The 72,089-nt window shown below is 34.0% G+C and overlaps 5 protein-coding genes across 8 annotated transcripts in view; 4 read left to right on the top strand and 1 right to left on the bottom strand.

Moving 5' to 3' along the window:
• The window catches only part of LOC132061095 (uncharacterized), a 1,960-nt gene extending 1,434 nt beyond the window's left edge, over positions 1-526 (top strand). Inside the window, exon 3 of the mRNA XM_059453966.1 lies at positions 95-526. Coding sequence (XP_059309949.1) covers positions 95-526 — 432 coding nt within the window. The remainder of the gene's footprint in view (positions 1-94) is intronic.
• Positions 527-942: 416 nt separating this feature from the next.
• Positions 943-1,284, top strand: LOC132061094 (uncharacterized). Its single transcript, XM_059453965.1, has one exon. The coding sequence runs from the start codon at positions 943-945 to the stop codon at positions 1,282-1,284; it is 342 nt and encodes a 113-aa protein (XP_059309948.1).
• A 29,790-nt stretch (positions 1,285-31,074) lies between these two features.
• LOC132061093 (uncharacterized) lies at positions 31,075-32,698 on the bottom strand. Its single transcript, XM_059453963.1, has 3 exons — positions 32,173-32,698; positions 32,041-32,120; positions 31,075-31,890 (listed from the first exon to the last, which is right to left on the bottom strand). The coding sequence occupies exons 1-3, from the start codon at positions 32,696-32,698 to the stop codon at positions 31,075-31,077; spliced, it is 1,422 nt and encodes a 473-aa protein (XP_059309946.1).
• Positions 32,699-49,185: 16,487 nt separating this feature from the next.
• Positions 49,186-52,648, top strand: LOC132059320 (uncharacterized). Its single transcript, XM_059451906.1, has 5 exons — positions 49,186-50,772; positions 50,856-50,946; positions 51,041-51,250; positions 51,346-51,519; positions 51,638-52,648. The coding sequence occupies exons 1-5, from the start codon at positions 49,906-49,908 to the stop codon at positions 52,165-52,167; spliced, it is 1,872 nt and encodes a 623-aa protein (XP_059307889.1). The 5' UTR covers positions 49,186-49,905; the 3' UTR covers positions 52,168-52,648.
• Positions 52,649-55,588: 2,940 nt separating this feature from the next.
• LOC132059319 (uridylate kinase PUMPKIN, chloroplastic) lies at positions 55,589-64,790 on the top strand. Of its 4 annotated transcripts, none has more exons than XM_059451905.1 (7): positions 55,589-56,039; positions 58,223-58,323; positions 58,453-58,506; positions 59,289-59,380; positions 63,188-63,414; positions 64,043-64,219; positions 64,314-64,790. In XM_059451905.1, the coding sequence occupies exons 1-7, from the start codon at positions 56,033-56,035 to the stop codon at positions 64,421-64,423; spliced, it is 768 nt and encodes a 255-aa protein (XP_059307888.1). In that variant the 5' UTR covers positions 55,589-56,032; the 3' UTR covers positions 64,424-64,790. The 4 variants fall into 4 exon arrangements, with proteins under 4 accessions (XP_059307888.1, XP_059307885.1, XP_059307886.1 ...); XM_059451902.1 differs by having other exon boundaries at positions 58,176-58,323; XM_059451903.1 differs by having other exon boundaries at positions 55,589-56,062.
• Positions 64,791-72,089: the final 7,299 nt, after the last annotated feature.

Below are 72,089 nucleotides of genomic sequence, written 5' to 3'. Positions count from 1 at the left end.
GTGTGTTGAACTGTATTTGCAGGTAACATACTTCCTCTAGCATATGGCGTTATTGATTCAGAGAATGATGTCTTGAACATGGTTCTTTCTGCAGTTGAAGGAAGCATATGGGATATGGGAGAACATGTGTATTGTGTCTGATAGACATGAAAGCATCATCAAGGCTGTATCTAGAATTTATTTTGGTGTTCCTCATTTTGCGTGCATATGGCATCTTTGGAAGAATATATACAGTAGATATAGGAAAAGTCACGAGATGTTGAGTGGAGTGTTCTATTCAATGGCAAACGCATACGCACAAGAAGAGTTTGATAAGTTAATGGAAAAGGTTAAGAAGTTGGATATTCGTGTGAAGGAATACTTGGATTTGGCTGGAAGGGAAAAGTGGGCTAGGCTTTATGCTCTAGTTAACAGAGTATGGACTATGACATCAAATATTGTTAAGTCTATCAATTCAGCAATCGTGCAAGCAAGAGAATTTCTAATCTATGATTTCCTTGAAGAAGTTAGGAAGAAGTTAGGATGATGTTTGGACGATGGAATCACACCAACCGACAAAACGGTTCATATACATTCACTACTCTTGGGAAAAAATTCAATGAGTTGCTATCCATCAATAAGCATAAATCGACGCGCATGAAGGTTTGTTTTCGTGTTCTTATTATGTATTTGTTATTGTTGGCCATGTTGAAGTGTTCTGAATTGTTAGTAGTAGCTTTCTGATAAGTTTATACAGTTGTGTATTTAAAAAATAAACCTGCAAAAAACTGAATTACAGTATACTGCAGATCTGTATAGTGTATGCAACCATACTTATCTCCAATTTAAATGTTGTTTCTTAGATAATACCATCCCTTTGAATACTTGCACACAGTAATTGATGATGCCCGACGTTTCATAGTTTGTCTTGAAAAGAAAACTTGCATTTGTAAAGAGTTTCGAATGGAGGAGATGCCATGCCTACATGCTTGGGCTATTCTTAAAAGCAAGAATCTAAAAGCAGACAACTACTATTCAAACTTATACAAATCGGAGACTGTTGTGAAGACTTATGATGTCCCAGTGTATCCTCTGCCCGATGAGAGTAAGTGGAAAATACCTGCATCCATCTCTGAAGAGATAGTTCTGCCACCGAGATATAAGAGACCTCCCGGAAGGCCAAAGAAGAAACGCGATAAGCCTTTAACTGAATTGCTACCAAAGAAACGTTCAAATTCATGTTGTAGATGTGGACATGAAGGTCACAATAGGCGCTCTTGTAGAAATGAGCCTACAAGAAAATAGTTCAAGTTTCAGTTTTTCTTCTGATTTGTATGTTTTTGATTTGATATGCCCGTTTGAGTATGGATTTTAGTCATCTATATTTGTTTCGATGATTGAGTATTGCAATTCTATATTGTGGTGTATTTCATTATAAGTGAATTGATGATCTGTTTGATGTGTATTCATTGAGTTTTCTTGTAAAATATTAGAATATAGTATGTATATAATACACAACCATTATGGGTTATGTATTCAGTCTTATTTTAGAATACTGTATGTATTGAATACATAAACCATTATGGGTTATGTATTTGGAATACAATATGTACTGAATACATAAACCATCATGGGTTATGTATTCACTAAAATATTAGAATACAGTATGTATTGAATACAGAAACCATTAAGGGTTATGTATTTGGAATACAGTATGTATTGAATACATAAATCGTCATTGGTTATGTATTCAGTTTTATTTAGAATACAGTATGTATTGAATACATAAACCATCATGGGTTATGTATTTAGAATACAATATTTATTGAATACATAAACCATCATGGGTTATGTATTCAGTAAAAAATTAGAATATCAAATACAGTAAAATAGTAAAACACCAAAAAATGAATACATGCACCAGCATGGAGTGTATTGATTAAAAACAGTTAAAAGAACAAATAAAGTTTTCAAATCAGAATACAGCTGTGTATTTAGAACAGAAGACTGTATATACCAAAATGAGATGTATTCATAACAAAGTCACTGCACAAATTGTGCGTCAATTACTAGAAATGTGCATTTGTAGCCATGAAAAATACAACCATAAAATCCAATACGGACGACATCATATTCTGATTTACAATTGCTGGTCTAACTGACTAAAGAAACTAAGTAAGAACTATTTTTTCAACATTCTCAAAATCTATCGCTGCTCTAACTGGCTTGGAGGTGCCTCATCATCGCTTATCGCCTCAGCTTCCATCTTCTGCCGAGCGTAATCCCATATAAGTGCAGCATATCTGGTACGCAGTAACTCAGCATCAAAATCTTCAGCTGGTATACCATTTTACGTAACGACCCGTTTGGTCGTTTAGCACTTTTGGACTCTTTTTCGTTAAAATATCCTTTCCGTAGCTTTAAATGGTATTCTTAACTTGCTGGGATAGGTGGCACAGTTATATAATTGATTGGTAATTTTTGGACTATATTTATTTAATGTGTGTGAATGTATTATTATTATTATTAGTAGTAGTAGTAGTATTAGTGTGTGTGTATATATATATATAGTTTGCGGTAGTCAGTTAATTAGTGGATAATGGGCCAATATCACTTTATATAGATTGAATAATTAAGGACTTAAATTTTTTTTTTTTAGAAGGAAAGGAGTGGGCCAAGTCACCCCATATTGCAGGCCATGTTTTGAGAGGTTATTAGGGATTGGAAGATTTCTGGTATTGAGGAGGTAACATCGTAACATCAGGCGAGGGGTTTTGGAAACGTTAGCTGAGAGTGAGGAGGAGTAGAAGTTCCTACTATCTACTATCGTATACAGGTATAACATTAAGTTCATTCTCTTTTTTCACTCGTCTTGATCCGTAAAGGACGTATGACTCCCTTACTGAAGATTAAGTTTTGCATTGCTTCTCATTAAGTTGTCGTGATTATAGCAATTTTTGTAACAGGGATTTGGTCTGTGAGGAAAGAATTAGATGAGAAGTGCAAGCGAGTCAAGTCTATATGCTAACCTTTTCTTGTTGCTTATTTCATCATAGACAGGAAATTAGGCTAGGCTCTCTTTTAGAAATTCTATAGCTATACTTCATGAATTGAGGAGTACAGTTGATCCTTTATCTCATAATAATGCAAAGAATTATCTTTTGGGGGACAAAATGAACATGGGGTAATGATTGTGTTGAATAGGCTTTGGGAACAACAATATTATTTCTATATTGGACAAAACTTTTCAAGATTATAGTCCTACTTTAATTTGCATAGAGAATTTGTTGGGCTTCTACAAATACGTTAGACCATTATTATAGATTATAATTTCAGGTGTTGGTATAGGAAGATTAATGACACAGAATCTCAACCATATTGTGCCGAGAAAGCATTTTTTTTTTTACCAATGCATTTATGAATATGTGAGTGATTAAAGGGATTAGTCGACTAATAGCATGTCAATTATTGGACTTTGAACTTGAGGTATTCTAAAATTATGGGATTAGTTTTTTTTAGACTAATTTGAACCTGTTATTTATTCTTTGAATAGATTAAGGCCATTGGATATCGTTTGAAAAGATATTGGCGTTTCAAGAGAGGTTTGCGCACCGGTTATAAGGCAAGTGAGAATTAAACTCTTAGTTTAGTTGCTTTTCATGGGTCGTGACACTTTGCAATTTGAAGTTTTTATTCTTTTTGTCAATTTTATATATCGTGTAGATGTAATGGAATATTGAGTGTATTGGATTACATGAAAACCTTTAAATTCATGGTATTTGAGTTGTGAAAAGTGAGAATTAAATCCTAAGTTAGGATTTAGACTCGTAATTAATGTAAGTTATACATTTGATAGACACTGTCCGTTCGGAAGCACTTCGGAAGGGAAAAGCTTTGGTGTGAGAGTTCGTGGCACTTGTTCGGCATTGAGGTAGATTACGGTCTACTTTAGTGAGACTCTGATTAGAGAATCGTAGTAGCTGTAGAAAGTGACGGGGATAGCATGATAGGCCTTCGGGCATGAAGTGGAGGTGAATTCCAATTAGGTTGGTTCTATCAGCTGTTATGTGGGCTTGTCGCCATATGTGTTATTTCCCGTGATTATCACCTGTTTGTATCTCTATCATATACTAGCTCACTCATCACATGGAAAGGAATGGTAATGTTAATATGACTTGTAATTATTGATTGTCTATTGGTGATATTGTTGAGATTGATATCATACATGACATGCCTTCCATATTATTCTTGTGATCTTTGGTGAGGTAAGTGATTGAGAGACTCCGAGGAACGTGCCGGAGATTGAGAGTGATAGAGAGACTCAGGAGGTCTTTGCGGAGATTAAGAGTGATTGATAGCCTGCGAGATTTACTGTGGAGAGCACGAGTGGTACATGGACTTCGCGGGTCCCCGTGGGTCATGGCTTTGAGGGTCTTTTCGCCCTTAGCGTGTGTGTACGAGAGTGGAGTGAGAGAGGTGATTTGTTGCATTGCATTGCATTCATCCACTCATATATTTGACTGATCATTTGGTGAACTATATTTGTCTTGGTTGATTTCATGATTCTTTTACACTTTACTTGTATATGATACGTGACCGTACTGTTTGCTCTATGTGCTACTTGTTAGTTTCCACTTCTTCATGCGTTATCTAATCATTGTCGGCCTATGATGCTTACCGGTACTAGTGTTGTACTGATACTACTCTTGCTGCACTTTTTGTTGAGTGTAGAGTACGATCCAGGCTCCAATTCTACACCCCGTGGCTGATACGCAAGGGTGACATCTTTCTGTCATTCAGGTTGAGCTACTTGGTCATCCGTGACCCCTGAAGGACCTCCTTTATTTATTTATGTTTTTTATTTGACAGACAATATGTACCCTTCTAGAATTTTCAGACTTGTATTCCGGACTATGTTTAGCGCTCTTATACCCTTTGACCAGATTTTGGGGATGTCGTGACATTTCTAGTGATGATAAGTATTTAAGACTTGATAACTTCTTCTTCTTTAATTTTTCGATTATTTAACTTGTTATTGGGAATGTGGTTCGCCTACTCAGGGGGATAGTGTAGGTGTCACCACGACTCGTGGATTGGGTCAGGACAATTTCCCAAACTCAAATACTCCGCATATGCAGCAACATAAACCCCACAATCCATACACACAGAAAAACATATAAATGTATTTAGATAGATGATTGATCTGCGTATTTAAAATGAGCAAAAATAATAATCACGCGTATATGCTACCGGCCCTTTGTTGTGGCAGATTTTCAACATACACGACCTCAAATCTATCAGCCTTGGCTTTTTCTTTGTGTGATGGGTGACCATCCCAATCAATGCCTTTCTTTAATTGATAGAATTCAGTGATGTGTAAGTAGAGTGGCAATAGTGAAGACAACTTGTCTATTTCAACCTTAACAGTTGCATCATGGCCCGATGCTCTGTACGAATTGTATACATATAGACGTCTGTCCATGAATGATAGAACAGCCAACAACCAGTGATTTTTATCTTTCATGTTCACTGGGATAAAGACATTATCAACCATATGCCACGGGAGAGTGCAAATCATCCGGTGGCCAGTCACATATTCACATAAAACATCCTTTTGATTTCCTAGGTTTGCGGTACCATCCGGATCACCATAGGATTTAGATATAGCATCAATTCTTGTGTTGAAAATATAGTCAACAGTGGTAAACTTGTATGTGCTATTGGTGTCATACTTGCATTTCTTGCGTAAGTAGTAAAAAATCACATCAATGTGCTGGAAAAAACAGATACTAACAATTAGCGTTTAAGACCTGAGAAAACTGTTAAATACACTACACTATTAGTGAAAAAAGGAAAGGTGTATCGCACCTCATCATTCAACAACTGCCCATCCATTGCTAATAGGTAAAACCAATTTTTGTTGTTGATCTTCTTAATACCACAATCCAAAAAGCACGACAGTGTTGCCTTCCTCTTTTTGTAATGGTCATCTTTGCTCTTTCTATAAATTATATACAAATACATATCAATAATATTATATACAAATACATATCAATAACATTGGTACATATTAGTAATATAATGGAAGTTATATCTATAAAACAAATAATTACGAAAGATGAAATAACTTACTTGCTCTCATGCCTAACTAGCTGCCCATCCCTAATCCATTTTGAGAACTCTGTGCAAACTGTTTTATCAGGAGACCCAGTGATGCAACGCTGCTCAAATGGGTGTTTTTTGTCAAATATTGCAGTCAACTTAACTGAACTTCTTGCTTGAATACAGTAAAATTACATTAAAAATTGGACCACAAAAAGAAATATAATCGTAAAACGACCTATTTGATAATATATACCAGAAGCTGAACCAAAATTTGACAGATAGGGAGATATTTGCAGTGGTCCAGGACGCCTATCCTTATGCAATGTCATTACAATTCTCGATATGGTTCTTTGCGATGGAAGCAACTCGTCATCCAGCTCAAACTAAGTTTCCTAATGAATCGCGTCTCCTTGCTTTTGAGCATCAACATTGTATGGTGTTAGCTGTTTTGAATCATGTTCATCAAGATCAGCATGGGCAACATCGTCAGCCAGTGCATCGATGATTTTATCATCATTTGAATGGCTATGTATGCTTGCAGGATCAACATGAGCCACATCACTTGTTTTTTGTTGAGGTGTATTAATTGGGCACTAGGATCCAAATGCCTAAAATTAAAGTAGATGACAACATTTAAGAACTTTGATCATAAAGTTTAATAAACTTTAAAAAAAAACTGAATACCTCTGGTTCATTATGTTCTCCAAATATGACACCTTCTTCCTTGATCTCTTTTGTGGAAGCATTAAGGTATCCTCACTAGAATTAGCCTTGATTTAACCAACATCTCCCACTATGCCAGTTCTGGTAGTTGCAATGCCCTGATTTTAAGAGAATAGTAATGTATACATGAATACAGTCTACTTTATTATTAAAAATCAACAGGCTGGTGTAATACTCATATTGTATTCATTCAACTGTATTTTAAAATAGAACACACATTATATAGTTGAATACTCATGTTGTATTCAACTATAAAAGATTAATACAACAGGCTGTATCAATCTTTAGTGTTAGAATACAGTCTACTGTAGCAATTTGTATCATTTAAATTCAGTCTACTGTATCAATCTGTATCATTTAAATTCAATCTACTGTATTTCAAAATACAACACACTGTATTCTAAAAAACAACGCAGTTTTTAGCTATATCTTTGAAGAAATGGCTTCTTAAAACTTACATTAAATTCCTAAATACTTAAAAATATGTAGCTGTAATAGTCATATTGTATACATCTAAAAAACTCTTGGTTTAACCGGATTTGGTAAAACATTTAGCCGTATCGAAAAACTCATTCAACCGATAATATTACCTCTGTTGCCTTATGAACTGGTGACTTGTCAAGTATGTCATCCTCAAACGTATGATGTGTTTCACCATCATTTTGCTGAAATGGAGCCTCGCTATGAGCAACCTTTAAAAAAAAAATTGTATGAGTGTTAAGTTGAATAAACTAGTTTGTTTAATTGTTTTATTTTACCTTATCTGAATCATTATTCCCTTTTGATTGCTTGAAGAATTTTTGTCAAATTGTCATTCATCAAATCACGAAGATCATTGAACTCCTCTTTCACCTAAATTTACAAGGAAGTATCAATATATTATGCTTACTATACATTATCAAATATACATACAAACACTAAACAAATCTATAAAAAAACACTTACCGACTTCTTAAATTTATCAAATTCTTTCCTGGTTACAGGCAACTCGTCTTCTTTATTGGTTGGCTAGACGTCACCTTTGGGCAGATGGGGGTGTTGGAGGGACTGCCTCATTGGCCTTTGGAGAAACAGACCTCTTACTCTCCCCCCGTGCAGTAGTCCTTAGTGTTGGAATTGGTTCATTCATAGGATCTGCTTTCTTTGACGATGAACCTCCAGCGGACAACTGTCTACGTTTCTTGTGTGGTGGAGATTCGGATGCAACAAAACCCTTTACATCAGTGTCCCTAGCCGCGCGCGGTGGGGTAGTAGTAAAATCATCATCATCATTAACTGCTTGTTGCGGGAAATTTGTAGTTGGTGCTACGCGAATGTCATTCAGGGGCAATTGAAGAGCAGCAATCTCATTCACGATCGGCACAATGTTCCCAAAAAAAAAATCATACCCTAGGTAAGATTTTAACTCTATCAGACCTTGTATCAAAAATATAAAAACTAAATGAATGTAAATGGCTATATAAAAAGTTTGAGCAGAAACAATTACCGTCTTATCTTCTTTAAACATGCCTTCGATCAGTTCTTTAAATGTTGGTTGACTTTTTATGGTGGTCCAATTCAGTATTCTGGGAATGTTGTTCCCATTCGTGACTGCAATAGTCGGATCAGCATTGGAACAACACTCATACAGCCAAACTTGCATAGCAAGTGGCATTCCATGAAGTGTATAAAACTGCTTCACAGAATCCATGTTCTGTGAAATACCCTTCATTAAGCGACGGAAAGCTACCTTGCCCCACAGGAAATCTCTGTAAAGTCCATTCTCCACTAAATCCAAATAAAGCCTTAGTATATATGTATATCATTCTTTTGATCGGACAGTATGTACATATGAATGAAATATAGAATGGCAATCTTAACAACATCAACATCGTTGAGGCCCCAATCTTTTTGCTCAAAGCATTTTATCAAAGCTGCCTTCTTCGGCAGAAGTTTAGACCCACCGAAATATCTTTCCATTAACCTGTTTTTCCTGTTTCTGTTAACTTTAACTTTAAACTCCTCTTCATCACCAATATAATTCAAACCAGTTATTAAGGCAAACTCCCTAATAGTAAACGGCAAAATGCTTCCGTTTATGTCCATTACAAATGCATCTTTAGAGCTTTCCTTTAGCTCTCTCAACATGAAGCACCTAATCATTTGTAACTGAACCTCACAATGCTGCATCTGGAGGAATACACAAAAGATAGTTTCACCAAATAATTTAAACTGGTTGTCAGTTAGTTTATCCTTCAGATCTTTAAATACTCCAGTATGAGTATGACAAGTCATGTGCACGAAATGAGTAGGAGGATATCTCACAAAGAATCTACTTTCCTGTATTCAATAACACAAATGCAAAAGGCTCAGACAATAAAATCATGAACTGAAAGTGTACATAAATATAGTATCAGTCAAAAGCTGTACAACTCATAACTAAAAACTGCAATACATGAATTCATTCATTAATACAATACAAATATTTGAATACAAGCTCAGACAATAAATCAGAGAAAGGAGAGCCAAAACATATAGATGGATGCACTGTGATTGAAAAAGGTATACTATTCATATTGTATTACATGAATTCATTTCCAGATAACAAATCATATAAACAAGAGCCAAAAACATATACATGAATACAGTATCCCTCATAAAGCTACTACTCATATTGTATTGCATGAATACATATCATATACATGAATACAGGCTCAGAGAATAAAATCAGATAAACAAAAGCCAAAACATATACATGAATACAATATCATTCAAAAGGGCTACTACTCATCTTATATTGCATGAATACAGAGCATATACATGGATACAGTTTCTATCTTTATCAAACTCAAACACAACAAAAATACAAATATCAAAAAAGACCAAAAAAGATACTGCAATCAAATACATTATTGATTTATTGAGGGTATAAAAAAAATACATTGTATTCAGAGATTACAATACCTGTTCCTACCACCCCCACTGGTTTTGAAGACTTGTCTTCATCAACATTTTTACCACCCAAAGCTTTTGAAGACTGCTCTTCAGCAACACTTTTACCCTTGCTCTCAACATCAATTTTAGCCTTGCTCTTTGAAGAGGCAACAATGACTTTTCTACGCTTGTCACTACTTGATTCAGATACTTTGGAATTCGATGGAGTCTGAATACTATTTTTTCGCTTGGTATATTTTGCACCTTCCTCTTCCGTAATTTCAATACCTACAGTATCATGGGGCAACTTGACACTACTCTCGGCAGCCATTTTAGCAACAGAGCCTACAATTTCATCTTCATCTTGAGTGATACACAAATCAAAAGATGGAGCATCATCAAAATACTGGACAAAACTGGATATACCTCTAGTAACTTAGGTTGGAGTGCTTCCGTCCGCCATTAAAACAAACTTCTAACCTTTTTCGAAAAAACCTTAGCAATGTCGTAAATTTTTGCTTAAAATCAATGAAAGGGAAGAATCTATGAAACAAGATACACTATAAAGAACTAAAAATAACCCCAGAAACTTACCTACTAGTGGGCAGCTACAATTTAGGATGAATGAAACAGTGAGAATCGTGCATAAGGTAAATGGAGAAAAAATAGTTCAAGATTGATCGAGAAAGAGAGAGAAACCGGTTTGAAATTGGATGAAAATGGGGATACACGCGCTTGGGTTATGTTTTACTGTGTTTTACCTTGTAAGTTACAAAATGTCATTAATAAACACTTATTAACTATAGGAAGTAATTAAGGGAAACTATAGTTACGAAATTTAATTAAGACTTAACTGTTTGTTAAGCCACGTAATTTTCACTACTTTTAATAATATTCACGAAAAATGTGTTTATGCGACATAACCATCCATTTCAAGGATATTACCCGAAAAATATTCATTTTTAAAATATTACTATATGATATACTTATTTAGAAAAACATATTTAAGAAATACCAATAATGAATTATGTTGTATGCCTTCGTGGTGTACAATTCACATGTTGTATACTGTTAGTTTGCAATAATATACAACACCAGTATACTTCAACTACATACTGTACTTTCAGTGAAGCTATAATATCAATAGAATCAAATGTTCACTATTTTTTAATTTAAATTTGTCAGAATATTTGCTACATTTTCAATTTATTCTCGATTTCGATTTCTTTAACTTTAACAATTGAAATTATGTTTTTCCAATGGTGGAATAATCGAAATTTCTGTGAATTTTCATATTAAGAAACAAAAAGTAAGTGGGTCATGATTTACATCTGGAGCAGAGATCTTAAGTCAATTGGGAAGAGTTACTATTTTAAGGAAGAGCCAAAGCTGAGATATCCTCACTGAAACTGGAAAAAAAAAAAGACAATTAAATTAGAGTGACGCTTCGAAGTAGAAAAGTATGAAAAAAAAAATGACCTGACTTCATTAGAGTAGATTTGGATTAAATTATTAGAAAGTTAACTTGAAGGAAGGAAGAACATAGCATGGGTAGTGTTAGTAATGGGCTGGGACAGGTAAATAGTTAAACTCAGCTTAGAGACTTGTTTAATTCTCCCTTTATTATTGTCCCAATATTACCCTAATTTACATGTACTAGATTTATTGAATAAATGACACTACTAAAAATCACTATTTTCTATTGAAAAATGTTTAATGGCTATTCTCATAAATATTTTGATTGAATCAGTGAGAAAAGAAAAAATAGTAGTGTTTTTACACGGAAAAATTAGAAAGTTTCTCAGCGTTTTAATGAGCACACGTTTCCACCATGCGTTTATCAGTGAATTGGGTCGATAGCAAAATCATGTTTTATAACATTAATTTCCCACCGATAGTCAGTGGGAAAAACCTATTGTTCTAGTAGTGTGATATTGGATTGCTCCCTCCAACACCAACATTAAAAGTAAGAAGAAACCTATGTTTCTTCCTTGAAAAAAATCTTCCTCTCTTTCCCTTTTTTTTTTTTTTTTTTGGTCGATGATGTTTAAAAATCGACAAAGAAAGAAGAGAAATATAAAAATGCAGTATAATAACTTAGAATACAACTTGCCCTTTGATTACTTTAAAATGTCTTCAGGGAATAATAATAATAATATGATAATGACAAAGCAAATAAGAAAAGATTTCATACGTATTCGCTGATAACTTCATCCCAATCTTTTGGATCCTTAATTACAATTGATTTCGGTATCATTATATGACAAATAGTCGTAGTGTTGTCAGGAATTTCATTGAGAGTGTTAAAGATTTAATGTATATGTATAAAAAGTAAAAGCAATATTTGATCTATAACAATGTATCTTTTTAGTGAAGGATATTTAACCGACTACCTTAACGTGTTATTGTTATCAATCTGTATTCGATAATAACTTAAATAGAATCTGAAAATAAATGTAAAAAGGAATAATTCGAGCCCACTGAATTCACAGTGTTTACTTAAGGAAATTATTCCCCTCAAATATCCGACATTATGGAATATATCCTCACAGGATAGAATGAACTAACTCACTACCGTAGCAGTGCCTCATACCCCGTTGAACGGCGAATGCAACAGGCGGCAGCAAATCACACAGAATGTATTTAAAGTGCAGAAAGAAGGAAGAATATAATTAGATTTTTCGTAAGGAAAATCTGAAGGGATGGCTAGATATTTATAGTCAACAATAGGTATCCGGTAAGAAATTAGGTGTGTCTTTTTTGAAAAAGGCATGTGCCTTTTCGGCAAAAAATTGTCTTCCGAAAAAAGCAAAGGAAATAAAACTTTCATGTCCTATTCATACTAAAAATACCTAACAGTTATTGCCCTTGCAAATAGGTAGTCGTCATTAAATTTAAGTTATGTATACTGTTAGTGTAAAAGAAATTTTACACCATCTGAGTCTGAGTATTACAACAGTCTGATTGATGGGCCATATGTGGTAAATTGAACTAATTGAACGGCTTTTTGGCTTACATAATTAATTTGGTACATTAATATTGTAAGTCACCTTGCTAGGTATATATACTGAACTTGCGTTTTGTGGTTATGGCTTTTGTAACTACATGTACATTTGTGGCACTGTTGTAAAATCATTCTAAAAGAGTTAGTACAATATATCAAAAGATGAAGCAAGAGCAATAAAGAGATAAAGAGAGACAAGAGATGAGAGCTTTCTTATTCATCCAAGTATGTTCAAGTGTTAGTACATCACATATCATACCCCTATTTATAATACTACACGGGGGGGGGGGGGGTTACAAGTCTTGAATATGTCATTAACCCCTAGAGAAGGTGGGGAAGAATATGGTGTTGTGGGAGGTGAATGAGGGAGTAGTGGAGGTGTGGTATAACTTCACATAATGGTGAGATAACTCCTAGAAGTTATGGACATCCACATTATTATCATATTTACAACACTCCCCCTTAGATGTCCGATAATGTGCCTCGTTAAAACCTTACTAAAAAAACCTGTGGAAAAAATTCTAGTGAAGGAAAAAGAACACACATAACTTGTAATACGCATTATTTGCTGCCTCGTTAAAAACCTTGTCAGGAAAACCCAATGGGACAAAACCTTGACCAAGGAAAAAAGAGTGCAGCGCGTATTTTCTCCCCCTGATGAAAAGATCACTTTATTTCTCGGAGACGACGCATCCCAATCTTATATATCAGCTTCTCAAATGTCGAGGTTGGTAATCTTTAGTGAACACATCCATCAAATCATCAATCGAGCGTATTTGTTGAACACATATTTCGCCTTTCTGTTGAAGATGATGTCTGGAAAAGAACTTTGACGAAATGTGTTGTATATTGTCACCTTTGTTATATCCTTCTTGAAATTGAGCTATATTGTTGAAATCTTCATTTCTAAATAAACATCATACTATTGCAAAATGTGCTGAATAATTGATCTCAACTAGACACTCATTCCTGACTTGCTTTGTAAGTAGCTATCACATGCAAATCGGTAACTCGCTTGAAGAACAAACTTCATGTAATAATAAAAATAATTGCCTGCATTTTACATAACCAACAATAGCTTCATAATATATGTTAGGATAAACAAATCTATATTAATAATTTCTTCTGCAGTATGAAATACAATATACTCATTATTATCATGAGGTCAACATGATGTGTAGTTATATTTAGCGACATCACATTCATTGGGGTACTCAATGGAATCGCTTTAAACTATATAAAGATTTTTTGAAGCTTTATTTTCGTAAACCTTAAATGCTTCAAACCAATTTAAATCCCTACGAATTTTCTTTCATTGTCTATATAGCCATATTGACAACAATGAATTTTCATATATTGCCAGACTGATAGGAAACCTTATTGCATCCACCACAGGAGAATACATACATCTCCATACAATAATGTCAGTACTCTTGCGAAAAACCTTTATGCCATAAGGCACAAGCTGTATTTTATATTTACGGTTTTTATTTCTCATTTTACTTTTCGCACAAGAACCCATTTGTACCCACTGACATTATACCTTGAGGTCCTTGGACTATAGGTCCAAAACACCACTTTTTTAATTGAAACAAAATATACTTGAACTGCGTATTTTATTTGGCCAATCATTATATCTGTCCACATTCTTTGACAGATTTGAATTCAAGATCCTCATCACCATTTAATGTTGAGCGCTACATTATTTCAAAGATACCACCGACGATAATTTGATATCGGTTCTAATACGCATAACTTGTCAAGATCTCTTTAATTTCATCATTTTCAGGTACCTGAACCTAACCAAAGGTTGTTTGACATGTTGTGGTGCTATTTTAAAGCACTTGCCTCATTAGTATGACCATCTTGATCATTTGCTCCTTTCCTTCTTCAAGGAATTTTATGTTTGGAACCGATTAGTCTATCGTCATAGACTCTGTCTTTCAAGGACTTTAATATTAATTGGAGCATTTGCAGCTAGAATATAATATTCACTTTTGGGTCAGTAAACGCGTCTGGCAGTTAGCTTGAATTATCTTTTGAACGAGGATCACACCAATGATAATTCATTACATATACCTTATTTTCCAGCCGCTTATCATCTCTCCCCCTAATGTCCCTAATGTTAGAAATCTAACATTTACCACCCAACCTAATTTGGGGACCCATCTATGCGCGTTGGTGGAGCAAATAAATCATATACCGCACATTCAAATTTCTAGACGGGAATTACTTGGTTCCTGACCCTGAATCAATTATGATGGAGGAAATTTTTATAACTTGTTGGCTTGATGCGTACAAGTGCTGTTACATATTAAATAACATATCTCATCCCAAAATTTCTTTTTGGGAGTTTGTTCTCATAACCAATTGTTTAGCTATAATTGGAGGCATACAATTTATGCTAAATCAACTTGGATATAAACCAACATTATCAACATCATTTCATAATTTGGAATGGTGCTCTTAATTTAAGAATTTGAGCAAACAACCTTGCAAAAATCAAATTGCAAGTTGATATCATATGCACATGTGACCATAACATAGGTGCATCTATCAAAACCATATAATAGTAAACCGGTCCACATGGTAGGTGACTGGGCCCATATATATATATATATAACCTTTTATACGTTCCAAGATTATGGGATACAACCCCAACCTTAGCTGGTAAATTAATCAATTTATCATCATGAGAACAAGCAGCACAAGAGAATTCTTGAAGAATCTCTTTAATTCTTCAAAGTATAACCACATAAATTCTCAATTATTTTTGCATCACATTTGAACTGGGATGGTCAACTGTGCATGCCAACCTCCATAGCATGTGATTCCATCATGCTAATATTTATGTGGTACAAATTCAGAGGAAAAGCGGGCAACATTTCATATACATTTTGTTTCCCCGCTATAGTTGTAGTAATATGAAGATATTAAACCTTCCCATAATTTATAGTCTCAATATAATTTATTTCTGGCCATTGCCTTTGAAACTTAAAAAGTTTCTTTTGAGACTTACTACAACAACTAATATTATGGACAATTTCATTCCTTCGGGTAGTAACATATTAACTTTTCTAGAGCTCCCAATTAATTATGTACACATTTTTCATAATACCATCCATATGGTGAATATCTCCTTTTAGGGAGTAATTGTCATTATAGTCATGGCCAAAACCTTTATAAGCTAGAATTATTTCTTGCTTTTACCCTTTGGTAATTCATGATAAAACAAACCACAATATTTGTGTCGTACTAAAAGTACGTGACCAATGACCATTTATGCCAAAATATTTTCTTTTCTCTCAAACCTCCCTTAGAGGTGAGTTGTGGTATTTATCTAACCATACATGAGCACATCCTTATCCATAATGTATTCACATTTCACTTTCAAAATGGGCGAGCATTCACGATGCTCATCACAAGTCACAATATTCCCTTCAAGGAATGGACTATAGTCACAAATACGTGCTTCATAAATTTTCATTATAAGCCCATTGTCTCTATCATATTCATAGACCCACCTCGACATCACTTCGAAATTGTATCCTTTGCTTTGATGGAGGATTTATAAAATTTCATCAAGTTAGGTCGCATGACAGTCGTGTGCCCAATGACCTTTCATACCACATCTTGATGGAAAAAATTACCTTCACCTTTTGAAGGACCATTTTTGTCACACCCCAATTCCGATAGGGCATGACGGGCACCCAACTCTTACTTAGAGCTGAGCGAACCCTCTGACATTCACATAATGAAACTGGACATATAAAAAAAAATCGAAAATATAATAAAGTACTTTCCATCAAACTATAGAAATTTGCGAACGATACTCAATTAATCAAAAATCGAGTAAGTCAAACTGACATATCGGCCTAAATGGTCGCTGTACTCAACACATGACATCTCAACATACTAACTACAGGACACTGTCTGCAAAGTCTCTAAGAGTAAACACCTAAATCATATGAGTCGGGACAGGGCCCCGACGTACCCATACACACATATGATCACTATAATGACTCGGCACTGCTCCAGGAGGAAAATGGAGTTTGCCAATCTCAGCTGATAGCCAACCATCCTAGCTGAATACTTTTACCTGCAAAACAATCTGGGACTGTGTGGCATGAACACAGCGCCCCCAGGCAAAGGGACGTCGGTACGAACAATGTACCGAGTATGTAAGGTAGCAGTAATCATAAATAATAAGATATAAGCCATAATGAAAGTATGAGAAACCACCTGTAATATGAATATCCCCGAAGGCAGAGAATAACCATGTAAGTAGCCCCAAAGGCAATGACTAGAAATGCAAATATATACCATACCCGACCCTTTAGTAAGGGACTCGGTGAAATATAAATATATACCGTACCCGGTCCTACAGTGAGGACTCGGTGAAGTAATCATATATATATCGTACCGGCCCTCTAGTGAGGGTCTCTCGGTGAACAATGCAATGCTTGTGCACGAATACGTGTTATACCCTATATTTTAACCGGTCAAAATAGTCTCAACATCAAGTAATTAGGGTTATTTAAAGTTAAGGAGTCGCCACCTAATTATTTATGGTGAATTAGGGCACCTAAGGTAATTAAAGTAATTATGTAGAGTTGATTTTTATTTTAAAGTCTACGAAACCGAAAAATTCGAGGTAAGGGTTCAACTAACCTAGAGGGAAGGTACTAGGCATCCTCTAAGTTCCATTAATAATGGTTAATCCGACCGGACTTATGATTAGTTAGGCTAAGTGTAAATATAGTATTCTAAATGTTTGGGAAATAACTTATAAATATTGCTAAAGTTTTTAAAGGAGAAGGTAATAATATTAGTAGAAATAAGACTTGTAAAAATAATAATTTGTATAAAAGAGTTTAGTTGTAAATTGGAGGAGCGGGGGGAATATATATTTGAAAATAACTCAAAAACGGGGAAGACTTTAACTAATTTTGTTTAAGAATACGGACGAGATGGAATTTTCCCTTCCTTCTTTATTATGTTTGTTAACTATGCGTAAGCAAAAAAAATGTACGTGACTGATTTCAAGTTGGAGAGTTATTTATAAAATATACTTGAATTTATATTTGTATATTAGTAATATTTTGAGGTTTTCGATATAATAGGAATGAAAATATAATTCAAAATGTGTACGCCTTTGAAAATCGATTGCTTTAATATAGATAGATACTAGAGGTACTATAAATAATTTAATACGACGGAACGAAATGAAACTATGAGATTAATTATCTGTTTCCTTAAATTAGCTATTCATTATCAAAAACTAAACTCCACTAATTTCGCTAAGGTTCAATCTAAATTAAGAAATAAAAAGTGTTAGTCATGCCATACAAATAAAAATACACAACAAAATGAAATAGAAGGAAAGAGGAGCAAATGGACAAGTCCATTTTTTAGGACTACTGCTGCAGCACCACTGTTGGCTTCTGGGCTTTGGCCCAGAAAGTTCCCCATTTTTTTTTAGTTTTTGTTGCTGCGGACTGATCGGCAGAGGGGCGGATTCGAGAGAAGTTGTATTGAGCTTTTAGCCCAACGCCAAGTACGGAAGGAGATGACGAGTCGCTTGGACTCGTATGCGCGATGTCATGCAAAAGGAAGAAAGGAAAAGAAAAGTATTAGAGCATGATCATTAAACATGAAAAATTTGAAGACTAATATTCATACGCGAAGGAAATATTCAGCTCACAACAAAGCTCATTGTCGAATTGAGGACATACAAAAATAAATAAAATGGGCAGTAAAGCCCAATACCAACAAAAACAGTTAGAGGAAAACAAGTACGGACCCGAAATCGTGTCCAAGCAACAAAACGAACAAATAAAGTAAGCCCAAATAAAGTGGGGCAGTTTCGGGGGGGGGGGCAGAGGACAATGGTTCGATACTCCATAGTATATTCACTAAGTATAGAAATCAGTTACCCATTTAACGACTTTAACTAAAGCAGGGGCTGCCTATAGTTACTGAACAGCTTCTAAGCAAACAGTAAGAAAAGAAATTAAACAAGTATAGCCGACGTCATTGCAGCATACGGGACACCATACAAAGTAGCAGTGGATGTATCAAAACAAAACAACAACTGAAGAAATAAAATTATATAACAGACAAAACAGCGCATTATATTTTAGTGTTCCTTAACATATCATGTGCTAGTCAAAACAAGAAAATCAGAGGAGATCAACTCTACCCCTAAAAAAAGCTTAGACAACCAGGCTGAAATCTTTCATTTTCTTTAAACAAATCAGAAAATAGAAACCAAAAGGAGTAATGTTGAACTCAGAGGAAACTGATTCAATCAGCAGCCAACATTTCGAAAAACAAACATATAAAGTTCACATGAGCTTGTTAGCCAACTTAGAAATCACATCTTAAAAAAAGTAGAAGGTAGACTAACGCTAAAATTAGTATGTTGTCACAAGAAAGGTTAATGCATCCATACTTGAAGGCATTCACAATTATTTTGGAAAGAGAGAATGTGAGTGAGTTTAGCTCAAACCAGCTCGAAATTTCCCTTTAACATTCATACTCAAACTTTCTAAGGAAATATTTAGGCATACGTGATCTTCAAACAATCAAACAGGCATGCATACTAATCTCATGTGATTGATAGGCTAACAATGCATTAATCACACCTCAAAAGCAGTTGAATGAAACTAAGCTGGCCTAAACTGGCACAAGTTGGACAGCAAATTAATCCTACCCACACCAAGCTAAAATACAATAAAGCCTAAACTAAATGTTAGACAGCGAACCAAGACTAGATTTGATAATATTGTGCATTCCACCTGAACCAGTTATACGATAACCAAGCTTTGGATTCATTCGTGTCTATACTAATATTATTCAAACAACATAATGAGGACATGCATAATCTGGCCGAATAGGAAGAGCAATTAGACAATAGCAGCATACTAAACCTGAATCAAACAGGAATTAAACCAACATGCCTACATATGCCTAAACTAGTATTTCGATGAGCATTCAAACATAACAGACGGGATTGAGTTAAATTTTCAGTGATTTAATGCTATCTTAGGGCCTGTTTGGTACAAACATATGCAGTAGCAAACTCTAAATCATGGAAGAACAAATAATCAATGCTCACTGCCACTGTTTCGTATTAGCATTAACCAAAACAGAAAACTTAAACTTACAGATGAAAGACAATTATGGAAATGGTTCAATGCTGATCTGTTTTAATCACACAATATACCTAAGATATACACACCACGGTGTATATATCAGTTATATATCGAATGTATATCTTCTTCTTACATTGATAACCCACTGTATATCTTATGTATATTCAGCTTGAAATAGATTCTAAATCCTGGAAATTCAGTCTAACCATCCAAACTAGAGTACACGTCTTTCAAATTCATTTTAATAAATATTAATCTATCCTAACAGCTCCCAAACATCAAACGAATAACACGACGACAAAGAAACTACATAACAATAAAAAGAACAGAAAGAGCTAAAATTTTAACTAAAGCAGAAAACCAAAGGCTGAAAGCGATAAGTGTATCAAAGTTTACCTTGTTTGCGTGCGATGAACTGGGACGGGGGGTCACGAATCTGCTCTCGCAACGAACAGATCCGAAGCTCGACAGAATGAGTTCGAACAATTTGCTTATGACTATCAGCCAACAGAAATAAAATCAAACCTTTATCACGGCTAAAGTTCCCGAAATAAAGAAAGTACGTTTTAGAAGATGGTCGTGTATTCCCCCCCCCCCCTCCCGGCTGAGAAACTTAGACAATATTTATAGGCGAAGTCTAGGGTTTTGGGCGAGCGGGAATTTGAAAAAAAATCAAAACCGAATCAAAGCCTCAGCCAACCTGAACGTTGGAATCTTTCACGTGATTCAGATGGCTGACTCTCTGTGATTTTTGGAGGTTGTCGTATCTTGAAGCAAAAAGGGGAAGGTCTTTCCCTTTCAACAACAGAGGAGCAGATAAAGCGGACCTAGAGACGATTTTTACACGGAAATGGAAAGGCAAAATCTGTGAGGGTGAAAGGGGGTTGTATCGTAGCTGAAAATGGAGGAGAGAGGGAGGAGAGACGAGAGAGATGAGAGAAGAGGTAAGAGAAGGCTGCGGCTGGGAAAGAAAAGAAAAATGGATTAGGTTTTCTATTTTGTTCTAAAGAGGCTGATGAAATGAAAAGAAAAATGGGCCGGATCGGGTCAGGTAATGGGTATGGGCTGGTCCGGTTGTTGGGCTGGTCTGTTTAAACGGATAGTGGGCTGATTTGGGCTATTAATTTTATGGCCTTTCTTCCTTTAACTTAATTCCTTTTGGGTTTCTAATTTAACAACTAGTACAATGAAGACAATTAATAATTAGTATGTAGAAAGTAAAGATTTAATAAAGTATAATTAATTTAACGAGTACAAAAATAAAATAATGACGAACCCTTTTGAAATTTGTGATAAAGTAATGCTAGTAATGTGGATAGCGAAATAGTGAAAATGAAAGTAACGACATTAATAATAGTAGAAATAAAAAATAATAGTGAAAATAAAGTGTTTAGCTAGTCAATAAATTTAGAAGCCCGCAGAAATAAATAGGAATAAAGGAGGGACGAAATTGGGTGTCAACAATACGTACCCAGCTCGGGACTCGGTGAAATGATGTAATAACGTTATGCACGATTAGAATATCAGGAGCAACCATATACAAACTAAATCATCATCTGAGACTCAATAGAATAATTAGAATGAACCAACATTTGAGAATCAAAGACAACTTTCATGCCAAGTACGGCTGAGAACTAGAATTCATTGGAGTCATGTATGTTCATCGTTCTCTCATTTATGTAATTCATGCCAAAAAGAAAGAAGGGATAGCCTTTACATACCTTGTCCGCTTCTTAAGCTAATCCAAACTTAAGTCTCGGGCTTCCCAAGATCTACAACAACGTCAGTAGATACCAAACATTAGCTATAGGTACTTAGGAATCCAACCCTAAGCTAGCACTTTATTTATAGAAATTTGGACAACATTTCCTTTATAAATTCAACAAACCCCGAGAACTCAACTCGACCAAATCATCAACAACAATACCAACAACCATATTAACAACATCAACAATTAATCCCATCGATACAGCCCCTCAACAATATAAAATAGTTTCAATAATTCAAACAATAATGCGACGAGCGGCAAGCTCGGTTTGTCAATTAAACAAGAGTTTTAAACCCCATCTTCATTCCGAAATTTCTCAACAATATTAACAACAACAACACAACAATAACAAGTTCCAAAACAGCCACCAAACAACCCATACGATAACAACAATTTATTCGATTTTCGATATAACTTTCGTATTTCTGATCCCACAATTTAGCTATAACCCGGACGACCTTAAATAATTCAAGAATAGGAGAATTCTTACCTTATTTGGCAATAAATCTTCTTCTTCCACCTTGCTTCACTTCGAAGAAATTTCGAATTCAACAACACGATAAAACAGAACAACGAGATCGAAGCGGTGAGCAAAACTCGTATGTTGTCCTTGAGTAAAATAAGACGTTTCCTTAAAATTGTATCTCACGTTGCTGTATAGGAGCAGCAAGGACACGTTACATGCTGCTACATCTATATTTCAATTGCATCCCTCTTCTATTACCTCTTTAGAATTGTAAAGTCTAGCTATATCCACTAAACATTGTATCCTAACTTGTCTTTATTTTTCTAACGTGATTAGTAAGAAGTAGGTGAGTTAATGGTCCAATTTGGCTTATTCCCCCTTTACATGTGTCACCTAGGCACTAATTGTGCTATGACTCACCAAAAATTAATGCCATCATTAACTTGTCCACTGCCACATGGCAACTTGTAGATCCAAAGTTTGTTTTATTGTAGAACAAATATTGTTGTTCACGTAATATTTATCCAATAATCTTTATTAATTTCCCGATCTCAATTCACTTAAATAGTACTTATATACTCATGTGATAGAGCACTAGTCCATAACCTCATTTTCCACACATAAACTATTATTTGCATTCATCGTCGTGACATTTTTTTCGTCTTAAATCATTTCGGAACTTCATTCCTTGTATACACCAAGTTATTCATTTCATGCTTGAATATGATCAAATCCTCCGGGCTCGAGTAAATTTACTCATGTTGGACGGTCCACTTTCCTAGTCCAAAAATACGGGGAATTATAGCTTGGACCGCCATTCATTCAAATAAATGTTGAACCTCAACGAAAATTATTTTATCTGATTCGTTTAACCTCTAGTTCTTATGACACTTCTTTATCACTTATTAAACATAGCATAACTACTTATAACCTCAAAAATTATCTTGTCTTTGAACTTATGTCGATTCACTTTCGACAAATCCATCATACAAAAGTACGGGATGTAACAATTTTGAGAACCCATAATGTTCTTCCTTTTATATTACCACAATGATGACTATTATTATTTTGTTCCTCCACGTCCGGATTCATACATTTGACCATTTGTCTTCTTTCAAACATATATATTATGCACTGCTACCACATTCACATCAAGGAATGAAGCATATCAAAGACAGGTTTCACGATTTTTCATCAAAATACACATTACTTTGCTTTAGTCATCATTATATCATCAATATAGTGCATCGGGACTCAAACCCAAAGTCGTATCCATATAAAGGCGTGTTAGGCAATAAACAAATGGGACTTGAATCCAACATCTTATTATCATGGTGCACCGGGATTCTAACCCGATATCTTACCCTCTTAATACAATGGCATAAAAGGTCAAAGAGTTAATCAAAGGGTAGTTAATCAAATTCACAACCTTTAGTTTACAAAATTATATATCAACATATTCTGAAACAGGGGATGATCGACTTTATGCAAAATAGAGGAAGTCAATAGGTCATCTATATATTAATATACAAGATAGAAAAAAGATATTCATATTCTGCATAAAGAAAATTAGAGACTATCACAATGTATGAAGCATTAATTATTTATATAGTGATTGAATTAACCAAAAATAATGCATCGTACGTTGTGAGCGAGCAGTAATTTTGAAAAATAAATGTCTCGAAATAAAAACAACAGTAGCAATGTAGCATATTGCATTCACCAACCATGATGTTCCAGTAAGATCTTTAACTGTATCCTCAGGTTATTGGGAATTTCCTTTATAATCAAAATTGTCATTAGATACATTTAACAGGTAACAAAATGGCACCACAATTATGACACTATAACCACAAAGCAGAAATAGCTAAAAATTTTCAATCAAAAAACTGTCATGTTATGAATAAGGGTCATGCAAAATAAAGTAACTCAAAACCCAAAATGCACAAGAAATTAAATTTTGCATACAGTGTTAATGTACCTGACAAGATAAAATGCAAACCTTTTCTTATCACTTGGCAAAACTGTAATAATAGGCGTAACTCTTTGATCACAAAGACGAAGGAAGCAAAATCGTTAGCCACCATTGAGCAGATACCATTTTGTCACAGACATTAAAAAATAAAAAATAAACTTTCTTTGGTCAGCATACATTTTTCATCCATATGCGTAAATCAAATTCTAAGTAAATACATACAAATATGAATCTTTATTAGAAGTAACTTGTAAGCCATTATAGATCACTAAGACTGTAAGACATATGTAACATAGTTATTCCCATTGAATAGATACATGAATAATTAAGAAGACTTCGTAGATGTTACCATATGGTTTGTTAGGCAGAAAGCACCTTTCACTTTTCTAAGTAAAATTACTACTCTTCTAGTGAACATTTATTTCACTGCCAAAAACAAATAATATTGCAATAATAACTTTCACAGTGAAAGAGAAATTTGACACATCTTTCATGATAAGGACTTCTCACGTATTAGTGAACTAATTATGAATAGTGAAAAAATATTTCATACCTTGAATGTGATGAATGAAGAATTACGTACCCATACAAACTTTCTCTCGAAACAACTTCGTGGATAATATTCTTGCCTTTAATCGTTGAGCCTCGTGCTGATAACGTGTTGTAAAATCATTCTAAAAGAGTTAGTACAATATATCAAAAGATGAAGCAAGAACAATAAAGAAATAAGAGACAAGAGATGAGAGCTTTCTTATTCATCCAAGTATATTCAAGTGTTAGTACATCACATATCATACCCCTATTTATAATACTACATAGAGGGGGGTTACAAGATTGTCTTGAATATGTCATTAACCCCTTGAGAAGGTGGGGAAGAATATGGTGTTGTGGGAGATGAATGAGGGAGTAGTGGAGATGTGGTATAACTTCACATAATGGTGAGATAACTCCTAGAAGTTATGGACATCCATATTATTATCATATTTACAACAGGCACGACTAATTGTCATGACATTGTTGAAGTACTTTCCATTCATGATTCATGATCACTTTAATCATTCTTTTTATATACATTAATTGTCACTATTTTATCTTTTATTAGTTTGAATTCGATATGAGCTGTACTTAACGTAACAAGAAATAATGCCTATCCTATAATTTGATCAAAGCAAATATAATGACGCAAAAATTAGAAACTGGAAAAAAAAAGGAAAAATAACCGCAACTGAATTAGTTTTCCTTTCTCTTTTTATTCTAACGTGTAAGAGCAAACTAGGCTAAAAATCATATCATGGCCAATATATGCATATATGAATGTGACACGCCCAACGTGGAACTTCCATTGTCACTCTAATTTCTGAAGTGTATTTAAACTGAAAAAACTATATATCAATGAAGAACATGCCTTGATATTTCTTTCCAAATTAGATCAATGTTGATTTTATCTTCTGCCACAAAATCGCTTTATTAATTAATGACAAACCTACTTCTTAGGCCCATCTAAAAGCCCTGTAACACATCGTGGGCATTGCCTTTTGATATAGTCTATGCTCTTTCAGTACTGAGTTTTTTCAAGGGATAAATAGTTATAATTTAGAGTGTAATTACGAAACGTAGCTATATTTTGCGTTTAAGGAAACGTATCTATAGTTGATGTATCAGGCGGCTGTCAGTTGTATTAGGTGGATATCAGTTGTATTAGCGGCGAGTAGTAGTTGTATCAGGCGGATATCAGTTGAAGCTCTATCAACGCATCTTTGTATGATCACCTCTGAAGCCAGACGAAAAAGATGTATCAGGGCATGCACTTACACAAATGTAGTGTGTATTTGCTACAAAACTCAAAATGTAGCTACATTTTAGAAATTTTTAAAACAATAATTGTGTATCCTAAATACAGTCTAAATATTTGCCACGTCGAAAGTTTTCCTTTTTTCTACGAGTGGACAGCAACCAGAAGAGCCCACGCTTAGCTTGCACCAGTTTGGACTGTTAGCACCGTATCACTATCGACCAAAATGGACTAACTTTCCACGCATCAGCTAACCTTTAATCAATACACACATATACATCCTGTTAAAATTAAGAGAAATCGTACATATATACCTCTGCTAATAGTTATAAGAAGCGTTTTAGCCAAAGATTAGGCTTAACAATTATAACCCAAATAAATTGACAACAAATAGTCAAATTCCCCGAAATGGACGGACATGCAAGAAATCTTGGATACCCCCTCCTTATTTCTAATTCATTTAAATCTAATACACAAGCACCTGAAACTGCTAAAGCTAATTTACATCATCATCATCATCATAAATTGCATTCTCACCATTAATGATGCATTTGAATTGCTTCAATTTGAAACTAGATCTGAAATTTTTTGAGGCAATGGTTTTTTGAGTGGGTGCAGTTGGAATTCATTGGAAACTCTTGGATGAAGTCTATACAAAATTTGAGTAAGATTACAGGTGATTTGGACTGGTTCGAAGTCAAAACCAGTTGAAATGGAATTGGAAAACTGCATCATCACTGTGACAATGTATGTCACATGTGTATATCGTGTACATCACCATATATCACATTAATATTTTCATGAATATCACATATATATACACAGGATATACAGGGGATACATGGATGTACATCCAAGAAATATACAGGGAAATGTGTTGGGATTGAAATAATAGGGCGTCATGCGGAAGCTTATAATCGCAAACCTCAAACGACGATAAATCAGACGACAAAGAAAACTCTACTAACGAAGCATAATATTTAATATGGTTTGGTCAAGTGACCTACATATTATGAAAAACTAATATAAAAACATAAACTATTGAGAGAATAATTTCCTCCTAAATAAGACTATTCTAATGACTACATTGTGATGCTATTGTATTCTATATGAGAAGAAAATATCTCCTATTTATAGATATCCAAAACTTCTCCTCCAAGAAGAGGATAGATTGGTAGAATCCTTTTCCACACAGAAAATCTTTTTAAAATAAAACACAATTATAGTAGAATCCTCATAAAGTAGGAAATTCAGGGCAAATTCTAACAAATCTCCCCTTAGCCTAAATTTTCTGGCAAAATAATCTTCATCACTGCTACTTGCCATGGTTAAAAGTAGGTATGGTTGAAAATTTGAGTCTTGAGCGTTAAAAGTAAGCATGGGTTGAAAGTGAAGCCTATGCGTTAAAAGTGAACATGGTTTAAAATTGACCCAAGCGTTAAAAGTAAGCAAGGGTTGAAAATTTGAGTTCATACGTTAAAAATAAGCATGAGTTGAAAATTGGAGCTCATGCTTAAAGTAAGCATGAGTTAAAAATAATTTTTAGTTTAAAAATATGTGACAGGATTGTTGAAAATATGATAGAAAATTGTATCCACATGTAGTACTCGATATATCTTTTTTTTTTTTTTTTTTGGACAAAAATCATCACTATCATCGAATTTGTTGCAACTTGAACAGATCCACCTTGAACCTGTCTTCAACCTCGTTGAACCATTGGCTCTGATACCACTTGTTGGATCGAAATAACAGGACGTCATATGGAAGCTTATAATTGCAAACCTCAAACGACGATAAATCAGACGACAAAGAAAACTCTACTAACGAAGCATAATATTTAATATGGTTTGGTCAAGTGACCTACATATTGAGAAACACTAATATAAAAAGCATAAACTATTGAGAGAATAATCTCCCCCTAAACAAGACTCTTCTAATGACTACATTGTGGATCTTTACTGTATTCTGTATGAGAAGAAAAGATCTCCTATTTATAGAAGTCCAAAATTTCTCCTCCAAGAAAAGGATAGATTGGTGGAATCCTTTCCACACAGAAAACCTTTTTGAAATAAAACACAATTATAGTAGAATCCTCATAAAGTAGGAAATTCAGGGCAAACCCTAACAAAATGTACATTGATATACACCAGTCTTCTTCGATGTCCAATCTCAAAATTTCAACTAGCAACTTTTCAAATCATCCCCAAATAAGCTGAAAATTTAGTATAAGCTTCACACAAGGGTTATCAACAAGATTTTGAGTAGCCACTTCAAGTTACTGCAGTTTTCAAATTTTGGTGTTTTCATCCGAGAGCTTCAAGCTCAACAACGATGAGTTTCAAGGTCTTCTTCCAAATTCAATTATTTCAATGGATTCTGAAGGTATTTATATGATTGAAGGCGACATTAATGTTAATGATAGTGTTGATGTGGTAGTACTACTATGTCATAGAGGAATAGTGAGGAAGAAAGTGATTTTTTTTGGGTACATACACTGCGCCACTTTTTATTTATTACTAAAATTGCCAAATTGGGCTAAAACATGCCAATAAAAGTAAATTGTGCTATTTCTTGCCATATATTTGACTGAACGGCATAGTATGCCAAATTTCCTAAAATAATTAATATGTAACATGTATTTATCTATAGTTAACCTAATTCAGTAACTTACAAAATAAAGCAAATAACTTGTTATATCAATTGATCACTATATATACCAAAGGTGTAATCTTTTTTACACTATTATCTTCCTTCTAACATGCTAAACTTTTTGAGTTGCTTCGTCTTTATTTCTCCATTATTTCCAACATTTTTCTACCAAATTCTATACTCTTACATGGTAGCGACCGTTATCTGTAATGTCCCAAATTTAATACAACAAAACAGAAAACTCAGGAAAACAAAAATTGGTTTTGCTATGATAGACACAAAATTGTAGAGAAGTAAAGAATAACATATTAAGAAGATTCATGAATTCCATGTTCTTTAACTAAATTTCTTAAGCTGTTGACCCAAAAAAAAAAAAAACAAGGAAAAATAAACCAAAAAAGTGAATATATTAATAATTATCCAAATATTGTACGATCCCCTTTGGCCCTCCATTTAATCAGTAGGTTACATACTCCCAAAATTTCTGCGAGGATTTTCAAATGATCCTCCAGTTACAAATTAAGATTTAATTTTTGTATTTTCAAATTTTGTTGACTCCAAAACACGTCAGACATAAAATTAGTAAAAGGTTACGTATGAAGTTAGAAATTGACCGAATGCGTAGTAGTAAAACAAAAAAAATAATATAGAATGTCACACCTGAGGTCTGTATCTATGACCCAAAATGAATTTTGAACCACATTTGTAACTATTTTAGACGCTTCTCTTATATTAAGGGGGGAAATTCGACAATTCATATATATATACAAATTGAAGAACTATGTTTATCCTATTTGTCTAGTATAATTTTTCATCGAAGGAAACCCCCTTCAACCCCTTCATTACATGTATGCAACTTCACAGGAGGTGGAAGCCCTTATATTTTTGAAAATTTTAAGGTAAAAGCCTATATCGACTCTCATAAAATTAAAAAAATAAATTCCTAACTCTATTATATACTTTACCCTCCCCAGACCCCACATTGTGGGATTTCACTGGGTACGTTGATGTTGTTATTGTATCTCTATTATATACTTAATTATATTAGTTTTCCGGGTAATTGAAAATCAACAAGATGAAAATGGAGATGGAAGTACATTATATTGCTCACCTGCAAATAGTTCTGGCAGGGAAAGTTCCTACTAAGGAGCATGAAATCAATCGACGTACGTAAACTCATGTAATATTAGTTTGCTAGTCCACAAACCAGAGTCTCATCAAATAAATATTGGTTTGTGAATAAGGAACATAGATTAACTAATATGACTAATGTTGCATCAATTGTTGATTATTTGGTTCTATTATTCGGTAGCTTTATAAATAGCTGGTAAATGTTATTACTGATCTTGTCCCCTCGTATACTATGGTCTGATCTTTGTGGTTTTGGATTAGGCTACACGGATCACATTGCGCGGCCCAACTAATTGCACAAGATTAAATGGAATATAATTGAAAAGAACTATATATGATCAGTTTGGGGACTTAATTATCTTCAGCTGGCCGACTAAAAAGAATTTCACCCGCCTAACCGTAATAGTATGTAGTCGTTACTGGTGTATACTCAATATATAATATGTGTATAAGAAATGTTTAGTCAGTTTATATATATATATATATATATATATATATGGAAAAGAATTACCCACAAAGCTCCTCTCTTCATGAGCCACAATGTAAAAGGTGAGTGCGAGTAAAAGAGTCATGTTTAAATGTTGTATTACACATTAATTAATGCCAATAATTAGGTAACCTTACGGCATAGATGGAAATGACTAGTCAAACGTGGGACTTCCATTATCACTCTTAAAATTCTCATATCTATTACGTTACGTCTCATTAAGATATTGGTTGATTAAGCAAACCATCAATATAATGAAGCAACACACATTTGAAGTTTTGCCTCCTTGAGAAAGTGTTATCGATTGGTACTTCATGATTGAACTGCAAGAACAAATACCTAGCAGCCTAGCACTAGTAAGTATGACAGCTCAAGTATTGAACTTTTTAAATTAATTTTGCGCTTAATTATAATAGTGATAAAACTCAATTCATCTGTTAATTCCGAAAGAGTAGGGTAGTGTTGTTATTATAATAGAAACGAAATGATGAAATACACTTAAGGTAAAAATTAAAAGAAAAAAGAAAGAGACCCATTAATCTCATGTAGTTTGTATTTTATATATAGCTTCTTCACTGGCGATTATACATGTTGAAAGTAGAGAAACTTTTACTAATCCCTCTAGCAATTGCAAGAGTTTCATAGTATATTTAACACCTTAAAAGGCTAGCATTATCCAACACAGTATATCATAATTAATAATGAGTTTAAGTTTAATTTATACACTGACAATATAAATAATATTAAGTCATCAATAACTAAGTAATTACAAATAATTTTTTGATAGGCATTATATATTTTTTTTGTGGTAATTAATTAAGTATTTTATTACCAACTGGAAAGATTACAGCTCAGAAAAAAAAACGCAGTGCTGGACATAGTCCCAGAATCTGCTTGGCTTCGAGTCTACAAAACTACTTCTTGTCTAGCTAGGATAGAAATTAAGAGATGCTATGGGTCCAGCTAGTTTAACCATCCTACTTGCTCGAAAGAATACGTCTTGCACCATTACTCTCACTATCGTATCAGCACTCCTCCTTTTGCCTTGGAATAGTACTTGGTTCCTTTCCTTCCATATGTGGTAAATGCCACCTGCAAGTGTCATGCGATATATGACCGAGCTTGAGTTGTTACTGTTGCGGTGCATCTCCATCCATTCACATTCTTCTGGCCATTCGCAACACTGCCTAGTAATGCCTTGCCATTGTAGTAACTTGCTCCATACTGCTGCAGCAACTGGACAGGTGAAAAACAGATGATTCATAGTCTCGGCAACCCCTTTACATAGCTGGCATAGCGGATCCACGTCCATACCCCAGTTGATCAGCCTATCTTTGCTATAAACTCTACCATTTGCCACTAAATATCCTATGAATAGCCACTTTGGAGGACAAGGGTTGCTACAGATCAGATTTCTCCAGCCAACTCTTGGATGGGTTCCCATTAGTTTTAAGTACATTCGTAGTATTGAAAATGTTTGCACTTTAATTTCCTCTTCTACAATCAGTCCAGCTGCCTCCATATATGACGATGCCTTAAGAATCTTCTTCACTATCCAGGAGGCCTGATGGTACTTGCTTCGTTGATAGTTCCATCTTTTATATAGTATAAGTGTACCCATTTCACCCACAATTTGTCTTTCTTGTTGCTCAGATTCCACAGCAGTTTGCAAATAGCTGCTTTGTTCCATAACGCTAGATTCACCAGATTCAGCCCACCAGCGCTCTTGGGTAGACACATCCTATCCCATGCTATCAAGGCCTTTTTAGACAGTTCTACATTTCCAGTCCAAAGGAAAGTTCGGCATATCCTTATAATCTGCTCTACAACTTTCTTTGGCAACAAAAAGACTTGGGACCAATAATTTTGGATCGAAAAAAGTACACTGTACAGTAACTGCACTCTTCCTACATAGGAGAGGAGTTTTGCAGTCCAAGAAGTGACTCTTCCTAACATTTTGTCTAGAAGAGGCTGACATTGCACCAAGGATAATCTTTTGGTACTTAGTGGTACTCCTAAGTACCTGAAGGCAGAGATCCTTTCGTCATTCCCAGTACCGCAAGTATTTGCTGTTGGACCTCTTCTCTCACGCCTCCAAAGTAAATTGAGGACTTCTGCAAATTAGCTTGGAGCCCCGAGGCACTTGAAAATTTGTGAAAAAGGCCATATAGTTTCTGAACTGATCCCACATCTCCTTTACTAAACAACAAAAGGTCGTCCGCAAACCCAAGTTGAATGACCTGGAGTTTAGCACACCTAGGATGGAATTTAAAGTCTCTATCATGTTTTAACTGTTTGAGTAGCCTGCATAGGTACTCCATTGCAAGGACAAATAAGTAGGGCGATATTGGGTCACCCTGTCTAAGCCCTTTCTTCGCTTGAAGTAGGGGAGATGGCTTCCCATTTATTACTATTGAGTAGGCTACTGATATTAAACACTGCATGATCCAATTTATGAATACCCCAGGGAAGTTTAAGCATACAAGAATCTGCTCGATGTAAGCCCACTCTATAGAGTCATAAGCCTTCATCATATCCACCTTCAGCATGCATCTTGGAGATATATTCTTCCTCCCATAGCCCTTCACAAGCTCATGGCTGAGCACTATATTGTCTGAAATGAGTCTCCCTGACAATCTAAATTAAAAGAGTAATAAGTAACCTATTATGATAGGTTAAAAATTAACTAATTGCGGCCAAACTCGAGTAGCAAATACTAATATTGTCTGGCGCCTCCAATATAGTGGAATTACAAGGGCAGTACTGGTGCCTCTCCTATATCCTTTTAAATTATTCTAGAAATAATATGTTTAGAAATATGTTCCTCCCCTACATTCAGCAAATAAGTGTCATCATGAAACGATATCTGTCTTAATTGTAAAGCCATATGAGGTGATTGATTTTATTGATAAAATTTAAATTAAAAAACGAAAAAATAAAACGCGAATGGATTAGAGTCAGCAGGACCTTCACAAGATATAAGTGATCAAAATAAAAAGTTCAAAATTTTAACACATATGATGTAACCTGTAAGTGATCAAAATAAGAAGTTCAATCAGAATATTCTTCAAGATTGAGTTGGATATGTTGGACGTATTCCATAGTGTGTTGAGCCAAAATCACAAAGAGTTGATCAAGTGTTACCCCAAGAAGATGATCAGTAGACAAGTGAGGATTATCCTTATCCATCTGCCCTCATCAAGTTCACTGTATTTTCATATAAGTCTACAAAGTTTTTGCTTTTGCCTCATCCAACTTGTCTAAAAGGTATATATGTCTCCCACATTCTGCTCTTAGTTATGTGTGTTTAAGGTTTTTAGATGAAATTTATAAAAAACTAGACAAACTTCGATCATCTTTTTTCTGGAAATTAAGCTTGTTATTAAGGCTTCATGAAGAGCTTATATTATTAGGAGTGCAATAATGACGATACTTTTGATGGTACATCAGGATTACGAGGTTCAACAATGTGTTCAATTGGTTAGGGATAATTCTAATTATCTTGCTTCTTCAATGAAAAAATTCATGTTAATTGAGTGTATATTTATAATTAATTCTCCATCAGCAAAGATCAATTGTCGTTTAAATTTTTTTGCATATCATATGAGATCTTCATTATTCGTCTGAACTCATATCATTAACTTGATCGAGTTCAGATGAACAACGAAAGTCGGGGCCTTGTGAAGCTTTTGGATGTGGTGGTCGTTTATTTATCAATTAGTTTCATTCAATCTTTTTTTTAGGCTGAATTCATTGTACTTTTGATATAACAAGTTCAGAATTTAATATTACATACATGTATATGCTTCTTATAAGAAATAATTGGTTCAGTTGAACTCATTTTTACATGACGGTCCGTTTACTGACGGAGCTACTTCAATAGGAGATTCAATTAAATTTCCTTCATCTAAATTGTATTGTCCACATAGGGTAGACATTTTTTCAAATATACATAAGTTCTTGAATCCCTTGACATAATGAAGGCTTTAAATGTAACATAAATAATTTGTTTTAGGTGACAAATTCAAATTTTAGATGTGATATATTCTTGTGTTTATTTTATTTTTTCTATCAAGGTTTTTGGCTCCGTCACTAGTCCTACATTGAGGCAGGGGCTGCTCGAGCACCTATTATATTTTACCTGACCAGTATATTTTTATATCGTAAACAAGAAATTTTACATATAAAGATATTGACTTGAGTACCAATCTCAGAAAGTAATTCTAATTAAAGGTGATTCAACACTTATAACTTAAGAATTTTGGGTCCCCTACTTGCCAGTTGCCACTTCAATTCATTCAGCTCTGGCTTTAGTTGTTCTTTTAATGGGGTTGGCTTTGATTTGCGTAAATGGACCACATGTATGGATAACAAACACTTTCCCTTTGTTAGCTAGTACTTTTTCAATAAAAATTGCCCAATGTGGGTCGGTAGTTTGGTGATCATTCTTAAGAATGAGACATAGAAATGGTCTTGGATAATGGACTTAAATCTTGATCATACGTATGAAAAGACAATTTATTAATTAATTCCTAAATGGACCAATTTTTTGTTCTTAAGTAGCCTAAAAACTAAAAGGACATGCACTTTAGTAGCCTTCTTGTGATCATAGGGAGTTTTGTACAGCTAAACTTTCTTTGGTTGTCTCAATAAATGAGCCATAACATCAACTCTATAGCCTTCATATGATCACATGTTAGTAGAAGAGACTAAGATGTACTACTAGCCTTGCAAGAAACACTATTGTTTTCCACGAGATAATTTGAACCAAGGTTATCGAGTCCGACTGAACCCGCAATCGACACTATCCCTCTATCCCTGCCAGTGAGATGGTTGGAACTAGAGTGTCAGATGGACGGGCTGGAGAAGTTAAAATAGTTGAGTCAATAAATGAGAAAATGGTTGAGTCAATAAATGAGCTAATCATTAAGTTATTCAAAAGTTATTTTGATTAAACTAGACAAAGTCAAGATGGACTAATCAATAAATTATAACTTAACTTAGTTCTTATCGAGTTTTAACTTTAAAATTCTTATTTTAATTTTTAATGAAATAATTTATATCATAAATATCTATAATTGATCTAAAATTATATATATATAAATTTATATCAATGAAATATCAGCTCGATTAAAAATAGTAATTGGTTATGAAATCAATTGGAACGTGGTGCAAAATACAAAAGTCAACCAGGAGTGTATAATAAGGGAGAAAAACTTAAGTAGACAAAAATACGATAATATTTACATATTGTTAGTAGGAAAATATAATTAACATTAGTATTGTAAACAAATGGTCCGTTTGTCCCTGATTTTGTGTACAATGGAATTATCTCTCTCTCTCTCTCTTCGTTGAATCTTGTACAAGATGGACTATTTTTATTTACAATTGAAATTTTATCAACCTTCTCTTTAATATATAATATTCATCTTTTTTTCAATCATTATTATTATACTCATAATATTAGTGGTATAATTAGTAATATATATTTAATTTTTAATGTATAATTATAATATTATTATTATAATTATTCTCATAATATTATTGATATAGTCTAATTAATAATATATATATTTTAAATTTTTGTTATACCTTGTATAATAATTTATATACCTCGTATAATTTTTTGTGTGAACTAAATAATAGTGATATCGATAATACCTCATATAATAATTATTTTTCGGATATGTTTTTTATAAATAAAATGAAAGAATGGAGGAATGAGGAGTAATATATTGGTTGAAGAAGATAGATAGTACATGGTCCATAGATAAAATTGTCTATTAAATGTTGTTGAAAATAAAGAAAATAAGATATCACTCCCTAATTTGGAGACATTCCCATTGTCACATATTTATTTTTAAATGTAATAAATAGTGTTCTTTTTATAAAATATGAAAAGTTATGCTATTTATGTTCAGTGACCTATGGTGTAATTTTGTATAATAATCCTAGGTGAAGGTGATTCAAAAAGCACTAAAATTGCTGCAGCCTAACTTTTACAAAAAAGAGCAGAGAAGAAAATGACCTGTCTTGCACCATTTCCAATGTATTATCATCCAATCATCTCAAGCAAGAAATATTATGTATGAAGGTGTGCCACGATCGATGATCACACTTCTCACTTCTCTTCCTCCACTCATACCTACGTACTTCATTTGTTATCTCTTCGAGTTGGTAGGGATGAGGTTTAGATTCAAAATTTAAAATTTATGAACTCTTATAATTAGTTCAAATTGATATAATAATAATAACGACACTTTAAAGTTAAATATTTATAAACATTTTGTGAAAAATTTAATATATATATAAAGATAATTGGATGAAAATTAAATTACTGAATTTCTGTGAACCCACAACTTCTAAGTTTGGTCCATGTTTTACTCACTCGCTCATCAATATTTACACTTTATTTTGATGGTGCCAAATATTCTTTAACATATAATTAAATTGAAAATTTTCAAATATATACAGCCCATCATAAAATATTACGCCACGTAATCATATTTTCAGTTACAATATTATACAACGTTATACCGGGGGATCGGAAAACATTATACATAATGTATCAACCTTGTATATATAAAGTGTATAATAGTGTATAAAAGGTGTTTATACACAAATATAGGCTAAACTGGATGACAAGAGCAAAATATGGGCGGAACCTTGTAAATATTTTCTCCATGTGCTATTTTTTGAAAGGGTTTGTCTTCATTGAACCAGTGAGCTATTAGATACCGCGCGAGTGCTTAGCAAAAAAAAAAAAAAATGAAACATGCATATAGTTGGGGTATTTCACTAAAAAAGAGATCAATTGATATCCGGAAAACAATTTATTATTTTATAGAACAAACATAGTTATTTTCAACTTTAATATAATTGGTAAGTAGTAAAAAAGCTCTTCACCACTCCAAGATAGTGTCTTACATACGAAATCTCATAAAAACATTAAGCTCAGATCACGAGCGCCACTTAGTAAACGTTTTTCATTTCGAGCCCCACATAAAAGTGGACACCAATTAAACATTTTTCTTGTGAGTTGAGCTTTAACAGATAGCCAAAATCAACTAAAAGGGGATTCTGGTCAGGATAATTATAAGATATTAAACTACAATTAACTTTTGGATACCAATGATTTGACAATGACTACTCCTAACAAACCAAAGATTTGCATGAGTATTAGAAAATCGTCTAAAGTAGGTAAGACAAATATATGGCCACATGCTTTTGAAGATTAATCTCCATCTTATTATTATTAATTAATTACCATGGTTAATTAATTAAGAGAATCATGATCATATCTCAACAGGTTACCCATGCAATATTCAAGAATCAATTATCTGACAACAAAAATATAAAAAATACGACACAATATACGGTCAGGTGAGATCTTCATCATTCCCCTCTTATACACTCCAGACTATAAATTGAACTAAATTTTAAAAAATATAGGGGGGTTTTGTCAAAGCGACTGGTGGGAACTTTAGGGAATTGTGTATTTCTAAGTCAATGCTAGTGAAGGAATCAGGTGACAACTTAAGGGTTGAGTCCATATTATAAAATTACATTTGCATGTGAGTGGGGTACATATATTATGGTCAAGTGTAAATCAGAAGGACCTAGATTTGGTAAGTGGGGAAGAATGCTTTATTGCAAATTGGGTCATGATATACATATCGTAGCATTTTGTGATACTCTATGTTTATTTTTATCATTAATTAGTATATGAAGAATTAGGTGTCAATTGAATGCATACAATTCTTTTTCATAATCGAGAAATTTTTGAAAGTCAATGACGTATAATATGAAATTTGTTGGATATAGAAGTTTATTAAAAGCGAAGGAAAATTTTCTTTTAGATACAAGATTCTTTTGTCAAAGATGGTAACGTCAAATTATAAGATACCAATACACAACTAATGAAAAAGGCACCAAGTTCATGTGTACTAGTTCTGTTGAGTGGTTTTACTTTTCTTCATCTGTTTGTTTTGAAACTTTTCGATCATTCGATTCTTCCATTAATTCTCATTTTCAAGAACTACACAATGTGACATCTCAAATAAACAGTAACTTTTTAAAGATGAAATTTGACAATATCACTTCAAAGAAAGGGAGATTTGACACAACGATAAAATTTATCGCTATGTGATCAGGAAGTTACGAGTTATTTCGCTATGCGATCAGGAAGTTACGAGTTCAAATAACTAAAACAACCTCTTGTAGAAAGACACATAACAAAAACTTAATTAATGTACCGAGCTGTCTCTTTTACTTCAAAGCAAGTAATAGCTTTCTTCAAAAGAAAGTTATAACAAATCTCAAAAATATTATTCAAGATCTTCAAATGTTGTACGTAGCAAAATTATCATCCATGAGTTTGTTGTATCTTCCTTAGTTTGGTGGGTAGACAAACTCATCTTCATATGCATCACCTTTTTGAGGCCATCTAAACTAATTTCCTTAATTTTTTAATGTTTTTATCTTCGTCCCTAATAATTTAGAGGCTCCCCTGAAAGTGGGAAGCACAAAGATACACCAAATCGAGATTATTATTGGATTAGCACAGCAAGAACATTACATATTTCTTAGAATTATGATTGTGTTAATAACACAAATCAATCTAGAAAGCTTCATTTGTGTTGTATCAATCAGAATAACTCTATCAAGATTTTATAGAGATATGCCTTTAATTTCTTAATTATTGATAAAATAGCAACAAAAAGTCATATTGCATGCTTAGATGGCAAAGGTTGTCGCCTAACTAATTTTTAACTTTATCATTAGCTTTATGATGCATGCATAATAACTCTAAACCATTTTTTCTTCGATCCTTCATCCAAAATCTTCAAAAACTTTTTAAAAAAATCTCTTTCGACTAGCTAGATAAATCACATAGTCAAATGCATTAGGAATATTTGCACTTTTAGTCCTCAAATATCATCAAATTTTGATTTGGTCTTGATAATACATGTCTAAGCACATTTAACCTTCAATTAATTGAAATGTCCACTTTGATCCCTTTACTTGTGAATCTTCTCCATTTTAAGGAATTATTAACCATTACACCATCTTATTATCCATATATTGTGTTAGTTTTGTACTGCTACTTCATATTTGATGGCAATATTGTTCTAAAAATAGTTTAAATATGATATATTTCCTATATTAATGAACCAAAAGCACACATTTCATGTAATTGAAGGCTAAAATGTGCTTAATCATATATCACAAGGATCAATATTCGAATTTACCAATAACTGAAGGATCAAAAGTATTATTATCCCAATACATTATTTTATTTTCATAGAAACTGTTAATCATAACTTAATATCTTTTCGAATACTAATCACGACAAAGCAAAAAACCAAAGTTGAAGAGGTCTTTGTAATTTAGCTAAACAGTTGATTGCCCAGTATTAGAGAAATATCATTTAGTTTCCGACATACTAATAAGTTATAACAGAATTTAGTTTCTTAAACCAGATTTAAAAGGCCATAAGAAAGGATTAGCCGATTAATTTTAGATGCTGACAAGTTAGTTTGCAAGCAAATTATACATAGTTTGAGGGGATCAATTTATACGGACGTGTTAGCAACTAAATAAAATTTCTTTTTTCAAGGTGTTAGCAACCAATATAGTAATGCAAATTGGTGATTTTAATATATTTAAAAAGTATAATAAAGATTTGACAATAAAATATCAGAACCACCTTATTTATTTCAACAAGAGGAAATCGAGAGGATTGAGTTGAGATTTGCCCCGCATAACAACTAGAATAAAACAACTACCTCCAAGTGTTGCATTTGTGGCCACTTAATCTATTTCCAATTTAATTTCTAAAGCAACTGCAATAAATTAGTAATATATAAGATATCTGTTTAAATAAGAAAACTTAAAAAGGCCACCATTGTACAGTAACACTTTTTTTTCTTCTTTTTTTTAATAATCTTTCGTTATTATATTCACTAGCTCAAGCAATTCAAATTCGCGAAGAATAAAATTTGAAAAAAAAAAATATGATAGGTTCTCCATTTCCAAAATTCAATTTCTTTCTCATTGAAAAAGAGTATAAAGTTGGATTGGTTTATAATGAATTACTCCTTCCGTCCTGTTTTAATTGTTGCTTTAATTCTTTTTACTCCTATTAAAAAAATAATACAAATCACTATATATAGTTTACAAGTTGAGCCTATTTAATAAAAGTAAACTGATTTCATTTTCTTAAATATTGTGCAATTATAGTTAAAAATAATTGTCAACTTTACTCTTGAATTTCTAAAATAAAAAATAATTGTTTTAAATTATTTTTAACTAAAATGATTATTAATTTTGGATGGAGAGTATATTTTGACGATTCAATTATGGACACGACAATAGAATTTAATGAAAAGTGAAAGTTCGGTGTGTGACAAATTCCTCTATTGACAGTGTCATATGGACCGATGTCCATAACTTTTGTATAGCTTATTTCATTTACAACAAGCTTTTGCCACTTGCTATGGAAAACATCTCATATAAAAAGCTGATATTTTTGTTTCATCTAGTTATATAGAGAGTCTCCATCAGTCTTCCTCTTGTTTTGGAGGTCAAGGTCTATGTCCTTCTTCATGTGCTCATCCTTTTTTACAATAAACAGGTTATAGGGTCAATGACTTAACACCAAATGCCACCATGGTGGTCCTTGATTAATAATAATAATAATAAAAAAAAAGGTAAACAAAGAAGAACCTCCAAGTTTATTAATATTCAATTAGAAAGAACAATAAAGATCCAAAAAGACGAAAAGACAACTTAAAATTAGATGAAAAGCTAAATGGTGTTTCTGAATGACCATAAGTAGGACCAATTTTTTGTATATATATTCTTGGAAATGAAGGCACTAATCATTTTAACGTGAAATGGCATTTTGGACGCCACGAATTCCATCTTCAAAATCAATTTTCCATCACATATTAGTCAAATATGAGTCAATTCAAGTACAATTCTTAATCCAAAATCCAAATTACTCAAAGTTCCCCCGCCACCCCCGCCCCCCTCCTCCCGCCCTCGACCCCCAATGCCGCAAAGTTGACCACGTCTTGTAAAAGCAAAAAACAATAATTAGGTACTCGTAGTTCATGAAAAATGCATCCAAATTATGTCAACGATTTTCTTTTTGTAATAAACTATATTACAAATTATTTCATCCAATGCTTATTATTGGTCTTTTAAGTTTTTTTTGTTTTTTGCACAAGCGCATTTAATAAAATTAATTATACATATATTTACCTAAATTACACTTTATCTTTCTCTTAAAAGTCTCACTTTGTTAATACTCGCTAATTAGAACAACGGTAGATTGGAAAAAGTATATTAAAATGACTTCTTATCAATATTTTTCAAGAAATCTTTCACTGAGGCGACAAGTTAAGGCCATTTTTTTCATGGTTTATATAGCTTATCATAAATATTCTTTTAATTTCATGGTCAATTTGACGGAAAATCATTATGCTGGGTTATGAACATTTAGACATTACAAATAATTATATTAGAGTGCTGTCATTAAAACTGCCTATTATTCCATTTCATTCCCACTTTCCAAAGGCATATTGTGGCCTTAAATTCCCTTTAAAACACAGCAGTTAGTGGTAAGAATATGATCACTATTTCTCTAGTGAAACTCTTGTAACTCCTAATAATTATTCTCCCATATTCTTATCAATTTAATACCCCACTAATCCACTCTTTTCATCCAATTATTCTAAGGATGAATTCCTCACCTATAAATAGTTATGCATCCTTATTTTGTGGTGTAGAAAAAATATGAAAGAAATATTGTGTTGTTGTGTGAGAATATGTTGTAAAGTGAGGTTAGTGTTGTGAAAGAGATAGTTGAGAGTGAGTCTCCAACTAATTCACTACAAAAAAAAGAGTAATTTTTTTTTTATGTTGAAGGAAGGTGTTCTTTTGGTGGAGCATTGAACTCTTCAACTAATCGATCGCTTGAGTCACACGACGTCTGACGTCGTCGTATCCTGGAGGGGACAAGTCAGAGTTATACTGTTGGACCGGTAAAGATTATACCGCAGTGGGCTTGAATCTCCTTAAAGAAAGCGAGATATCCGCGCCTCATCCTGAAGAATTTATTTACTTTGTCATTCATTTTTCATTTTATTTTTCAACTGTAATTTATTATAATTTGTGGTATATATTCACAACAATTTTAAGGAGACTTAATGTTTGTTACAGTTTGAAAAAATCGCGGATATCAAGATTGGAGATGTCAACATCATTCCGCTTCGATGTTGCTGGATCTCTTTAAGAGATGGAAGGGTAAAGTATTTTTTTTTTCTCTACTTGCTCAACTCAAGCGGAGGAAAGGTAAAAAATCTTTTACCGTATATTTTTATGAACAAAGTGATACTAATTTTTCAAAAGTATAAATTGTTATTTAAATTCTCAAAATAGTGGGGGCTAAAGAAGTGAGAAAAATACTTATCATGAAAAGTGATTTTTGCATCTTTGAGAATGTTTTAATAAGTGTGGCAAGTGCATGTAATAATATTGAAAAATTCACATGGTATTTTCGCCTCAATGTTTGATCATTTGTTGATCTTTGGCTCTAACATTGGTGTTGTCAAATTAATTTGATAAAACGTGTAGCAGCCATTTTGACGTAAGAAATTTGAATGAGGCAAATATCATTCTTGGAATGAAAAATATAAAAAACATGTGGATAAACTTTTCTCATCAGTCACATTATGTTGAGAAAATTATGAACATTTAAATATTACAAGTAATTATATTAGACTGCTGTCATTAAAACTGCCTATTCTTCCATTTCATTCCCACGTTCCAAAGGCATATCGTGGCCTTAAATTACCTTTAAAACACAGCAGTTAGTGGTAAGAATATGACCACTATTTCTCTAGTGAAACTCTTGTAACTCCTAATAATTATTCTCCCATATTCTTATCAATTTAATACACCACTAATCCACTCTTTTCATCCAATTATTCTAAGGATGAATTCCTCATCTATAAATAGTTATTCATCCATACTTTGTGGTGTAGAAAAAATATGAAAGAAATATTGTGTTGTTGTGTGAGAATATATTGTAAAGTGAGGTTAGTGTAGTGAAAGAGAGAGTGGAGAGTGAGTCTCCGTCTAATTCAGTACAAAAAAAGAGTAATTTTTTTCATGTTGAAGGAAGGTGTTCTTTTGGTGGAGCTTTGGGTATTCTTCAACTAGTCCGGAGTTGTTTGAGTCACACGACGTTGACTGCTATTGTATCCTGGCGAGGACAAGTCAGAGTTATACTGTTGGACCGGTGAAGATTATAACGTAGTGGGCTTAAATCTCCTTAAAAAGAGCGAGATATTTGCGCCTCAACCTGAAGACTTTATTTACTTTGTTCTTCATTTTTCATTTTATTTTTCAACTGTAATTTATTATAATTTGTGATATATATTCACCAACACATTATGATAAAAAAGCATATGAAATCGACAATATAAAACACATGAGATTTTTAGAAACTATGTTATTTTATTTAAATTTTAACTGTTTATTTATCCCATTTCCTCCATAAAACTTCATAGTCTACCTACACCCAGATAAAAGTGTTTTACTAATTAAGTACAGCAATATTTTATTTATTAGTTACCCATTTGGGCATTATCTTAACACACCAAATTTGCCCTGTCAACTCCAATTTTTATATTCGAGTCCGTACAAATTAAGATCATGTCGAATCCATTTATCAACACTCGTGGAATGCATAATGCTATAATCCTGATTATATTAATTAATTATGAATTGTAACCAGCCACAGCCAGTCCGTTGTGTACATTTATTCTAGGTCATTTTAATTAAGATAAGCACCATGTGCTTTACAGACTGTTCTTTATCGATGTTCTAAAAGTTAGATAAGCACTAAAATTGCAAATAATAAAAATGCTATCCTCTAAACTAATCTACCTTTACATGGAAATAATATCTTGTATCGAGTTTTGAAGTTATTAGACGACTAGCTCTCCTAGTCTTGAAAAAAAATAAAAAGTAACTCCATATATTTTTTTTTAATGGTTTGTTGGTGATGGTTTTGAACTTAATAGCAAAAAGTGTTAATGATGTGAGGCCTTTTAGGAAAACCGTGCGGGCTTGGCCCAAAGCGGATAATATCAAATCACGTTAAGAGTATTTTTGGACCGTTAAGCCCAACAACCTGTATAAGACCCATGGTTTTGACGCAGTATGAAGATTTAAGCGCAGTGTGGCGTGGGGCCCGGCTTAGTGCCTTTGCCTGTCTATGGGCTGGTTTACCATATTTACCCATAACTTTGAAGACGCATACACAGTCTCTAGGCTTCGGTGACCATAAATACTTTGACGATGTGGGTGGCACAAAGACACGTTGAATCTCTGACCCGTGATGAGTCGTGTGGAACTTAGTTCGAGGGGGAGATTGTTGGGTGTGCGAACAAAGTACCACGAAATAAAAGAAAAAGTGAGCCTACTTATAAGGTGTTGATACTCTTAACGATGTGAAGCTTTTTGGAAAAACCGAGAAGTGGGCTTAGCCCAAAGCGACGATATCACATCATGTTAATTGTATCTTTGGACCGTTTTAGGCCAATAATCGGTATCAAAGCCAATGGTTTGGCGGGGACGAGTATGAAGATGGCGAGTGCGGCGTGGGCCCAAATTAGTGCCTTTGCCCGCCTATGGCGAGCTTGGTTTACGACCTTTACCCGTAGCTTTAACACACGCATTCACCCCCTTTGGGCTTCAGTAAATACTCTGACAATGTGGATGACACACAGACATGTTGAATCTCTGACCCGTGGTATGATAATGAGCAACGTGGAACTTAGTTCGACGTGGACCTAATTTTCATATATATATATATAATCAAAAAATTGTTTTCTTAGTCATGAATCGTTTTAAGATTGACTTTTTCAGTATTATTATTCAAGTAATTTCAAAATTTTGAACTTTATTTTCGAAAGAGAATTAATAACTACTACTCCCTCTATTTCGTCTTAACTGCCGTTTTAGCTCTTTTCAGTTTCATTAACAAAACAATAAATATAAAGTATAATTTAGTAAATTACCCCTATTTAATAAAAGTAAATTGCCTGGAAACGAAAATAAGTAGAGGCAAAAATGAATAAAATAAAATAAAAAAGGGGAGAATATCATAGTTATCATGAATACAACAACAACAACCCAGTGTATCCTGCAAGTAGGGCGTGGGAAGGGTAGGATGTACCTCGACCTTTGTATGGTAGAGAGGATGATTCCACAATTATCATGGATAGAATTGGAAAAATGCTTATTTGTTGTCGATGTTCACAGTGGATAATTGTAATAATAATAATAAATATATCAAGTATATAGATTTTAATCAATTAAAAATGATTAAGTGATATATTTTATTAATAATTAATTTCAAATAGTAACCTAACGTAAATATTAGGTGCCTATAAATATTTATGGACGGCAAAAAGTATGTGAAACGTCGGAAGCTTCGAAAACGATTGGACAGTGGGAGGCCAATAGTATATAGTGTGCCATTTGGCTGGATGGACACAAAATCCTTTTCAATTATCCGTGTTACTATTGTAAAATAACTAAAAGATTTGTGTCTAAAAAACTCGTTAAATACTTATCATCCATTTGTATACCCCTGCTTTCACAAAAATTTGGATATCTGATAATAATAATAATTATCAATTAGTGAAACACCAAATTTGATGCATATCTAAACATTTTCTCATAGGTCTAGAAATTTCTCATGTCATTTTCCACTTTCTATCAAAATAGAGTAAAGAAAAAACTGTAGAATAACTTCTAATCTTTATCCACATTATTAATAGTGTGTAAGGAACCACGACGACTTATAACTAGTGAGCAGTGAAGACTCTTCATATACTAATAATATCGATATGGATTCAATTTTTACTGCACACTACCTCTTCCCCATCCCTATCACTTTATTTAATAGAAAAAAAATTGAGATAAAAATATATTAAGGTGGTTAATTCGTTACCTTGTGAAAGTTTTAAGAGCTTCTATGTTTTCTGTATTTTGCCTATAATTGCATGAAGGAATATATATAGCCAAATGTATATAGACTGGATCAAAATTGGCTCAAGGGCCTTTACCTCTTTGGATTATCCATTTATACAGTACAACAACAACAACAACACTTATCCATTTATACAGTGTATACCAAAAATAAAAAGACAACAAGAAAACAATAATCAAGTAGTACAAGTACGAACTTGCGCTTATGTTTCTTTCTTAGAAATTTTTATCCGAATTACAGTTTTGGATTATTTTATAAAGCAGCTTCTTTTTTTTCCTCCTAAATATTTTTTGTTGCATTTTAGGAGGTTACTTTGAAAATGGAGATTTAGAATGTAATTTTTGTGCATTGCATCAAACAATTTAAAAAGTTTTCAACAAAAATGTTAGAACAAAAGAAAGAAAAAAGAAAACTCCACTTGTTTAAGGTATAATTTTAGAAAATATTCAGGCTGAATTGTCTTGCTTCCATTTGTGTGTAGCTTAATCATATGCGCCAACATAGAAATTCCAATTGAAGAATCCAAAGTTTTTTTTTTTTATTGTTTATTTTATTAAAGGGAATCAATAATTGGACAATAATGTTCATCGTGCCACACTAAAGTACAATCACTTAGGCATATTGCACAACATTCTTGTTGCAAAAGAAAAAATGGTTGAACCTATCCCAAGCAAAGAACATCTTTACTGAAGGTGCATGGTATAAGCTGAGATATCCCAGCACTAATTTTTTGTACCATGTTTGGTAGAAGGTATAAATTTATCTGAGATAAATTTATACCTTATATCAAAAAAAGTATAAAATGCATCCCAACTTAAAAGATGAGATATCCCTTCTTATCCCAATAATCCCAAGAGATGAGATAAATTAGTCCCGGAATTATAATCCCGGGATAATTTTGCCAACCTACTAAACGACCAAACATCTGGATTTATGCTTTCATTTGGGATATGGGCCCCAACTTTTCTCCTAATTATTCCAAAAATCAAGCATTTTTAATTAATACTCGTACTAAACAAAAAAGGGAAAAATTAAATGTAAAAATTGAGCTTTAATAGTTTGACAATTAAAATAGTAACGAAATTATAATCATAATCTTCGATACTGTCGTAAGAAATGGAAAATAACACTTTTGTTCCTCAAGCATATTGTGATATATGACTAAATATATTTAACCTTTACTTAATTAAGATGTTACTTAATTAAGATGTGTGTTATGAAGGAAATATGTTATATTTGGACTATTTTTAGAAGTACATTGCCCTTAAATATGAAGTCACATTACAAGTTTAACGTAACACATGGTAATTAAACGATGGAACATTTAATAATTATGAAAATATTGCGTGCACATTTCATTTAATTGATGATCAAAAGTGTTTATTCAGATATTATAAGAACAAAAAGTAGAATTTACCAATAACTGAGGGACCAAAAATGCTACTCCAGTCCATGATACGTGCCATTTTAGCCATTCTATTTTTGGTCCAAACTAAGTGTCCATTTATGTAATCAAAAAAATATTAATTATTGTCTTTCAAATTTACCCTTATTTGGATAAGTTAGTCTCTATGTAATGAAGAAATTTCAGTATTAAATAAATATTATTTAATTAAGGATAAGTTAATATTTTCTTAAGCAGTACCAAAGACCAAAGCACAATTATTATGAACCCGAAGGAGTATAATTCTTTACTCCCTCGGTCTCAAATTATTTATCGTGGTTATTAAAAATAGTTATTTCACATTATTTGTCGTTTCAGAAGTTCAAGGCACAATTAATTTTTTTTTCTCATTTTATCCTTAGTGCAATTTTGTCAATAATGGAGATGCCACATAAATAGCGTAAATATTTAATGGAGAGAGATTATAACTTATACATAAATAACAATAAAGTGACTCAAATACCCTCATAATTAATATTTTTAAGGAACGTGTAAACCAAAAAATAACAAATAATTTGAGACGGAGGGAATAATAAAATACTACTGTAATTAACTTCTAAAATATATATATATATAAAAAAAATGCTCATATATATATAGTGGTAGAGTGGTAGTTGTAGGGATAGAAAGAAAGAACCATAATATAACGTTAGACAATTTTAAACTTTTAAAATAAGTTGTAAAAATCAAAGGAAAAAAAAAGGGGGAGAAAAAGGACAAAAAGAATCTTCTAAATATGCTAGTGGTGAATTTCTTAGAGTGTAAAATCCGATGCTTTCGTTCTCTCCTATTGTATAAATTCCTGCATTTGTCTTTGAAATGAGTGAAGAAAAGTGGGTAACTGAGCAATCGCTTTCTCTCTTAATACACAACAACACACCTACACTAAACTAGTAGACACAGAGAGACATCGTTTTTCATTTATTCAAAACTAACACAGCCTGTATGTTACCTGTCTCTCTACTATGTTAGTAATGTTGAACAACTTTCTTGGTTTTGTAGCTTAATTTAATTCCAAAAATTTTGTCATTTTTTTGGTTAGCTCAGTTTTGAGGTAAAATGATTTTTTTTTTTTTTTTTTTTTTTGGGATTTGTTAGAAATTTGATCAGCTATTCTGAGTTGTTTTTTTGTTGAATTGGGTTTTGCTTAAAATGTAAAATTTGATGAAATTCGGGATAAATTTATTTATTTGGAAAATGGGTTCGTTTCTGGTTAGCTAGTTTTGAAGAAAAATGAAAAAAAAAAAAATTACTGAAGACTTGATCAGTAATTTTGGGTTGTTTTTGAGTTCTTTGAAATGGGGTTTGCTTGAAATGTAAAATTTGATGAAATTCGGGCTAAATTATTTTTGTTGGGTAAAAGGATTTGTTTTTATTGATTATCTGAAATGGGTTTTTGTTTTAAACTGCTAAATTTGATCAGGAATTCTTGTTTTTTCTCTTTAGTGAATATTGGGTTTGGCTTTTTTTTTTTGTAGTACTAGTTTTTATTGTTTCTGTCTATTATTGGTACTGTGTATGAGCTATCTAAAATGTTTTTTTTTTTTTTTTTCAGTTTACAGCTCAAAGCTGATTCTTGAAATTCGTGTAAAACATTGAAGGAGCAGCAACTATATTCTGTACAACGCCGCTCGTGGACTTAAAGATTTAGTCGGCTATATATAATTGTGAGATTTGGTGGTTATTGATTGGTGAAATTATATATAAACCATTTTCACCTTTCCTTAATCCGCCATTTTCTCATTTATGTACATTGGTTTTACCTTTGTAACAAACTTTACTTGGTTCTATACAGTGAACTTTCAAGTACAAGAAATTGTTTTTGAGTTTGTTATATTATATGGTTTAGTAGAGTGTCCATAATCATCGGCAGGTCGGTGAAACTTGTTGGGAATTTTCAGTTGCCTTGAGAGGTACTTAAGGTACAAAAAAACAAGTCCAATAGTGTTATTATTGGTGTTTTGTTTGATACCTGTTTGTGTATTATTTAGTGAGTATAAGGAAACTTCTTGTTTGACAAAAACTAGTTGTCATTCTGGTTTTTGTATGGGGTTGGTGATTGGCACCATTGTATGCAGACATAAGTGTGTTAATTTTTTAATACACTTCATTAAGTGGAATTTGCATACTTAGGATTGATTAAGGTTTTAATTATATAGTGAGTGAAACTCGGGATTTGGACTAAGGTATTTATATATGTGGTGAGAGGGTAACTTGGGATTTGATGTGGAGTTCTGATAATGAAACAAATGCAAGATATAGAAGAAGTGTTCTTTGATTCTGCTGACTATCTGTTGTCAGAAGAACCGGGGTATGATTTATGGTTGAAGGAGCCAGATAGTGTGAAGAATCGACGAGAGAATTTCTTGCACGAAATGGGATTTGTTGAGTTTTGCTCTATGGCTAGTGCAGCCAGTGATGAATCTGATTCAATGGGACTGAACAGGATTGCGGAAAGCAGTGGAGCAGTATCTAGTTCTGCTTCAGAAGAAGAGTTTATGTGTAATGAAAGGGAATCGAGTGGTAGTGCAAATTCATTGACCGATGAATTAGATCAGACTTGGTTTGATGATCTAGTTGAAGTTTCAAGTGATGGAGAACATACTTGTTCTGAGGCCACTTCTGACACTAGTCACGGTAAGGATAGTAACTTGAAAAACCAGAAAGTGAAGAAATGGTGGAAACAATTTAGCCTAAAGATGAAGAAAAGTCAAACTACTGATGTATCTAAGACTGAAAAGCAGAAGGTAAGTCCAATGGAAGTGCAACTGAACAAGAAAAAAATTAATGAGTTCAGTGCTGTTTATTGTGGACAAGAGATCAGTGCACACAGTGGCCTAATTTGGACAATGAAGTTTAGCCCTGATGGGAAATATCTGGCAAGTGCTGGTGAAGATGGGGTCATTCGAGTTTGGCTGGTCACACTTGATTCGTCATGTGAATCACCTAAATTCAATTTCAGCAGTCATCACATCAAAGGCAAGAAAAAGTCTTGTTACACCCCTGTTATTCTTCCTGAGAAGGCATTCAAAATCGATGAGTCACCGCTGCATGAGTTTCATGGCCATACTGCTGGTGTATTGGACCTTGCTTGGTCCTCATCTAACGTGAGTACTCAACTTTTAACTGCATTTTGCGTAACTTATTTACTCACGCATGTTCTGATTCAAATCGTCCAACTTAAATGCAGTGTCTTCTATCATCATCCAAAGATAAAACTGTTCGTCTATGGGAAGTTGGTTTGGATGGATGTCAAGGAGTTTTCCATCACAAAAACTACGGTACATATCTGAAGCTTTTATTTTGTACAACTGTTTGTTACTGTTTCATTGATAGCTAAGAAGTTTAATTTGAGTTTCATTTGAATGTAAGCAGTGACATGCATCCAGTTCAATCCTGCTAATGAGAACATCTTCATCAGTGGTTCCATAGATGGAAAAGTTCGTATTTGGGGAGTCCCAGAAAAGCGAGTTCTGGATTGGGTGGATGTGCATGACATTGTGACTGCCGTAGCTTATCAGCCAAATGCCAAAGGCTTTGTAGTTGGTTGCATCTCTGGTACTTGCCGCTTCTATGAATTAAACGGTGTGTAGTTTTTCGCACTTTCAGAAATCCTGTTCATTCATTATGAAACTTGGTAGTGAGAAAGTAGCTAAATCTTCTTTTTTCTTATCATGCAGAAAGTGTACTTTCCCTCAACACACAGGTAAATCTTCATAGTAGGAAGAAATCCTCCGGCAGCAGAATCACAGGCATTCAGTTTTTCGAAAATGACTCCCGAAGAGTTATGATAACATCAGAGGATTCCAAAATCCATATTCTTGACGGGGTCGAGATTGTGCATAAATATAAAGGTATTGGATTGTTTTGATTCATAAATCCTTAAGAAAAGGCCTGTGAATGATCATTCGTTTCATTTTAGATCGAGTCTCATTTCCAAATGCATGTTTGCTCTTATCTTGGATATAACAGGTCGATCGAAATCAGGAAGCCGCGCATCTGCTACATTTAGCTCAACTGGAAAACACATAATATCAGTTGGGGAGGACTCGCGCGTTTATCTCTGGGACAATGCTGATATAAGCATCCGAGCATCCAAACAAACAAAATCTATACGATCCTGTGAGCATTTCCTCTCCGAAGGCATTTCTGTTGCAATACCGTGGTCAGGGCAGGAAGCAACAGCAATGGATTCAGAAAATATTGGTTTTTGCAACTTTGACTCAACAAGGACTCAGGATTCAAGACGATTTTCTGTAGGAAATTGGTTTTCTATGGATGTCACATCTAGGGGCTCCGTGACATGGCCAGAAGAAATGCTTCTCCCACACGAAAATGATGAACACTTTTGTACTTATAATGATGATCATCTTCATCAGCAGCATAAGAAGAACCTTAACTACAGAGCATTATCCCCAGCATGGGGCCTTGTCATTGTGACAGCTGGTTGGGATGGAAAGATTCGGACATTCCACAACTATGGATTGCCTGTCCGGGTTTAAGACTATTCATAAACTCAAGGATCTTTTAGTTGTTGAGGCATCATCGTTGATGGCATTTTCCACAACCCGGACATGTTTGAATGGATGGAATTGCCCCATCTTAGGAGCTATGTTGCTTTGATTTTCCAAAAATGTCGCCACACCTGTGTTGGATCCTCGAGAAATGTATAATATTTGGAGGGTCCGACACGGGTGTGGCTGCACTTTTGAATAATCCGAGCAGCATAGCTTAGGAGAGTTCGTCTGCAGATAGAAACTGCGATGGACATGAATTCAATGAATCTTTACAAGAGTAATATTTTGTTTCCTTGTGAAGTTGTATAGTTGATTTTTCTTTCCCTGTAGTATTCTTCCTCTTCTGTTCTTTAGCTAGGACATGATATCAGATTAATTTTTTGACTGATCATATATTGAAATTTGTATCTGATAGTATAAAAGATAGAATTTTTTTAACTGAAGATGATTCAAAAAAGATTTCGTGTTATGTTTTATACTTTGTTAAAAAGTTTCTTTAATTCAATAGACTTTCATCTTTGACTTGGTTGAAGCTATAAAAAAATTTGTCTGATATATCATACATATGCTAATGGGAATCAATATTTGTGTCAGCAAGGCTGTAGATGCTCTTTGAAGAACTGCTGGTGCATTTTATTCTAGTATAGTATGCCTTCTAATTTAAGAGAGTGTCAAAGTGAAGGTTTAAAGAATAAAAAAGAAGGGGGATAATTCTAATGTCATGTTAATCATATTCTTTCATTCGAATTGGTGCTATTATCTTTTAGAACAATAGAAAAGCACATTATAAAATGTATTATAGTATATTTATAGCAGCGTACGTATTTAAAATTTTAAATTCGGCAAGGGATGCAAACTCTTTATCCTTTTGTTTTTAAAAAAATAAAATAAAAATTAAATCCTTGCAATTGGAAACTCTCTACTTTTCATCTCCTATATAGAAATAGAGATGGATAGAAGAATTGTTTGCTTAAAATTGTTTCAAATTGGTTTTAATGATTTATCCAACAAAAGATAATGACAAAGAGTTGTAAGAAACATCTTATCTGTCACATAAAAATTGTGTATATATACTTAAAAATGTGGCACTAATCACCTTGTTAAAATATTAATAATTTCTTCAAAAAGTGGCTAAAAGTGGGCAGCCCAGTACACTAAGCTCCCGCTATGCGCGGGATCGGGAAAAGGGTCAGATTACAAGGATCTATTTTACGCAGTTTTACCTTACATTTCTGCAAGAGGCCTCCATAGTTTGAATCCGCGACCCACATGTCACATGACAACAACTTTATCAGTTACGCCAAGGCTCCCATTCAAAAAGAAAAAAAAAAGTGGTTAAAAGTGGTGAGCTAAAAAATTTAAAGTATTTCACTGTCACAATATGCCTTAAATGAAGTAGTAAGTACTAATCTCTATCCTGAGGATGGATAACATAAAAGGAGGATGTGAAATTGCAAACATTAAATTACAACTGCAATTCCTGGTCAGTGAACACACTTTAGTTGTAAATAATGACCCTTTTTTTCCTAATATTAATTTTATAATTCTTTTCCTTAATTGTCTATAATTGCCTGAAAAAATGTATTTAAATCAAACACTTGGCATCATCCAATTGCATGAAACCTCGACCAATACAAACCACTGAAAAGAGATGAGTTATGGATTTAGAAAATCTTTTTGTTCTTTCTATTCAAAATAAGTGTTAGACCAATCTCCACTAGAATAGAGTCAAAAGATACTTGTACATTATATGGATAGTAGTTAAAGGAGAAAGAATATCAATAAAGTTTGAAATGACTATGGAACATATTTTTAAGAGAATGAAATTCTCTCCCGTTTGGCCATAGATTTTGATTCCAAAATTTGAGATAATATTTGGAAATTATTTACATAATTTTTTTTATATCAAACTACTCTATAATTTTAACTTCAATCTTGAAAGAAATAATTTGAAGTTATAAAAGTAGTTTTTAGAAGTTTTTACTCACGAAACTTCAACTTTCAAATAACCTTTTTTTCTATTTCGATTCAAATACTCTTTCTTTTTCAGATCTCAACCAAATCACATCCAACGCCTATTTTCTTACACAAAAGTTGTTAGAAGAAAATAATCACACGTTTTATCGAAATTTTACACTACACATCAGTTGACAAACCTCAAAATAAAAAATAACTCTATTCTTTATTTCTTACAAATTTTAGTCAGTTTAATCACTATATAATTCGTATGTACATTAATACATTCATTATAAATTCGTTATATACCTAGTATACACCGGTGACGATTATAATTTATTACGGCTAAATGAGTAAAAAAAAAAAAAGAAGTTAATCGGATGGCTGAAATATTAAGATCTCTATTTTATCATTGCTAACATACTTTTGCCTTTTAAATTCAATCATGCTTTTTAAATCTATAAATAAATCAAAAGTCGGGTTTTTCAACTCATTTACAATGTCGGGTTTTTCGGCCAAAATTCCAAAACCTTTTGCATGCCCTTTTGAGAAGCTATATATGCTTGGGTACTAAAATATCCGAAAAAAATTAATGAAACATAAAATAAAATTATCATAACAGATTACCCATGGGAACCAAGGGACTCCTGTTTTCGGTTTTGAAATAGAAATTGCTTTGGCATATATGAACAATTATTGGCAAATTTGGTGTCCAAAACTTATTAAACCATTCCTTTCAATGAAATAACTGTTAAGACGGAAAAGGGTTAAAATACTAAATAAATACTTATTATAAAATGATTTTATAAAATGTCGGGTTGCTCTCTTTTCAAACCTCAATAGTGGGAGAGCTAGTCGGGGTAGGACTTAGGTTTGGTCAATCCGAACCCCTTACAATGTAGCCAAAAATTCCTTTTTGCATGCCCTTTTGAGAAGCTATGTATGCTTGGGAAATCCAAGAAACAAGATAACAGATTTGGGAAAAATTAGAAATTGCTTTGGCATATATGAACAATTATTGGCAAATTTGGTGTCCAAAAATGACACTTCCTTTCAATATACTTTAAACGGAAAAGGGTTAAAAATACTCCTCACTTATTAGAAATGACTTAAAAATGCTCTCTTTTCACCTCAGGGGGAGCTAGGTAGGACTTAGGGGTCAATATTTGAAAAATTCTCCAATGTTAAAATTATTTTTAAGTATATATAATAAACCCCGTCATGAAAATGCTGGTTTCGCCACTATTCCACTATTGCATCAAATTTTAATTGAAAGTATTTAATGTAAATATTTTATCATTTATTCTAATGCTCAACCGGAATAAATCATAAGTCCATTGTTTTAATAAAGTTACTGACAAGTCTAAGAGTGCATACATTAAATAATAATAAAAAAAAGTGAAAACCATCCATTATAAATATAGCCGAATGGGATTAGAAAGAGCCAAAGCAGAGTTTCCATTTCCTTTTCAATTGCACCATGAGCGATATTTTCCTTCAAAAGAGCACATTTTTCACGATCCCAATACATAATATTATCCATAAAAGGACAAGGACATCCCAAACTTTGTAAAACATAAAAAAGCCAAAATCAAGAAACCAAAAGTATCTCAGTAAGCCACAGAACTCAGAGAAAAAAAGTCTTTTAGCTTTTTGAATTGCAATTAACAGATTCTGAGCTTTTTCTTGTGATTTTTGTGTTGCAAAATTTTCTGCAGTTTTGTCATGCCTATGTCTACCACCTTTAGCCACCCTATTTCTTCTTCTCCTTCTATCTGTTTGGTGAAACCATTATACCAACAAAGTTCAATGCCAGTAAAATTTAATGTGTCTTATCATTCTTTGGTTGTGAAATGTTGCTCATCTCACATGGGACAATCTGCAGACCACGTAAATGGCAGGTACATCAACAACTTGATCAGTGGTAACTACCCTTTTGTGTTTGGGAATTTAGTGATGTTTTTTTATGGTTCTTGAATTTGCATTGTGAAATTGTCTGGCTTTAGTGGTATTAATTAAGTAGTTGTTGTTGTTGTTGTTTTGGCATAATACACATATAGACACCTTAACTTGGCCTCAACTGGCAACTAAGCACTCTAACTTTGAGAAGGCATATCTAGATACCTCAACTCATTCCCACGGTGTCTCGTCGACACCCGATGCTCAGTGGTGGACCTAGGATTTTTACCAAGTGGGTTCAATATATAAGAAATATATAAATAACATTGTATATACATATATATTTTTTAAAAACAGATTAAATATACATGTATATACAGTATTATTTTTCAACGAAGTGGGTTCATATGAACCCACTTGAAACCACATAGGACCGCCCTTGCCGATGCTGACGTGACACATAAATTTTGGAGGTGTTTAAATGATCATTTTGTAAGTTGGATTGTTCAACTGACACATTGGAGATGAGTTGTGGTGTCTAGATTTAAGTGCCTATCTATTATGCCTTTTTCTTTTTGGTTCGTTCTTTGTGCTATTGATAGGTTACATATGGTAATTTTACGAATTTCCCTGTTCATTTTCCCTATTTGGTTGGACAGAGTCAGTGGAATGTAATAGAGGTATTGGCAATTATAAATAGTTAACAGTGGAAATAACATGCACACGTTATAGGAGTGGAGTGGAATTTATCTTCAAAATATAAGCAACTACAAGCTAGAAAATAGTTTCAAGAAAAACATTTTATGTCATTGTAAATACCAATGAAAATGATTTCACAAGCGAGTGAAAATCATTATATACTTATACTTACAATGTGTTTCATGTTACGTCACTGTAAAAATAGTCTTTTTCTAAATGGTTTGCCAACAATGTTGAGTTACTGTAATGAATTTGTTGCTTTTCTTCTCTTTTCTTCTCTTTTTGTTTTGGTATTTATCTGTTTTGATCGATTTTCTTGAGCCGAGGTCTATCGGAAATAACCTCTCTACCCCACAAAGGTAGGGTTGTTGTTGTATTTATTTGTTTTGATCGTTGGTTTTGGGGCTAATTCTGGTAGTGCAGAATAGGGATGAAAATGATATAGAAAGCAAGCCGTTAACCTAAGGCACTTCGTAACTTTTGTTTAGATAGGTAAAGCATTTCGTAACAATTTTAGAAAATATTGAGTCCATAAATCCTAAGAAATATATGCAGAGGCCAACTGTGGAGGATAAATCATGTTGTACAAGTACTGGTTTAACTCTGCTCACCAAGGCTTACGGAAATGAGAAGAAATCACATAACGTTTTTTTTTTTTTTTTTTTTTTTTTTTTTGGCCTCCTTTGAATGCATATTTACTGTAAAATATTTGCATACCATTATGTGATCAAATTTAAGAAACTTTGGGAGATCACAGGCGATCCAGCAGGTGAAAATATGTGTTGATTTTGATTGATATGGTTCATGTGGTCCTTGATTGAATGCATAATAATTTGATATTATTTCAAAGAACTTCCAGGCTAAGGAACTTTAAGAAGTTTTGTTGGATATGAAGAAAAAAAAAAAAAAAAACAAAATAGAAACCAGAAGCATGAAATATTTTTTACCTAATAAAGGAGATCACTTCTTATGTTTCCATTAACTGATTGGCTTTGGTTGAATAGTCCAGTCATTCACATGATTTTTTTTTCTCCTTTTGATACGAGAATGTATTTGTAATCAACGCCACATGTAGCATAATCTGTTTACGTTTAGTTGAATACTTATATACTCTTTTAGTAACACTACGAAGGATCTCTTACATTTAACTGCTGGATCTTAGCATCAGTTAGGCATTTCCTGAATTTTGGTGTTTAATTATTTATGCTATTGAATCTTAAGTATGAGTATTATGCTATTGAATCTTAAGTATGAGTATGCACTTCCTAAACTATTAATTTCTTCCTACCTTATGACGCAACCAAGTTTTTCAGGTCGGTATTACATATACATCACCTTAACCTGATAATGTCAGTTGTTAGCCCTTGGACAACATAGCTTCGACAACTACTTTGCTCAGCTTTAGTTTGTGCATTTGTTTCTTCTTCAATGTGTTTCAGGCAACATCAGTCATCATCCATGGCTCCTTTTGGTGTCACAATGACAGATAATGGCAACCCTAAACCATCATATAAATGGCGTAGAGTGCTGCTTAAAGTTAGTGGCGAAGCACTGGCAGGAGATCAAGCACAAAACATCGACCCCAAGGTAAGAAGAGGAAAACTACTGAGGCTTTTTATGTTGCTGCAATGTTCTTTTCTTTTATGTACTACAAAATAAATGTTATTTCCTTTTCCATCCCCAGTGTTCTGATAGTTAGTCTTCCTCATCTTGTAGATTGCAATGGCCATTGCAAGGGAGGTGGCATCTGTTACTCGACTTGGCATTGAGGTAGAATATTTGAATAAATCATGTTCTTGTTGCTTAAATAGTCTCATCCTTTTTGAGGTGTAAAATTGGTACCACATTTCAAAGGTGTTAACTTTTACCGTTTGGTTTCAGTACTTCTCATATTTTGATTATCCCTTTAATCCCTATTCTTGATGAAGGTTCTTTAGCCATTTAATTATTATCTTCTCATGGACGGTTTGCCTGGTTCAATAAATCTTTATTTGGATAGAAGATGGTTTGGTTTGGTTTTGCTTTTGCTTCTTTTTGGAAAATAATTTGTTTGGAAGAAGTCATGTTGTGTGTTGGACGATCATTTGTCTTGGGAAGAATTGTTTGGATTAGGAGGAATTGTTTGGTTTTGGAAGAAACGGTTTTGTTTGTATTGGAAACCAACAACTTTATCAAAGGCAAAAAAATCCTGTTAATGTTTTCTAGAATAATAAGGCTTCTGTCACAATGGCATTTTGTTGTGTTTGTTGTGAAAAGTATCCTGCTGACAAAGTTACGGACTTCTAATTGTTTATGAAATGTTAAGCTACGGACTCTAATTTTCTTATCAAAGTTCTGTTCTACTGAAAGTATTCCAGTCCAATGAGATTTGCAAATATAGCTTGTGCCTTGTAATAGAATCCAATTATAGATTTTCGATCCCATTTTTCTAGCTTATTACATCTTTTGAATACCATATCATGATAAAATCAGTTTATCACTATTATTACCCATAGATAAACTTGGTTTAGTTTTGTCATAGATTTTTCTGAGTTGTTCTTACGATGCAGTAGGTTGCCATAGTTGTTGGTGGAGGTAATATCTTCCGTGGATCCTCTTGGGCAGGACGCAGCAGTCTGGATCGTTCATCTGCTGATTACATTGGGTACTTTTGTTGCTTTTAGTTTTTCGGTATTCTTTTACTGCTTTCAGAATTGTCTTCATTCTTTTACTCTAGAGAGAGATGAAATATGTCAACATATATTTTCATTCTCTGATGGCCATAGTAGGTTACTTATGAAGCAAGGGTAGAGGGTTTTTTTGGGGGGTGGGGGGGGGGTGGGGGGGGGTGGGGAGTGCTGGTTGTACTCCCTCAAAGACCACATGCGCAGAACTGCTAATTAAAGTGGAACTAAACTTTCAAGTTCTACTTTTGATTAAATGGCAATTTAATGTAGTATATTTTAGGTAAACATCTAAATATGTCAACATATATTTATTTTCCAATGGCTTTAGAAGGTGCCTGACGAAGCAAAGGGTGGATACTCCCACTATTTGTAGAAAGATGTCTAGTGTCGATTTGCTCATCGCCTGAAAGTTCCGTGAGGAAAAGGTGAAATAAAACTTATTTAGGGAGTGTGATAGGTTGAGACCTGATTCGGACGTTCAACATTGTGTTTTTCTCCTTTTCAGTTGTATGCTGTAAAGTAATAAGAAAAAGAAGTTTAAAGATAACCCTGCTTAAGGTTCTTGGGGCCTCAGCATGGCCATAGTGCTATGCCTCCTTGGTGAACAATAGTTGATATTGTTCAGTGGTTTTTTGCTGCTTCAGGGTTTCTAATATATACATAGTTCTCAATTACTAGTTTGGAGTATGAAAATCTGAATGTTCAGAGATAATCCCTTGGCTATGCAGATGCTTGATAGCAAGATATTTTTCTTCTAATGCAGATGCTTGATAGCAAGATATTTTTCTTCCCTCACTAGATGCAGTCCAAAAGATCCATTTACACCACCAAACTTTTTGGAGTAATGTTAAATTTGTTTTCCTTTATGTCATTGCGTATAAGTTTGAATGACATAGCAGATCAATATTACCATGAACTCCTAGATCCCAGAAAAGCTTTCACACCTTTTGCAGCATGGTTGTCCACATAGTCCTGCTGAGATACATTGACATTTTGTCATGCTTTATTGAACTATTTCTTGGAGTAACAATAGCGTGTTGTTGATCTGCACCTAAGGTTGTGACCTAGTGTTCATTGAAATTGGTGCAAACTTTGGAGATCAGAGTTCAAATACCAGCAGAGGCAAAAGAAGGACGTGATTTCTTCCCATATGTCTAGGCCTTGGTGCACAGAGTATCCCGATATCCTGTGATGGTGGGAAGTAGTAGGTGCCCCGTGGAATAGTCGAGGTGCGCGCAAGTTGGACCGACCACTACTGGTATCGTAAAAATAAAATAATGTTTTTGGTCTGTTTGTCTGACCTGACTAGCTTCCATACTTGAGAGAATCAAATGACTTCCAATTTTAGATCTTTGCGTGTCATGAGTAGCCGAAGTAGTTAAAGGATGGCTGTGCAATTTGCTTATAGAAGTAGAAGTTTCACATACAAATCAGGTATTCACCAGCTGATGATTTGCTCTCCTCCTGAGCATTGGTTTCACTTATGACTAAGTCTAGAATTGGCAAAAGATGTTCCCAACCATGGACAGTCTCAAAATTATCTCATCAATTTTTCAACACTACATACAGAGGCGGACCCACATGGAAGGGTAGGAGTGCACGTGCACTCCCACCCTTCGGAAAAAATTATGTATACATATGTGTATATACCTTGAGAAATTAATATATATTTAATTGTGCACTCTAACAAACGAAAGTGTCTTTGGGGCACGTTGGTTGCAACTGTTGCTTCCCTTACATGTCACCCTGGATCGAACCCGAATGTCACTTTTAATTATTTTTTTGAGCCTATTTTTAGGAAAACAATAAGCGTTAAATAAGTTATTTGGATTCGAACTCGCACCGTCACCACATGTTGCACGACCTTAGCCAACGAGCTATCTCTTTCATTTGCTTCACTGTATTAAATTTTATTTATTACACATATTTTACCTATATACTTGTATTTTCGCCACTGCTACTCTATTAATGACCGCTCCGACACGGTATTGTCCCTCAGTCGTCATTAAATTTTTTGTTGGCGTTTATGTCAAGATAATGGTGCCCCCGCTGTCTTAAAATCCTGGGTCCGCCTCTGACTACATAGGGTTTGCTATTAGGACATGCAGTGAGAACAGTGCCGCATCAAGTAACTGGAATTTTTTGCCATTAAACCTGCGAATCACGACCGTGTAATTTTATAACCATGATCCTTTATGATGCTTTTCTTTCTTAACTGTTGCATCACGACTACATGCATGACTAGCCCATGCAATAAGGAATTTTCGACATCCAAGATTTTCTTTACTAAGCACAGTATTGCTCTGCATCAGTACCTTTACCCACTGTTTCTTACAAACGGTCAGATATATCTCCTTAATCCATCACCTATATTTGAACATATATATTCATTATAGACCTAAAACATTCACTTGGGGATCTTCTTTTTCCTTTTAAGTGACAATCAAGTCAAATGGTTCCTCAAATCAAACAATATGATTTTGAGCAGGTTAGAAGAAGGCTTTAGGCCTTCTTTCTCTGTAGTTTTGCGCTTCACACTATTTTAAAATATTGGCCTGACTGAGTAACTAACAGAGTCAAGGATGAAACCCATGCCAATCCTAGTACAAATTGGAAATTCTTGACATTCCGACTAGCATTTAACAGGGACAAATACCTAGACTCTGTATATGAGTAATAATAACTACTTGGGTCAATAGAACACATAGCTGTTCCAAGTAAATATGGTTTTTCTATAAGGTAAAGGTTTATTGATAAAGTACCAAGATGATACAAAAGAGTACAAAGCTCATACATAATGGAACCAGGTAGTCTACTAAACGTTCCTCCCTGACAAATCCAAAAAGTCCATGAATTGATTCAAACTATCTATCAAGCTACTTTTACACCAGAAGTACAGATTATGCAAACATTTGTTTTTAGTTCTAGAGAGATGACCTTTTTGCCCTTCAAAACATGCTTTGTTCCTCTCCAAGCATAAAGGCCAGAATACGCAAAGCGGCTAGGTTCCAAGTAAATATTGTTAGCCAGATGACTTGGAGTGAACCTGATTTAAGTGTGAACTCTGGTATTAACCTCGTAAGCTCGTTCGTTAATAACTCTATTTTGGTCTTCTTTATAAGTGTGCTAGGCACTTTAAGAAATTGAATGGATCATAAAATATTCTGAGCTTCGAAATAAAACAACCAATCTATGGTTGTGTTTAAGTTTCTTTTTCCCTTTATTGTTTCTTTTCCTTTTAGTTTTCTTTATCTATCCTGGGAGGTAAGGTGGCTTGAAAGCTAAGTCAAGCAAAACTTCTCGATATCTTCGTTTGACATGAATCTATAACAACTTTACTTTTTGTTATTTGGTTTTCCATTGTTTATCAATCCATTCTTGGTTCAGTAAAGGCTTTCACACCATGAACGGATATGAATAAAGCCTGATGGAGCAGAATCGAGGATTTATGTCTAACTCAACTAGTTCGAGATGAACCATTGTCGTAACTTTTATATCATATTTCTCATAAGAGGAAGTCTTAGGTGTACATACAGATGTCTAAGCCTTATAACATCTATTTAGGCTTTTAACCTAATGTTCGGATAATAGGATCTATGATGCGTTCTTATTTGGTAGATGCGATCTTGTTCAATATGCTATATCCATGTAGGTGCTTGAGTTTTTATATTCATGTTATCCACTTAAAATTTTGATTTATCAATGCATGTGCCCATGCGCCCGAGAGAGACTTGAGCATTGTTTAAGTAACTGTTCTCAGTGAATGTGTTATTACTGTAATTCAGGATGTTAGCAACTGTCATGAATGCAATATTTTTACAAGCGACAATGGAGAGCATTGGAATCCCTACAAGAGTTCAAACTGCTTTTCGAATGTCAGAAGTTGCTGAACCTTATATACGTAGAAGGGCTGTCAGGCACCTTGAAAAAGGGAGGGTAGTCATTTTTGCAGCAGGAACTGGGAATCCTTTCTTTACAACAGATACTGCTGCAGCCCTGCGTTGTGCGGAGAGTGAGTTCTTTTTTCTGTCTTTGCATATACTGATTTTCGACATGCATGAGTTGAAAGTGGATTCAATGCAAACTCCTTTCCAAACTTTTCAAAAATAAAAGAGAAAAAGATAACAAACTATTGAACAACATTTTAACAGCTCACTATTTACATAAAAGTCATTCATATCTGAAAATCATTCACAAATTAATTGGCCTTTAGATCCTTTAACGATCGGTGATTTCTTCCCATCTGTTCAAGCCTTGGCGGACAGAGTTGGTGACTGTGCTAATGGGGGATAGCAAGTACATGTGAATTTAGTCGAGGTGCGCGGAAGCTGGCTTAGACACCATTGGTATACAAAAATAACAAATAAAAATAAAAATAAGTTGGCTTTAGATGTGGCTTTGCGAAAGTTTCTCATCAACCATCTTCGTTGTCTTTATGCCGAGCCTTTCTTCCTTTAACTATTTAAGATTTTAAGTAAAATTCTAGTGTTCACCCCTTCTGAAGATGATTACACTTTTACCGAACTTAGAAGCTGATTAAATAATGTTTATAAAATACTTTTGTACTAATGTACATCGTTAGTCTTCATATCTTGTTTTCATTTTCCTCACACTTTTTGGAGTTTCTGAATGCTATGAAGTTAATGCTGAGGTGGTGCTGAAGGCAACAAATGTTGACGGAGTCTTTGATGATGACCCTCGGCGTAACCCTGATGCTCGACTTCAGAAAACCCTGACTTACCATGATGTAACATCTAAGGAACTTTCCGTGATGGACATGACTGCAATTACGTTGTGCCAAGAAAATAATATTCCTGGTATGATCTCTTCAACCTCCTTCATTAACTAGCTCTTCTCTTTTAGACCAACTTACGAAATCACTGCTTTAACATGATTCCTTTTGTGATGCAGTCATCGTTTTTAATCTCAATAAGCCTGGTAATATTACAAAAGCTATCAAAGGAGAGGGTGTCGGCACATTGATTGGTAACTACGGGACTTCCGAAACTGCGAGGACGTAGAGGTAAGAAGTCTGTTTTAGCAGGTGGGATGTTGGAAGTTAGCAAGTTGCTTGCAGCTATAATCTTGAATACATTATCAGAGAACTGAGTCTGAAGAAAGTGCAGCAAAAGTTAGCACTCAATGCATGGCAAGAAAGGTGAATTTTTCCCCTTCTTGATTGAAAGCCATGAATTTTGAAGTAGTCTACTAAAATGAGTATAGTTTCTTGGATCTTAATGTAGACACCTATGTTGTGTGTGTGTATATATACACACATTACAGAAGATGGTATGATGATTTGTCCCTTCGTCGAACAGTGAGCATTTTTTATACGTGCTGAACTTTTAGCCACAGATGTATTTTAAATGGTTCCTTTATGTTGTCGACATTCCACTTCTTTTTCCTATCATCGGTTCCCTTCTTCCTAGCGGTGGAGCTAGAAGGGCTGAAAGGGGTCACCCAAATCTCTTTGTTGGAAAATCACACAATGTAACTTTTTTTTTATTTTTATTTTTTATTTTTATGTATATATAATAAATAATGAACCCTTAGTGAAAATATTACCCCCCTCCCCACCCCCCCAACCCCAACAAAAAAAAAAAAAATTCTTCTCACACCCCGACCCCTACAGGCAAAAGTAAAATAGTATGTACTTTTAAATAAATTTAAGTAATAAATTATAAAATCTACCAATTAAAAACATTATGTTGTATGGTACTTCGATATCTGTCGAACATTCCCCAAATTAAGGAACTCAAAATGTCATTCTATAGGCATGGTAAAAATTACTTACACTACTCGATGCTTACACTAAACAAAATGAATGGAAGACGTGATTTTGCATACACACTTATTTCTTATTGTGATATGTATAACTTTCAACTATTGAGGTTAACTTGTTAGGTGTAAACACGGACTGAGTATTTACCGCACTCTCCCTCCTTAATGATGGGTGTATCATATCAAAAAGTAAAGCGAAAAGAAAATACCACTTTGATGATAGCTCGTAATGCTATGCTGCATCTCTTCGACACCGAGACTTTTTATCATGCCTTTTGATTGTTGCATTTTGTTGAGATGTATATTAAAAAACCCTCATCTACTAATCTCCAGTTACAAGGGGCTATTTTTGTCACTTTCTTAATTAAGATCCACAGAGTTGAAATGCTAAAAGGGGAAGGGGAAAGAAAAACGACAGAAAGAAATAGTCAAAGTCAAAGTAGACGGAAAGTCAACGGATGTAAAGTCAAAGATGTGTTGCTTAAACAAAGGATGTTTGACAGAGGAATAATATGAGGGTGGGCAAAATCGGTGGAAATACATTGGGACCACAAAACAGATACTCGACAATTCCTCTGAAAACCATCATGGATGTTGTGCGGCGGATGAGGCTGCTTCTCCTCCATTATAAATCTCGAGTTCGAACTTGTCAACATTTCCCTTCCCTTCCCTTCCAACTATTTTCATTACAAGAAAAAAAAAAGAATTCCTTGTGTTTTTCTTTTCTTATTTTCTAATTTTCCTATTTGAAAAGTAAAAGAAAAAGATTTATTTCTTGAAAATGAGTATTGCAGGGTGTTCTAGTCTTGATAACACATATATTAAAAGAAAAAAATATCCCTATGTTGTTATTGGGTCTTCTAAAGAATGAACCTCATCCGACTTAGTCATCGAACTATTCGAAATGTCTTATCATGTCACTCGTTAATAGTTGGGTTCATTTATACTATTGCCGTGACACATTTAGTTCATTCGAGCCACTAACTACTAACAAATCCCTACTACTATCAAATTTTATCACGTGTCGTAATCTAAGCATTTCATTACTTGGTTAAATTCTCAGGATGGAATACGTAAGTTTGATTTGTAAGTTTGATTTTTCTATTACCCATGTCGTGGTTTTATCCATAGTCGAATTTTTTTTTCCTTACTCATGACCATCTGTGCGACTAATTATGCCTAACAATGGCTTTCCAAAGTTTCGTTGTCCATGTTTACTTAGCCCTTATCCGGAGGAGGATTCAGGATTAAAGTTTATCAACTTCTATAATCTCAAATTAATACAATAACAATCATGATTAACTATTAAATATTTGATAAATTTCGTAATACATGTATATGTAGGGTTGATAATATATTACTGAGCTCACGTGAACCTAAGCCTGTCAAACGGGCGGGCGGGCCGGGCGGGTTTGAGGTTTGGGGAAAGGAGGTCCGGGTTTGAGGAGGATACAAGTGGGCTAATTGGGCCACGGGGCAGGAGCCATAGTTGGCTGGGTTTGAGGAGGAAAGGGTGTTCGGCTGACCTCCTTGGGGTAGGGATACATAGTGGGCTAATTGGGCCAGGCCGGGTTTTAGTTAATGGGCGGAGCCGGGTTTTAGTTAAGGGGCCGAGCCGGGTTTTAATTATTTTTACAAAAAGTTCTCATACTAAAATTTATTAACTTTGATACTTTAAAATCTAGTTGTTGCCAATTTTATTTTAACTAACAAGTTCCTTAAATTATACTTTGGCCCTATTTTCAATCTATAAATACAATTCATTCTTCTCCATATTATCTCACAATTCCAACCTAAACAAATTCCCTTTTGTGTCCTTAAAAAACGAAAGAAACGGTTGTCTCCTAATTAATAGGAGCCCTTTTCCTAGCCTAAAAATTAGGGACACGAATTCATTCATTTTTTTGGGGCATGGAAAATGTGGGCAATTTGTTAATTTCCTTTTCTATTATATTTCTATATTGGAAACATAATTGCTTTATTATTTTCAAGTTTGAATAGTATACATATTATTTAACCTTGTTATAAATTTGGATGATGATGCTTATGTGTTTATAGGTCAATAGTATGTGAGATAAGCCTATATTATGAGTACATATCAAATATTGTATATATGTAAACTGTATATTTGAAATAATATACTGCAAATGTAAATGGCTTAATATATATTAGCTTTTAAGTCAACAAATAAATCAATAATATATACATTAATTAATTAGTCTTAAAATAAACATACAAAGAGAATAATTTGTGTATGTTGAAAAAAGGAACAAAATATGAAATTCCAGATTCGGTGGGATCTCATTTAATTATCAATCAATGCAGAATTTTATAAATTTATTAATATATATAAATGTGCCATTTGTGTTACTAAACTCTATAAAATGTGTTCCACCTAGTAAAAATCTCCTTTATTAATTCAAAAAAAAAATTGTTGTTGGGCGGTCCCTGCCTCGGGTGGGCGGGGAAGCAGGCGGTGCCTCGGTGGGCGGCCAGCTACATGGCATGTCCGGCCCCTAAATTGTTCCACTAGCCCGGCCACTACCCTCTTACCTTGGTTAAGTTTGGGCCGGTTATGGCTGGGTTAGGTGGCGGCTTCGGGCGACTCGGCCCAATTGACAGGTTTACGTGAACCCGTAACTTCAAAATTAGATCTCCATATTTTATTAACTTTTCCATTTATCTCCATATATTTACATATCTTCCGAAGCTTAGTAGCGGATGTAAGATTTTGTTCAAATAGATTTAACAAAAATTTTAGGCGACTACCTTGTTTGGCTAAGCTTTTTAGAAGCTAAAAATATGTATTTTTTTGAAGAAAAAGTGTTTATCTTAAAGAGTTGAGGTGTTTGGTCAAGCTTTTAGGAAAAAAATAAATATTTTGAGTAGTAGTAAATGTTATTTTTCATAAGCTAAAAAAGGTAGTTTCTCTACATAAGCACTTTTGATATTTTAGGCAAACACAAATTGTTGCTCTAATATTGCAAAAATGTTTTTTCAAAGAGATTAGCTAAACACAAACTATATTTTCTCCAAAAGTACTTTGCCAAAAGTATTTCTAACAAGAAAACTTTATTTAAAATAAAAAGATTTTAAAAGTTAATCCAAACACATGAGAATTCATTACAACAAATACTAGGGGCGGTATTAGAGGCTCGTCAATCAACTACTGCTTGTTATTCTATTTATAGATTGTGTTGGAGAGTATGCACTTATCACTTATTCAAGTTTGTCTTTAACGTATGTCCTCACATGTGAGATTGTATTGGGCTAAATTCGTATAACACAGCTGGACTAATGCCTTTAAAACACGTGGCAAAAGGGATAAGTCAAGGATGAGTCAACACCTAGTTTCACCGAAGGTGGCCTCATTGTACCGGAGGCATCGCCAGGCTCGAAAGACCGTTGGAATAGCTCCAGAAGAGAACTCAACGGACTGCCATTACAAATTGGGCTTAGCGTTACCCGCATGGTGTTATTAGGCTTAATGGTCCTCTTTATTGCTTATTATTTTTACGTAATTAATGATCATTATGAGCAGCGGCACAATACTTGGAATGTGTACCCCTAGTTCTTGGTATAAATAGGGATTGTCATTCCCATTATAAGGACACAAGATTCAAGAGATAAATACATAATATAAAGGATACATCTGCCACATCCCATATGTTTTTTTCATTTTGTTCTAAAGTTGTCAAGGTTGCATTTACAAGCTTGGCTAAACTCACAAGCGTTAAGCCATATCAAGGCTTAGGCTAGATTTACTTTAAGCGCAATTTCATTTCATTTATTTCAATTGTATTCATTTATCACATATACTTATTGGTCACTTTGATCTACGTGTCCTTGACCACGAACACAAATTCAACTGAACCGTTTTCCGGGTAAACAATTTGGCGCCCACCGTTAGGCCAGGATAGTTGTGGTTGTCACTGTGACCATTGTTTGTCTTACTAACTTTTTTTTGAGTTCTGTGTTTGCCTAAGTATCAGTTTCAGGTATGACAGGAGTAAACAACAACGCGAACACCGGAAGCCAGTCAGGCAACAGTCAGCTAGGTCCGGACGATTTGCCCCTTCAAGTACCAGCAAAAGGCTTTGCAACCCCAGAATGTGGGTGGGGATACAACAGAAGGAGAACAGGACCGCCGCACCACCGAAGAAGAAGTTCTTACCGACGAAACTGCTAAGGAGTCAATTGTCACGTCCCAAAACCCACCCTAGACGTGACCGACATCCGACGTCATGAACAACATCGGAAGAATCTAAAAGATGCAATAATAACACTTGAACCCTCCAGGTTCAATAATCACCGCCAACAGTTTATAAAATAAATTCAAACGGATCATGAGATATGAATTAAATTAGCGGAAGTCTTTAATATTATAAACTAAATTAAGCGTATCACGTGCCCAAGAGTTAAACAACTCGATAACTACCCACAAGAATGTATACTATCTATGGAGCTTCTAAGATAATAAAGAGTGTCTAAAAACATCGCGACGTAGCCCGAAACTAAAATACAAAAAAAAAAGAAGGTAAAGATAGAATGGTGCCCCACGAACAATCATGTGGGCTCACCGAATAGTCTCGAAAGCAACAAGTTCTCTTAAGTCGTAGGCGTATCACGAACCTGCTCCTCAATGATACCTAACATACCATAAAAAATAACAATGGTATGCCTGAGTACTGGGTACTCAGTGAGTGCCTAAGAGGCAATAGTTAACAACACCAAAGTAAGGTAGTAAAATCAATAAAATGATATCAAAAGAAACAGTTCAACTCCAGAGAACAAGTAAGCCAGTAAACTAGGAAAATCACCAATAAGAGTTAACATACAGGAATATATCAAGTTCCACTTATGTTACCGTTCACATCATTTCTGTGTTTCACTTACGAACTCAAGTTTTCCATAAGCCACTCACAAGCAACAAAGATACAAAACAAGCCACTTACAGGCAAATCAATCAGTCGATACTCTGGGCTAGGAAACCACGGAGGCTAATCGTCCTCTGGACTAGCACGGCAATAGATACTCCGAGCTAGGAAGCAACAGAGGTCAATCATCCTCTAGACTGACACAATAATAGATACTCCGGGCTAGGAAGCAACGGAGGTCAATCATCCTCTGGACTGACACAGCAATAGATACTCCGGGCTAGGAAACAACGGAGGTTAATCATCGTCTGGACTGACACAGCAATACTCGTATTGATACGTTAGGATCCATACGGCTAATCATCCTCTGGACTAGAACAGCTTGCCCATACAGGCCCAAACACAAACAAAATATAAATCATGGCATATTACCGAATCATCAATCATGGCTTAGAGGCGAATCTCACTTCTCAAGTCATCATCTCAAAATAGAGGCATTTCAAGTCATAACCAATTTAGAATCTTATTCAAATCTCTTATTCAATTTTAAGTTCAAGAAACCCGTTCAACAACAAAACAAGTTTAAGTTTCAACCTTTGGAAAAATAAGTTCAATCATCCAATAATGGGAAAAGTGAGTTTCACAAAGTAGTATAGTTCGTATAAGGTTCGATGCGGGCTTGCCCCTACACACGCATGACCTTGTCTAAAAGAAATCATCTTTAATTCCAAAAGAACTTCCACCAAACAAAAGTTATAATCAAGTTCATATTCCATAGAAAGATTTCAAGTCACAAGTAATCATCCACATATTTAAACAAGATAACATACTTCAAAAAGAAGGATTTTTGGAAATCTAGACATACTTGAAAAGACGATTTTTGAAATATAGACATACACCAAAGAAGGTTTTCAAAAGAGACATACTTAAAGAAAGATTTTTAGGAAATCTAGACATACTTGAAAAGGCGATTTTTGAATTATAGACATACCTCGAATCTCGGTCAAACGCACTTTCCAATATTCAATAATCACACTACAATGGTTTTAGATGAAAAATATTAGAGCTTTAATCTAATTCTACCCATATACCCCCTTTATAGAAAAACTAGGGTTTTGATGTCTAGAACGTGTTCTTGAACACTTCATGAATCAATCATGGATTCTAATCCCATAGGATAACCTACACTAGTCTAAACCCTTTCAATAACATCAGAAAAGTCGAGGATGATACCTTATTGAAGGAATCTCAACGTCTCCAAACGTCCTTTTCTTCTTCTCTTTCTTGGGTTTTAAGAATCTAGGGTTTTTGGAAGATGAACTAGTGTTAATTTGATGTAGCAATGATAGGAATTGATCAAGAACATACCTTATATGTTTTGGGGAAGCCCTAGGGTTATTTCTTCTCAAAAAATCGGCCAAAGATGAAGTAGAATGAAGGTTTAAGAAAATTTCACGTTCTGGGGGTTTTTATAATCGAGCAAGGCGCGTGACACATCCCGTGAATCATACGTTTGACCCGTGAAATGAAGCCCTACCACACGACGTGACAGAGGGGCATGATTTTTGGTGTTCATCCTGAGATTCGCAGGATTGAACCGCAGGATGATCCCGCGAAACGCATTTTAGTAAAACGGACATAACTTTTTACTCGGAAGTCCGTTTAAGCTCCAATTTATATATTTGGAAAGGTATTTAAAATATCTACAACTTCTATTAGAGGAAGTTTTCCCAAATTATCAATAGATTTTCACGAAATGGGCCTACAAGACAGGTCAACAAAACTTAGGCGATTTTAAGAACTCTTACGAACTTCACTACTTGGTTTGATTTTATCATGACTATATTTCACCCAAATTCATCCCAAAAGGATTCATGTAGTTAAAATATCACATTTACACCCATTATACACATTCACGCCTAAATCAAATTTACGGAGTGTTACATCAATGCAGATCCCGAGAGAGCAAAGTTACGCTATGAGGGCATGGAGCAGATGAGGCAGGTTATCAGATCCCTCACGACAGTTC

Source organism: Lycium ferocissimum, chromosome 6, assembly GCF_029784015.1.
Source record: "Lycium ferocissimum isolate CSIRO_LF1 chromosome 6, AGI_CSIRO_Lferr_CH_V1, whole genome shotgun sequence".
Classification (NCBI taxonomy): Eukaryota; Viridiplantae; Streptophyta; class Magnoliopsida; order Solanales; family Solanaceae; genus Lycium; species Lycium ferocissimum.
Note: the sequence above shows the minus strand (reverse complement) of the source record. Positions and strands in the feature narration are given on the sequence as shown.

Bases quoted from the DNA above. Each gene is read 5' to 3' on its own strand.
- LOC132061094 (XM_059453965.1), top strand. From the start codon at position 943: ATGGAGGAGATGCCATGCCTACATGCTTGGGCTATTCTTAAAAGCAAG.
- LOC132061093 (XM_059453963.1), bottom strand. From the start codon at position 32,698: ATGCTGAAGGTGGATATGATGAAGGCTTATGACTCTATAGAGTGGGCT. The intron at 32,121-32,172 runs GTACTTAGGAGT...GTGCAATGTCAG, and splicing joins GAAAGGATCTCTGCCTTCAG to CCTCTTCTAGACAAAATGTT. The intron at 31,891-32,040 runs GTACAGTGTACT...AGCATGGGATAG, and splicing joins GTAGGAAGAGTGCAGTTACT to GATGTGTCTACCCAAGAGCG.
- LOC132059320 (XM_059451906.1), top strand. From the start codon at position 49,906: ATGAAACAAATGCAAGATATAGAAGAAGTGTTCTTTGATTCTGCTGAC. The intron at 50,773-50,855 runs GTGAGTACTCAA...ACTTAAATGCAG, and splicing joins TTGCTTGGTCCTCATCTAAC to TGTCTTCTATCATCATCCAA. The intron at 50,947-51,040 runs GTACATATCTGA...GAATGTAAGCAG, and splicing joins TTTCCATCACAAAAACTACG to TGACATGCATCCAGTTCAAT.
- LOC132059319 (XM_059451902.1), top strand. From the start codon at position 55,864: ATGCCTATGTCTACCACCTTTAGCCACCCTATTTCTTCTTCTCCTTCT. The intron at 58,324-58,452 runs GTAAGAAGAGGA...CTCATCTTGTAG, and splicing joins CACAAAACATCGACCCCAAG to ATTGCAATGGCCATTGCAAG. The intron at 59,381-63,187 runs GTACTTTTGTTG...ACTGTAATTCAG, and splicing joins TCATCTGCTGATTACATTGG to GATGTTAGCAACTGTCATGA.